Consider the following 55,067-nt stretch of genomic DNA (forward strand, 5'->3'; position numbering starts at 1 on the left):
ACAGCGGAGGGGACCCGCGGAGCCGCGGTCCGGTGCCGGGGGGGGGAACCCGGGGGAGCACCGGAGGGGATGACCGGGGATGGGGACCCTCGGAGGGGGATGCAAAGGGGGGGATGAGCCGGGCGCTGTTCCCCGGCCCCGCCGCGCCCCGCAGGCTCCCGCCGGTCCCCGCCCGCCCGCGCCTCGCCCCGGCGGAGCTCCCCAGTTCCGGTCACGTTGCCGCCTGTTTACGGCGCGGCTGCCGGCGGGCGGCGGGGCCGGGCCGGGCCGGGTGAGGCGGGGCCGCCGCAGGCAGCGCGGGGCAGCGCAGGAGCCCGGCGCGGCCCCGGCCCCGGCCCCGGCCCCGGCCCCGCCGCCGCCGCGTTCGCCGCATGACGCCCAGCGGGCACCCCCCGGGGCCCCGCCGCTCCCCCCAGGTAAGGGCCCGGGGCAGGGCGCGGGGCTGCTGCGGGGCCGGCGGGGAGGGCTCGGTGGCGGCGGCGCTGTCCCGCCCGCGGTGCCCCGGCGCCTCCCGCGCCCGCCCCGGGGCCGCTTCCCCCGCTCGTACCCAGCGGCCGCTCGCTGTGCCCGGCCCGGCGGGGGCTGCCCGCGCCGCTGGGTGTCGGCAGGAGGGCTCAGCCGGGCACCGGGAGGCGCCGCTCCCGGATCCCCCAAAGCGCGGGGCGGCTCCGCCCGCTTCGGGGGTGACGGATCCGGAGCTGCCGGGCCCGGTCCTGCTCCTGACGCAGAGCTGAGCCCGTTGCTCATCCCCTGGAGCGGCGGGAGAAGGCACCCGCAGCCGGATGAGAAGCTCCAGCTTCGGCTGTTGGCAGGCAGCTGCGCTCAGAGAATTGTGAGAAAACGCAGTAATTTATGATCAGCATTTGCACTGATTTCATCCTTAAATAGATACTGATAGAGAATGAATAGCAAATAGAGCTCCGAGTAATTCCGCCTCTGCTGAGATCAGGGAAGGTTTCGCACTGACTTTCCCAAGGCCAGGATTTCACCTCTAGTTTCTATTCCTGGCATTGCCACTACCTCTGTGACCTTCTGTGAGTTTCTTAGCTTCCTGCTGCCTTATTTCGCTTCCCTTTAAAGGCGCACTTGCTCCGTGGCATTGTTGCAAAGTTTGTGTTTGTGTTCTCTGAGATCGTAAATTCTGAGCAGTATGGATTCCTAATGGGTATCAGTGTTTATCCCTGTGCATGTTTAGTGCAATGGAGAGGGGGGTGCTGGCAACCATAGCAGGATAAATTATTGACCTGTTCCTGCAAAGCTTGCTTGTGCCCTCTGACTTCCAGTTAATTTGCTATTTATGGAGGGAAATGAGTACATGGGTGAGGGCTGGATCCTGGCGTGACGATGTTTGTGCTGGGTTTTGTGTACAGGCTGCATCTGCCTTTCTAATGCATCATCAGCAACTGAGGGGTTTTAATCTGGATCAAAGTTGTGGGATTCTGATGGGCATTAAACAGGCTTTGGACTTTGGTATAGTTTTGTCCTGGAAGCAAATGCTCACACAATCTGTCTGTGCAAAGGCAATCAGCTCTTTGCAGACCTCCAGCTGAATCGGTGATTGTAGCTATTTCAGGAGACTGCTCCAGTACTTTTAGTTTGTGAAACACGAGTTCTCATAAGCAGTCACTGTGCTTTGGCTCTTGTGTCTTTGGCACAAGCTGAAGGTTCCTGTCTTGCTTAGCACATAGAAATGTGGTTATCAGCACTTGCTGGGTGCCTTGAAGCCCTCGACATGGGGAGCTTTGGCTTGATGAGCTGGGAGACGCCGTGGCCCGGTAAAGCATTAAGTCAGTCAGCAGCTAATCCCTATTAACTCCCAACACCTCCCGAGTGGTTGTGCTGTGTGAAATGACCACGGGCACGCACCAGACTAAAGGCTCAAACTGCTGCTGCAATCTCCAGTTGACTTGGGAAGCACTGGAGGAAAGAGATCAGAAGAGTTTGGTTCTGAAACCCCTTGGGATAAGGGCTGGACACAGCCTCTGCTGCTGCCTCTGGCAATGGCAGAGACCCTCAAACAGAAACAGATGCTGATGAAGCCTCAGGACCAAATTACAGCTCCATTAACAGCTCTCAGCTCTTGCATCACAACCTGTGTGTGACACAGAGCAGTCCAATGGCCACAATCCTCCCTTCACCTGTGGGCTGTGGGTGGTGAAGCAGCAGCAGCCTCTGGTCACCCTATGTAGCCCCCAAGCCTGTTGGAAGGGGCACAGGAGCCCCAGGACAGATCTGGAACTCCCCATCACTGCTTTCCACATGTCCAGCACTGTCCCCCATTGCCTGGGAAGGCAGCTCCTGCCCTCCCTCCATGTCCTGCTGCCGGCGGGAGCTTCCATGCAGGCAAAGCGACGTGCCCTCCCCTGCCATGACAGCTCTGACGTTCCTCCTGCTGCAAGCTGAGACCTGTTTCTTGAGGGAAGCAGTGGAAGCCACAGGACAGGCAAAGCTGCTCTGAACCCGCTAAGGATTTCCTGTGGCAGTTTTGGAAACAGACTCCCCCTCTCCCCACACACAGGTAAATTATGCAGGCTTTTCATCCTCCGAAGTTGAGACAACAAACACATCCCAATCCCAGATGTTTTTCCTCTGACTTCCTTTTCAGGTTGATATTTATCAACGTTTTCTTTTTCAAGAAAAACATGTTCATTGGTAAAAAGGGTAATTTCCTACTTAAAGGCAGGAGGCAAAGTTCAATGGAAAATTTGCAGCCATTTCTACTAAAGCCATTTCCACCAGACAGAACAAAGTGCTTGAAAATAGCACTACGTGTCCCTGGGGCTTCGTCCAACCTACTTTCTTGTGCTTCCCAAGACGAGGTGCCACAACTCCCATCATGAAGCAGCCCCGGAGCCCAGCACATGGCTCTTCCACAGCCCCACAGGGTGGCAGGGGGTGTGTGCCCTAACAGGATTTGTGTTCCCAGCCTGTGGCAGGCTCCAGGTGACTTCCATGACTTCCAACACCCCCTCACACCTCAGCGAACCCCCATCATCGTTGTGTCTCCTGTCTGTTAATTACAACTCCTTGTCAGGAAAGGCTGGGGACTTAAAGGCTTCAGAATCATCAGCTTGCCGCTCAGAAGGAAAGGGATGACTGGGAAGTTAAGTTTAGAGCTGGATTCTTCCCCTCCCGGTTCCATTCTAGAAAGCCCAGCACGGAAGGGCTGCAGATCCCTGCCCAGAGCACCCAAGCACGTTCCCCCAGGCAGGGCTATGCAGGCTGGGTCGGGGCTGTTTTCACTTCCATGACGTTGTTCCACAGGGAAGCTTTAAGCCAGTATAAATCTTACCTCCTGCAATAATCGCCTTGATTGAGAAGCAGGACCTTTGTATCTGCTGCTTTTAGGTATCACACCAGCCTTTCCCATGCTTCCCCATCACGTTCATGGAGTGAATGTGTGGAATGTTTCGTTCCTGAGCAGCAGAGCCATCCCAGAGCTGAAAATGTCATTATTTTGCCTCCAGAAATAAGCACGAACATCAAGACCTGGGTTTAAGGTTAGCACAGGTCAGAGAGGCTTTGGCAGGAACGCGGGGCACTGCCAAGACCCCTTTCTGTGGAATGGATTTTAAGTGCAGCTCGATTCAATTTGGTGGCAGGAGCTGCCTCCGAATGCTGTGCGTGGTGGTGCTGGGTGAGCAGAGCACAAGCTAAAGCGCTCCTTAGTTCTGAAATTCCTGTCGAAAGGAAACTGAAGTCAGATGCACGTGAAGGAGGGGATGGAGCAGCTTCCCAGGGACAGGACAGTGCACGCTGCCCCTCAGGCTTCCTGCCACATCTCCCCATGGAATTGTTTAGCTTAGAAAAGGCCTTTAAGATCCGCAGGTCCAACCATTAACCCGGCACTGCCAGGTTCTCTGTTTGCTGTAGCTTCTCCTCCCACTGGGCTGGCTGCAGGCAGTGAGGACGGGTTCCACATCCACACAGAAAGGTGTTTCCCAGGATTAAGGGTCCTTTGGGGGTTTATTTTTCCCTGCAGCGGCTCAGGTAGGCAGCTCCTGTAGCCATCAACACGTGGTGATGGACCCCGACAACACAGGAAGACAGCACAACTCCTGCCAGTGCTCCGGTCAGAGCGAGCATTCTGTGCTTTCCCTGGGTAGATCTGTCTGCAGCTGCTGCTGTGTAATATGTGACTTGTCAAGTGAGAGCCAGCGTCGCCTCTGGTGCAGCTCCCAGCTGGGGGCTGTGGGGAGCAGTCCTGTCCCAGTGCAATCCTGCTCAGTGAAGGAGCATTTCCTAAGGCCAAAGTCAACACAGAAATGATCCATTCCGATGGCAGCAGCATCTCCTTGTGCAGCCTCTGAGCCCCCAGCCCGGGTACAGGCAGGATGGAGCTGGGGCAGGCTGGGGGCCATTCCCAAGGGATCTGCTGAGCAGAGCTGCCTCACCCACAGCCACATCCCTGTGGAAAGGGTAGAGCAGCATCACCCTGTGGGCTCTGCCCCTGGCAGGGTCTCTGGGGACGGGGCTCACAACCTGCATGCTGCTGATCATGAGCCTCCTCCGCTCCCCACAGGCCTGGACAGCGAATCTGGTTGCGATGGAGACCGTGTCCCTGGAGCACCAGATCCAGAGCGTGCACCGGCACATCGCCTTCCTGAAGAAGGAGCAGATGGAGCTGCTCCATGCCCTGCACCTGGAGATCCTCCGCTTGCAGAAGCACTGCTCAGGTGAGCGCTGGGGTGCTCCCTGCGTGTGGGAGCTGCATGCCCATGGAGCACATTGGGTGGGGAAGCTCCTGGGGCTGGTCTGCACCAGATGAGCTCCAAGCCCCCGGGAAGCACGGCCCCAAGCCTGCCGAGGGGCTCAGGGACCACTGCAGATGTGGGGTGCACAGCAGCCAGCCCCCAGCACGGCTCCGCTGCAGCAATGCCACCTCCTCCCCTCGCAGCCTCCAGCCCGCCGTTGAAACTCATCCCAACTCGTGCCATCGCCCACATCAATAATTCAGCCGTAGCTAATTGCTCCTTGTCTTCAGCCTCTCACCCTCCCTGATTCCTGGGAAACGAAGGAGTATCTGCAGTGATACAATTGTCTGGTTTTCCCCATCCTTTCCAAGCTTTTGCTGTTCTGTTTCACCTTTTTAATGCCTTCATCCATGGTGTCTCCAGATAGGAGAAACAGAAGAGGTTTTGTACCTAAATCAGGGTAGGGGGTTCTGAGTCCCCAGGGGCAGAACTGAGCCTGTGCACGGTGGGTTGTCAGTGATCTCCTCGTCCTGTTGTGACCAGATGACAGCAGTGTGAGCAGACAGGGCTGACACCCTGCTCTGAGGTGTGTGGCTCTGCAAGGCCCTTTCTCCCGGGGCGATGGGGCAAAGCCCTGCTCAGTTTTAAGGTGAGGTTTCAGTGCTGATGCCCACTGGGGCTGTCTGCAGGGGGAAGCCCGGTGGCTAAGCCAGCACTGCCCATGCTGCTGTGCCCTGCGCTGACGGTTCAGACCTCACACATCCGCACCACCCCTGGAAGTGCCCCCCCCCAGAGCTGTGCCCCAGCTGCCACCTCCTCATCCCGAGGAGCTCCGTGAGGCTCCCAGCAGCCCCCATGGCTCCAGTGCAGAAGCCGGGACCCGGGTTGTGTTCTTGCCCCGCAGGGCCGCGTCTGCTTTGGGAACGGGCAACTCCTTTAGTTGTCATTTGAAATGTATCCAAGGCTCCAAACCTATTGTTGTAGCTTCAGAAGAGCACCAGCGTCCCATTGATTTCCAATGGGCAGTGGGGAGTGCTGAAAGCTTTCCAGAAACTGCATTACGTGCTGGGTTACTTCTGCTTCCCGCTCCAGGTTTGTTTTCCACGGCAGACGGGCAGAGCCGCCTGAGCCAAGCGCTCCGCTTCAGAAGGGTGGCAGCGATGAGGATTGCACTCAACGTGAAAGCAGATTAAAAGAAAAATGTAGGGCAAAGATTAACCGTTTGAGCTCATTTTCAAGGGAAAAAAAAAAGCCTCAAAACAAGTGAATGCTGCTGCTGCTGCCCCGCTCCTCCTCCCCTGGGAGGGGCTGGTGCTTGGGTGGGCTGGGACAGTTAATTCATGGGGCTGTCTGTAACGGGGTGCAGGGTGAAGTGAGCTCCAGAAAGCCCTGAGCTCCCTTTTGAGCTGGTTTTGTAGCCCGGGGCTAGGCAGGGAGCAGGCAGGGGCTGCAGGCCTGCGATGGGCTCATCCCTGCAGGATGCTGCTGCTGCTGGGTGCAGTGTAGGCAGGGGGCAGCTCTGCCTGCAGCTGCCTGCACCCGAACCCCAGACCCTGCCAGTCCCAGTGGCCAGCCCAGGGGGGGATGCGGAAGCTGCACGGTGCCTGTGGAGCAGGGCAGCATCCTTCTGCAGGCACATGGTGTGGGACGAGGCCGTCCCACCTGCGTCACGTGCAGAGGCAGGGATCAGCCTGGAAGCAGTAAATTATGGAATGCTTCTGGTGGCAGCAGCTCACACTTTGGTCTATTTTCAGCCAGCTGCTCTGCTCTTTGTCCTGATTTAAAGCACCAAAAATGGCTCAGCAACTCTTAGTAAAGGCAAAGGCATTGCTGGAGTAACGTGGGGCAGGACCTGCGCACGCTGCCGTGGCCACATCGCAGGGGCCGCTGCCAGATCCCAGGGCTGCCTATTACGTATAAATTGCTGGAACCGCCTTACGGGCTCAGGCTGTGGCTGGTGCTCTGGGACGGCCACGCTCACGCCAAGGGCTGGACAGAGGCAGTGCCACCACCGCGGTGACCACGGCAAGCACATGGGACGGGTGGGAGGGATGCTCCCTCTCAGCCCTGTCTGGTTTCTCTTCCAGAGCTCACTCATGACCTGGAAATGAAAGAGCTGGAAGCCCGCCAGCAAGGTAAGAGCACTGCAGAGATAAGGGGAGCAGCGGGGCCACCAAAGAGCCTGCGGCTGGAGGGGGCCCCTCGGGCTGCCCAGGGAGGGGACATGGACCTTGTCTGTAGGGAGCAGAGGGGCTGAGGGCAGGGCTGGGATGTCAGTGTGCGCATTCACAGCCTGTTGGCAGCCCCCTGTAAGTCCTGGGAGCCACCTGTGAGGTTTTGCGTGTGAAAGCCAGCATCCCTAAAGCCCTGACACAGATCCCTGGGGTGGGACTCCAAGCCTGCAAACCTTCCATCCGCAGGGAAACACCAACAAGGACATTACCAGCCCCACCTCCAGCTCCTCTCACAGCTGGCATTCCAGGTGCTGATTCAGGAGGCCTCCCAGGTCATGAAACAGTCCCTTTTGTCCACAAAATTATCTTCCACGTTCCAAAATAAGGGTGAGAAATGTCTCAGGAAAATGCCTGCAAGCCCCAGGCACCATCCCAGGCCCGGGACCAGCCACAGAGAGCTGCCCAAAGGCATTTCACAACGGGCTGTCCCCTCAGGTGTCCTGGGACAGCCCTGAGCTGGGACCCGCAGCCCTGTCTGGCTGGAGAGCCCTGGGGCAGGGGCAGGCAGTGGTGCCCAGGCACCCGTGGCTAGCAAAGGATGCTCTGTGAGCAGCTCGGCTCCTCCTCTTCCTCCTCCATCCCAGGGATGAAGCTGACCTCGGGCAGTGCTGTGCTGGCTGCAGGGGGTTTGGTGCTCCCAGCCCTGGGATGTGCAGCAGGCAGCGTGTCACAGACCATGATGTGTAAGTCTCCGCCACAGGTCTCTGCCCATCCTTCAGCCTTTTAACAGCTTACAGAGAGTACAGTCAGATTTGCCACATTTATGGGGCAACCACCTAGTTTAAGATGCTATCAAATGATTGCTCTTCAAGTGCCACTCATGTGATAATTACTGCGTGCAACTGCCTCCCTTAAGTTCTCATTATAAAGCATTTTTCCTCTGCAGAAGACATTTAGGAGCTGAGGCTATAAAGCAGTTGCAAATCACATCGTAAAAAGCAGAGATTACTGCAGACAATGGGAGCAGGCCCGGGCAGGAGTGGGGAGCACAGGCGGGTGCCAGCCTCACTCCTCTTCCTCACCACACCAAGGGCTGGGTGCAGCAGCTCACAGCCAGGGCTGCCAGGGGCACCGGGGATGTCTGTGCCCCCATGCCCCTGTGTGTGACATGATTTGCTGTGGGTGCAGTGCTTCCCTCCATCCCACACCCCCTCCAGCCTTGCAAGGGCTTTAGGCAGAAAGGATTAGGGAAAATGCAAAGCTCTGGTATCCAAATTCCTTTGCAGGTGTTTGCTCAGTGCAGTCTCTCTTGATGTCACCATGGCGGGTGGGATGGAGGAAGGATGGATGGATGGATGGATGGATGGATGGATGGATGGATGGATGGATGGATGGATGGATGTGTGAAGACCTCATAGCAGCCTTCAAATATCTGAAGGAGGCCTACAAGGATACCGGAGAGGGTTTAAACAAACAGTTCAGGTTGGGTGTAAGGCAGAAGTTCTTCCCTGTGAGGGTGCTGAGGTGCTGGCACAGGGTGCCCAGAGAAGCTGTGGCTGCCCCATCCCTGGCAGTGCTCAAGGCCAGGTTGGACACAGGGGCTTGGAGCAACCTGCTCCAGTGGAAGGTGTCCCTGCCCGTGGCAGGGGTTGGAGCTGGATGAGCTTTAGGGTCCCTTCCAACCCAAACCATTCCATGATCCTGTGTCAAGCTGGAGCAGTGCAGGGTGTGCAGGAGCAACGTGTAGAGCCCCACGTGAAGTCACACTGTTGGGTGCCAGTGCTGTGACTCAGAAGGGCCGGGGCAGGGAGGGTGCCTGTCACCCGCCGAGGTTTGGAAAGGGCAGGGAGGGCAATGGTGAGGAAGATGCTGCTTGACACAGCACCTCTGCTGTAGCCAATCCTGCCTGAGCCCTGTTGCTGGCAGCCGGCCGCTGGCAGGGGCAGAGGTGACACGAGGTGACAGCAGGGCAGGGGCTGGCTGCCTGGCCATCCTGCACCGGGGACAGGATCCCCTGAGCCCAGGATGCAGGTTCCCTCCCTGCCAGCACAGCCGAGCTGCTCTGTAATCCTGCATTAGCATCTCCGTCCTCACATCAGGCTGTGGAGCCTCAGGGCTTGAGGTGCGAGATCCCTCCTAAACCGGGCTGATGGTTTCAGCGCCAGCCATTCCTTTTCTGTCCCAGCTGTATGCTGCCCTGTGCCCAGCCACTTAGGGAAACTGCAGCGAGGCAGAGGCGGCAGTTCCACAGCAACAGCATCCTCCACAAAGTGCCTTTGCGTTTGGGTGTTACCCATCGCGCTGCGTCCCGGCACTACAGCCCAGGGCTGACGGCGCATGGGAAAGGCAGGGAGCCCGTGCGCACGAGGAGTGTGGGGAGTCCCAGCCCCGGAAAGCACCCGAGCAGCCTCAACGGCACTGCTGGACGTGCTGGCACGGCCTCACGGTCCTCCTGGGAGCATGCGGGGGGCTGAGCCTGCCCCGACCCCTGCCTGTGCCGTGTCCCCGCAGAGGTGCTGGACCGGGAGCTGGAGGAGAAGTGCCGCGCGATGGAGGCGCAGCTGCAGGAGAAGGAGAAGGACAACCTGGAGCTGCGCAAGGAGCTGCAGCACAAGGAGACGCTGGTGGCCGCGCTGCGCTCCAGCCTCCGCACCAAGGAGCGCCGGTTCCTGGAGCAGCTGAAGCGGCGGAGCCACCGCGTCACCATCCTCGACACGGAGCTGCAGAAGCAGACGGAGGCGGCCGCGTACCTCTCGCTGCAGCTCCACGCCACGGCGCAGCGGCTGCCGGCCCCCCGCGCCCCGCAGCAGCCCCCCGACACCGCCCCGGCCGACGGCAGGCCCCGGCGCCGCGGCCACAGGGCTCAGCCCCGGCGCCCGCCCGGTGACGGTGCCCGGCCCAGGGACCCCGCGCCCGAGGAGCACGACGCCATGCCCGACCCGGCGCTCTTCCTGTACACGGCGCGGCCGCAGCGCCCGCAGCCCTCCGTGGCCCCCCGCACACAGCGGCCGCCCCGGCCCCCCGCGCAGGAGCCCGTGGCCAGGGCCAGGTCGGGCAAGGGGGATCCCGGCAAGAGGCAGGAGCCCGGCCCCCGCGGCTCCCCCGGCACCAAGGAGTAGACGCCGAGCGGCCGGCATGGCCTGAGCCCTGCGGCACCGCGGTGGGCACCGGCCAGCGCTGCGGCCCCCCGTCCCCTCGAGGGGAAGGGGCAGCGGAAGGCGGGTGCCTTGCTCGCACCTCCTGATGCAGGCAGCCAGGAGGATCCCCCTTGCACAAAGGGTCTGAGCGCTGCGGGACAGTGGGCAACAGGCACAGGGGCTGCAGAGGGGACACGGCTGGGCACCTGTCCAGAGCTCCGAGGAAGGAAGGAAAGGTGGCATTTCGGCAATGAGAAGAGCTTCCTGCTGCTGCTGCTGCTGCTGCCCCTCGGAGCAGATGCCAGGTGTGTTTCCCGGGCCAGGGTGCCAGGAGGTGGACGTGCAGCAGCAAGCAAGGGGCACAAGGTTTGGCACAGCAGGATGAGCTCGTTCACTGGGCCGGGCAGGAGAGGATCCCAGATGTCAAAGCAAAGTGCTCTGGGCTGCAGGCAGCTGAGTGGAGTTGGTCCTGTGGCTGAGGAGGGATCCTACCTGCAGGGCACAGTGCAGCTGTGCCAGCCTGGTCCCGCTCCCTCGCTCCCTGCGCTGCAGTTTGTCTGCCTCTGCATTTACTCGCAGGACTTGGACAAGGTGGCTGGAGGTGACCCATGAGCACCGGTCCTGACAGATGCCTGCATGGCTCCTCACCCACTGCAGCCTCACTCCGTGTGCTGCAGCTCATGTCCCCTGTGCCGGGCTGGTCTCCTCTCGACACCAGCATCTCAGTTCCCAGTCACCTCCACAGCCAGGTCTGGGTTTGTCACCTCCAGTCCTCCCCACGGCCTCCCTGCACTACGGCCGTGCAGCACGGGCAGCCTCGCCTGGTCTGCAGCACAAAGCATCATCCTTATGCCTCCATCCCCCGGGTGTTGTGAAACGGCAGAGCAGGGAGAGCAGAACAGGGCTCTGGTGGCAGGGCAGGGAGAAGGGCTCGCTTCTCCGGCACCATCAGGACCTGCGCTGCTCCGAGGGGCAGGTTCTACCCTGGTGTGTGGCTGCAGCCCTGGCCCCAATCCCTGCCTGCAGCCTCTCCCTGCCCCACTGCCTCCGTGGCTGGAGCTGCTGCGATGGGAACCCCATTTCCTTCCAGTGCAGTGTGAGACCTCTCCAGAAACATGGCCCTAGCAGACAGTGGGGCTCAGCCTGCCCCAGCTCCCCCGCAGCGTGCCCGTGCAGTCAGAGGTGTCTATTTTTGTAGTTCAATATTTATATACTATATTAAAATGCTTTTACGAGATTCTCAGCAGCAGTCCCTAGGCCATTGGCACAAACCAGCCCCATAGCATACAAGCTGCACAAGCAGGACAGGAATTAGCAGCTTTTGTAGCTATTTATTTGCCTGTGATGTGAATAGTCAAGCTTTGGAAGGCAAGACCCCTCCTGTTCCCCCATGAGGGTTGGGACCCCCACTCCCCAGTCTGAGCTTGGGAAGAAGCCCAGCAAAGCCACACTGGGGCAGCTCCCCACTAGCAGGGATCCAGGGAGCAGTCGCCCAGTGTGGAGCCCTGCAGAGGTTCAGCTTTAGTAGGAGATTTCTGCAGCCCCTGATGCATCCCAGAGTACAGAGACCAGCAGAGGCCCATCAGCTCCTGCCTGCCCTCCCCTGCTGCCACCCTGGGAAGGACTGCAGGGTGCTCTCATGCCCTGGCTGCCCAGCACTGCGTGCCCCAACTGCCCTCCCGAGGCAGGAGGGGAGCCAGGGCACAGTGGGGTGCATTGGCACGAGTGTGGTACAGTTGCACAAGGGAGGCAAGCCCCAGCCTGGCTCCCATTGCAGAGCCGTTCAAGGCAGGCTTGGGGTGTGCTTGGGGCCCAGCCATCACCCACCCATGGGAGGCAGAGTGGGGTGGCGAGGGGCAGCCTGTGCTGCACTGCACTGGTGCAGCATCGCAGCCACCCGGTCCCCGTGGTGTGATGCAGGGGAGGTGCCATTTTGGCCTCTGGAAATCTCCGTTTCTCTCAGGTTCAGAGAGGTTCTGCTGAGCATTTGTCTCTATTCCCTTTCAACATGAAAGAGGGTCACACGTGCCCCTGTGCTGCTCGGCTGTTCTGCTAGCTGTGGTGTGCACAGCTGCCTTCCCCTCTCCTCCCTAGACAATCCCGATAGAGAATGATGCATTTTTATTGGTAAGATCATGGTGTTCATGACTGACCTGAGCATTGAAAAGGGGAGGGAGACATTGATCCTTCTTCTGTGTAAATACCTGCCTAGCAATCAGCAGTTTTAGTGCCTAGTATGTAAATGAAGCAACCCTGTCTGAGCTGCAGGATCCCTTCCTCCCCACCACTAATTAGCAGCTTGCTCAAGGAGTGATCTCATTTCCAGGCCCCCCATTGCTCCCCTCCTCCCGGTGCTCCCCGGTGCTGGCGGGCGGCTGGGCAGGCCCCGAGCCCCACGGCCCTTGGATGTGCAGGAATAGCTGCCTACGGTGAGGGGGAGGTCCCAAAGGGATGGAGAGGGAGCACCCCAGTTCCCCCTCCATGCCAATGTAATGTGCTTGGAAATGAGCTGTTGGGGTGATCCCTGTGCTTTTCCCTGGAGCGGGAAGGATCAGCTCCTGCGCGCTGTACCTGCTTCAGTCACTGCTGCTTTTTTGGGGGGGGAGCTTTAGAGATGCTATATATACACTTATATATATATAAATATATATACACACGTTTTGAAGGAAAAACACTGTATGATTGTAATAGAAACGATGTTGAGATAATTTATTTTAATCTTTGTATTTATATAAAATGATCAAAGGGATCAAAATGATCAAGGATGGAAGAACAAGAAGACAGCGTTCCTGTTTGTCACTGAGGGGGCTGCTGGCAGCCACAGCCCGGAGCAGCAGGAGCCCAGGCAGTGCCTGTGCTCCCCTCCCTGGGCCGGGGGCTCCTGCAGACCCCGCAGCTCCCCAGGCTGTTTCAGCCCTTAGCCTGGAGGGTGTAGCGAGCTCTGTAGGTGCAGTCAGTCAGTTCAGACCCCCTGGGGGTCCAGAGGGTGCACAGAGCAAGGAGTGTAACCGCTGACCCCACGTGCTTTTTGTGGAACAAGCAATGCTTAATGTAAAGCTGAAAGGTTGGACTGGAAACGGATCATAGCAATAATGCTCGGTTGTTAAACAATGTCTTATGTGTACAGCTCGCGTGTGCTGGCAGCTTTCTGCGCACAGACCAAGAGCCGGCACCGCTCTGCCCCCCCTTGGCTCTGCAGCGCTCATGGGTTTGCTGCTTTGGCTTTGCTAAGCTCCCTGTTCCTCATTAGTGTTTTTCCTAATGCCCGCTGAGGAAGCGATGTCTCAAACTGTGCGGGGTGAGCGGTGGTGGGGAGGAGCTGCACCCGCTCTGCTCGCTGCGCCGTGCCAGTGCCAGAGCCAGCGGCGCCGGGAGGCAGAGCCGGTGGCTTGGTGCACGTTCCCCCCGCTCCAGCCGGGAAGTTCCCCTCTTGACCCTGTTAATTAAAAGCCATATTTTCTGAATGTGTGTCCTGGGGGGGTCTGAGCGCTCCCCGCAGCATCCTCCCCATCCCACCGTGAGGGTGCCTGAGCAGTGCAGCCGCTCCCCGCAGCCGCTCGGGAGGCTGCAGGACCTTCCCCACGCTGCACAAGAGCTGTGCACAGCAGGGCCGGGTCCTGCGGCCTCGGGGAAGCTTCACCTGAGGCAGAGCCCTGTAACCCCCACTGCAGCGGAGCTGGGTGCAGTGTGACGGGTGTCAGCGGGGTGGATGCTGTGGGGGGCTCAGGCTGGTCCCGCCTGTGTGCCCGGGTGAGTTGGCAGCAGCATGGCAAGAGACGCCCTGGAGCATCAGGGGTTGCTCTGCTCTGCACAGAGCATCTCCATGCATGAGTTCCTCAAAGTGAGCTCCCTGGAGGCAGCAGAGCGGCTGCCCCACAGCACTGGCCGGGTCCCTCCCCCCATGGGAGGTAAATCAGCAGCACGCTGAGGGACTGTCATTTTCAGGGCCTATTTTGGGGTCCTTGTGTGCAGCCTCAAGAACCGGCTCTTTCTGCCTGGTGAAGCCATGGCATCATCCTGCCCTTCTGGAGAACACCAGCCCTCGCTTCCCAGCAGCCGTGAGGAGCCTGCAGCAATGCCACGGCCGCCCCAGTGCACGTCTGTTCTTGTCACCCTCTTGCACCGTGGGTGCCTGGCTGCCAAGTCCTATGGGGAATGTGATAGGAGGGGAGAGAAAACTCCGGTACGCCCAGAGGTTGCCTCATGCTGTGGATAAGATCAGTGATGCCGCTGTGCTGGGCCGGGTGAGCAGGAGGAACCTGGGGTCGATGAGCACAGAACCCCACCAGCAGATGTGGGCTGTGGGAGCACACAGATAACAGCACCGTGTCACTGCGCTGATCTGAGCTGCCCTTTGCTGCCCAGGGCTGGTTCCTGCCTCTGTCTCCTCCCAGCAGCACTGCCCAAGGGTTGGCCCTGCAGTGATGCTGCATCGCTGCATCCCAGCTCCCTGCTACAGCCGTGGGAAAGGGGGGCACACGGTGCAGGACACTCAGCACTGTCACTGCACCAGACCTGCCTCCTTCCCACCTTCAGGCTGGAGCAGGGGTGCACCAACACACACACACACACACACACTCCCCCATGGCAGCAGTGGTGCTCCTGCCTCCTCCCAATAGATCTCAATGTGCTTGCAGCTTCCAAAGGAGCTTTCCCACCATTGCAGCTATAGCAGGAATGTGACGCTGGGCTGTGGGACCCCCCCAGTCTGTATGCCTGCCTGTAAAGCAGACCTGTTCCCCGCAGGGGATGGGGGTAAGGCACCGAACCCCAGCTCCCCCATGTCTGTGTTCACTCGGGTGTTCCAGGGTCGCCGCTGTCTGGTCCTTGCTGAGGCCTCTCCATGGGGACACCGCCTGTGCCAGGGCAGAGGGACCCCGGGGAGGGCTCTGGCGGGGACAAGTTGAGGCACCCCGGGTGCAGCTCCCTGTGCCCCCGGCAGCTGCAGCCTCTCCTTGGCTGCGGTTGTGAGCTTGGCTGAGCACAGTGAAAGCCGCGTGCTGGGGAGAGCCGATGCCAAAGGTCTGACACTGCTCTGCTTGATCTGAATGTTCGTTCTCCATCATAACACCATTGCTCGCCAGGACGATGCTGACGTCGACTTTGCTTTTTAACCAAGTGCTTTTCAAAACGCGTTTAATAGCCAGAAACTAGAGTATGGAGCTGTACTTTAGGAGCTGTTGTAATATGCCTTTTTCTTAATAAAGAGATTGAGGTCTGCAGAGGGTTGTCCTGTCCTGCCCCGGCGCCATGGACCATCGACATCTCTGGGCTCACTCCTGCCAAAGACCCTCCACAACTCCAGGGAGCCTCAGAGTGTCCTTCCAGTCCCTAACAGGGGCTGCAGGAAGTGGGGGCCATCCATTGGGGATTGTAGTGACAGGGTAAGGGGCGATGGCTTTAAAAGAGAGACCGAGATGAGCTCTTAGGCAGGAGCTCTTCCCTGTGAGGGTGCTGAGGCGCTGGCACAGGGTGCCCAGAGAAGCTGTGGCTGCCCCATCCCTGGCAGTGTTCAAGGCCAGGTTGGACACAGGGGCTTGGAGCAAGCTGCTCCAGTGGAAGGGGTCCCTGCCTGTGGCAGGGTTGGAGCTGGAGGAGCTTTAAGGTCCCTTCCAGCCCAAACCCCCGTAGCTGTTCCATGAACCGCGTGGCCGGAGTCCGTGTCCACCAGCGGTGAGGGCAGCGGGACCGGCCCCGACACCCGCCCTGGGCACGGAGTTTGGCTCTAGGAGCCCCTGCTCCTGTTGCGTGCCCGCCGCTGCCCCGGGGACACCGCAGCCCCGCGGCAGCCCCGCGGCAGCCCCGCACTCGGCGCAGCGGGAGCGACCCCCGGGGCAGGGCCGGACACCGCTCCCTGCACCGAGCCCCCCGGCGCTGCCCGCCCGAGCCGCGACCTTGCGGCCTGCGGGAAGGTCGCACGCAGCCGGGCGGGAGGAGCGACTGCGGAGCCCCGTGACCTTCACGGGGCCCCGCGGGGCCTCCCTGTGCCGGGCCCCCACCGGGCCGAGCCGAACGGAGCGGGGCCGAGCGGGCAGCGCGTCCCCGCAGCCCGGTCCCGGTGCGGCGACCCGGAAGGCGGCTGGTGCAGGCCGGGCCGGGCAGCGGCGCTGCCCCTTTAAGGCGTTCCGGCCGGGCGCGGGGGTTGTCCCGGGCGGCGCGCCGTAGCGGCCGTAGCGGCGGCGGGGTCGCGGCAGCACGTGGGTGCGGAGCGGCGCTGTCCTTCGCGGCGGGCGGGCGCGGGGCTCGGCGCGGCCCATGGTCATTAAAGCGGACGAGATGCCGCCGGCCGCCGTGCCGGCCGCCGCGCAGGGAGCCGAGCAGCAGCCGGGGCCCCGCGGCAGGAGGCCGGCGGAGACGCAGCAGCGCCCCGGTAAGGGGGACGCTGCAGCAGCCCCGGGACGGGGCCTGCAGGGGGGCGCGGGCCGGGGCTGGGGTGCCCGTTCGGGGGCTGCCGGTGCCGGCAGTGTGGGCCCTCTGCTCCTCTGCCCGGCGCCGGGGCGCCCGGGGCCCGCCGGGCCGGTCGCGGGGTGCGGGAAGTGGGGTCCGGGGACGCGGCGCGATCCCGGGGCACTTTTGACAACTTCAGCGCCGCGTCCGGCCGGGGGGCACCCCGCTGGAGCGGCCTGGGCCCGGGCCGGCTCCTGCCCCGCCGCGGGGCCGCGCTGCGGGCTCCGTGGGCCAGGGGTCCCCGTGCCTGGCGGGGAAGCCGTTCCGGGGCCCGGTTTCCGCTCCACGGCTCGGGGAGGCTTCCGCGCAGCCAGCACCGGGGCCGCCGCGCACCCCGGGAAGCGCTGGGTGCCGGAGCCCGAGGCCGCGGCGGGGCCGGGACGCGCGATCGCCGCCGCTCGCCCGTGTCCCGGCGAGGCCGAGCCCGGGAAGGGAGCGGGGGGAGGCGGCGGGGGCCGGGCCGCGCCGTGCGGCACCCCCCGTCCCGTCCCGGCTGGGCCAGTCCCGGCGGCGCGGGGAGCTCCGGGCTCCGGTGAAGGTCACCTTCACCGGGCCGCACCACCGCGCGGCCGCGGGGGGCGGGGGAGCGGCCGCTCCGGGGCCCCGCGCTCTGCCCCGGCCTTCCCCGCCCGGGCCTGGGGAGCGGCGGAGCCGGGCCGGGCCTTGCCCGCGCAAAAACGGCCGCCGGTGGCGCGGGGCGGGCCGCAGGGTTTGCGGGGCGCGGGCGCTGCCCGTGCCGTGGTGGTTGGCGGCGGTTGGAGGGCAGGAGCGGGCTGGGTGATGCGGACAGTTCGGGGTATGGCAGCCACTGACGCGGGGGGAAGCGCTCAGCGGGGAGGGCTGGGGGTTCCCGGGAAGGACTGGGGGGTTCTGGGGCCTCCACTGGGAAGTGCACGGTGTAACCGGTTACTCGCTGGCGGTTCCTGCGTTAAATTCGAGCCTGAGCGGCTCGGGCACAGCCCCGCGTCCTGACCAACCACAGCGCCTGCTGCAGGGCTCCGGGCACAGACGCTGTGGGGCCACCCCTTGCCCTGGGCTCTGCTGGGTTTGGTGCTTTGGGTCTTCAGGTGGTTACAGTCCTGAGCACTCGGTTTGGTCCCCTCCTTTTCCGTGGTCTTTATCGTGCAAGAGGAAGGGGTCGCAGCAGCGTGATTCGCGCTGGCCTTCGTCCTGCGGCACCGTATGCGCTCAGTGAGTGACCTGCCACTTCCTCCCTCCCCTGCTCTGGGGGCGAGGTGAGCGTTTGAAGTTTGTCACCTAAAGCAAAGTTCATTGGTGGCTCGGTGCTGGAGCGGGTTGGATGCGGTTCAAGAGTAGGGAGCGCTGAAGCCTCCCCCTCCCCTGCACAGAGGGACTTAAAGCGGGGCAGTGCCAGCGGCTGGGTTAAAGAGTTACGTGGTGAAACGCTGGCTCGCAGGGGGCGGCTGGAGGTGGAAAAATCCTCCCCGGATCAGCGCTGCGGATTGCTCGGGCACCGCGTGGGGCTGGGGAGGACGGGAGCAAGGCTCTTGTCTTGTCTGGGAGCCCGGGGCCATGGCCCATGGCTCCCAGGTGGAGGTGCTGCAGTGGGGCTGGGGGCAGCCTGGCTGTGTTGTCCAGGCTCTGGGTACTGGCCTCGATTTCTGCCAGGGAAAACCAGCCTCCGCTCCAGTGCACTTGGTGGGCATCCTGCTTGGTCTGAGGGCAGTGGTCAGCGTGGAAATGCACCTCGCTGCTCTGCCCGACATCAGGGCTTGCCCACTTATAGAGGTGTTTTCTTCACCTCCAAAGGCGGGAGGGCTGATGCCTGCTGCTCCCTGTCTCCAAGACAGTCAAAACTGTTGAGGCCACGCTGTCCTCATTTAGAAGTACAAGCACAGGAACTTCCTGAAAGGGTTTCTGACAGGGGCAGCTATGGGTGTAGTTACTTTTCTATTAGCTAGCAGGAGAGCAAGAGATGGCCACTGTGTGCGGTGTTTCTTGGGTTACTTGTGTTCCTGCAGTTGTCACTGCCTTAGACAAGTTTGTCTCGTGCAAGTTGAGCTGGGCTTTGAGCTACCACAGAATGCTTTTCAACCCTCCCTTGGCCAAAGAGTTGCTTTTTATAACTAGGTGCCTCTATCCCTGCTCTTCCCAGGCAGCCATGTCTTAAGGCAAGTCTTGTGTTAGAAAAGCAGGGAATGCAGGTGGTTATGGAAAACTGCTGTGGTGGCAAGTGTAGCTGTGTGTTAGTACCAAGGTCAGGAGGCTGATCCCTTATCTTGGGATCTGCTATCACTGTCTGTGGTGCGACCTTGGAGGCTTGCTGGTGTTTTGGAAAGGGCTGAATTGCTGGCACTCGGGGTTTTTTATATGCAGCTGGAACAGGCTTCGGGGGGAGAATTGGAGCAATGTTGTGCAAGAGAAATCTGATCGCTGCTCCAAGGTTAAGGAGAGGAAGGGAGCGTGATAACACAGCATCTGTGCATGAGGGGGATGGGAACCCCAGGGACGGTGTCCAGGGCGGTTCTGCCGGTGGGATGGGAGCTGAGCTCCCGCTGGACGCGGCTGCTCTGCCTTGCTCCTGGGTTTCCCAGCTGGAAGTGTAAGTAGGTCAGGAGCACCTCAGTAATCCACCCCCAGAACTGCCTCGTGCACACCGAACCCAGCACTGTGTCGCAGAGCCCCGTGTTTGTCTTCGTCGTCTGTAGGTGACTGAGCTTGGCAGCTCACCAGCGCGCGCTTTGCTTTCCTGCATCGTGCTCTATGGGCTGTACTAGAAAGTGGTTATTTCTAGAAGCCTGAGAGGCCTGAGGTTCATGGGGTTTTCATTTGTGACTGAGGAGTAGCACCAGTGCATGATGTTACCTCCCAAAGTCACTTGTGCTTGGACGGGATGCAAAGGGTGAAAACCAGAGTGTAGCTCTTCCCATGATGGCAGTGGCTGTGCCTTTTTGGAAGCAGGTTGTTTCTTGCCAGTAGTAGCAAGGCTGTCTAAGGGTTAGTGCTTGGTTCTCACCTCCCACAAGAGTGTGGCTGATGTGCTGGAGTTTGCACATACTTGTTTGCCAGTTGAGCTTTCTGTTGTGTTCCACCTCTTCAACATCAGTGAGCCTGGGATGAGCAGGGATCTGGGTTCCTTCTCTCTTTAGTTACTGTCCAATGATGTGAAGCTGCAGGATGGTGACTCTTGCCCTCCTTGCCTGGAGCTCCTGCAGGTCGGATTAGCTTGAATCCAGCCCTCCTTCACTGGCTCTCTGCTAGCTGACCTCCCACTGCTGTGCTTTAGGGGAAACTGGAGGTGGTAACGGGATGTTGCCTGTTAGCAAGTGGTGCCATGCAGGCTGCCCTGTGAGTGGGCCCTGCCAGAGGGGTCTCTGTGGGATGGGTGAGGTTCCCAGCCCGCAGAGCCATGGGAGCAGCTGCCCAGCCTGTTTCCCTGCGGCTGGCGCAGGGCTGACGGGTGGGAGGCTGTGGGCTGATCGGCACATCTGTGCCGCAGGATGCAGGAAGGCAGTGGGAGCTGCTGAGGACATCACAGCCATCGGATCTCCCTGCAGAGCCTGCCCACAGCCCCCTGCCATCACCTCTGGGGCTCTCAGCCGTGTTGATGCCTTTGTAGGGCTCTCAGTAGCAGTGAAGTTGGTCTTTGCAGGCTTGTGCTGCATGGAGTTTTCTCTAGAGCCGCTGTGGTTGTGGTGACACGTGTCAGTGATAGCATGGGGTGAAGCTGGAGACTCCCTGTGACAGTGCGGAGCTGTGGTGCTTCTGTCTGCACGCCTGATGTTCTGCTGCATGCAGGGTCTAACAGATAGTTCATGGTCCTGGGCTTGCTCTGTCTCAGCGGCTTTTTGAAACCAAGGTATGTGCCAGAATCAAACACACATACTTGGAGAATTATTGACTAATTCCTGATACCTTCTGAAATGGGCTCTCCTGAAATCCGAGAAACGTGCTTTTCCTAACAGTTGCTGGTTTTGTTGGTGCTGATCTTTGCACTTTGCCTTATGCCCTAGTCTTTGCTCCCCATTTCGGTGGTGTTTGAATTGCACTTTGCTGTAGCAGGGTCAGCCAGCCATGTAGATCCAGGAGTAAGTTTCCAAAGGTTTACAGATGGGTTTAAATGTAGTTCCCAGATGTGGCGGGGACGGTGTGGGTATCCTGGGGTGCCAGATGCAAAGCATGAGGCATTTCAGTGCTTGCAATGCCTGAGCAGCAGCTGTGGGACCCTGTTGGGCATGGCTGCAATGCAAATGTCCCGCTATCCATAGAGCACAGAAAAGCCACGAACTTCTAAGTAGGCTGGAATGTGGCTCGAGTTGTTTAGGTTTATCCAGCCAAATTTTACTGTGGATGCACAAGAGCTGGGAATGAGTAACTTCCCCACTTATCATCCCCGGAGAGCACCGCCTGCTGCAGCCCCACTGTGCGAGTCAGTCCTCGGTGTGGTAAAGCTGCTGTAGCGTAAATGCAGTGCTTATTCGTGTACCCACAGGTGGGTTACAGCCAATTTGAGTTAATGACGGCTGTAGAGCAGCTCCAACTTCACCGTGGGCCCTTATTAAAAGAAGTGCTTGTTGCACCTCAGGTGCTGGAGGTCTCTGGGAAGCTGTGGTTTCCGCTGGGGAGGTGGAGGGGACAGCATCTCCTGCCAGCTTGTCCTGCAGAAACGTTTCCAGCAGGGCCCTCTCTGGAGCTGATCCCTATTCATTCCACCAATTTACTTACATTCGTTAGACTATTTTTGTGTTTTATTATTCAGCTAAAGCATAATTTGCATTTGCTGTTCTGACACCGGCCTTTGTGTCTGCTCTGAACTTGCTTTGGCTTGAGTCCTCCTCATCAGGATATCTGAACTCCTTCGAACATCATCAGCAAGCCACAAGTTACTGATGCTGATGTGGTCTGAAAGTTGGTGCTGGCTCCTGAGGCCAATGGAGGTCTTGTCTCAGGGCTCCAAGGCCCTCGCTCACATGGGGGGTGCCTTGGGCTCCTTGGTTACTGGGGCAGGAGCTCTAATGAGTTGGGGTGGGAGAGACTTCTCTGATTGCTCTCTAAAAGGACAGCAGAAGCCAGCCAGGGTTTGCTTTCGGGCTGGTTTTCAGCCTGCTCTTGCTTTTCTCCGTGCAGGCGGCTTGCTGGCATGGAGAATCCGGGGCTGCTCTCAGCCTTCCCAGGGCTGCCTTTGGAGGTGGGATCGTGTGCGTGGTGCTGGCCCGGAGCAAGTGCTCGTGTGAGCTGTGTGGTCTTGGCTTTGTTCTGGTTTGGGTATATCTGTGCTGGGGATGCGCTGTGTTTGCCCTCTGCTCAGTGCAGAGCCCGGCCCTTCCCATCCACGAAGCTGTGTTGACCGCTCCAAGACTTGCCAAGGAAGCCAAAGCTTGTGCTGCGAGCAGGCACAGGGCTCTCCCAGGCAGGTCCAGGCGGCAGCACTCACATCCCATCCTGTGCTTGGAGCATCCGGCTCCTCGCTTGTGTCCCAGGAACCCGGGACCGCTGAAGGGACCCAGGTGGCTGAGCTGGGGCAGTGTGTGGATGGGATGTGCTGGTGCACGGGGGGCCCGAGGAGCGGGCTGCGGCACAGCCTCGCTGCGGGCATGCTGCGGCCTGCGCTGCAGCCTCCATGGGTGCTGCAGAAACCTCCAGCTCCATAATCCCTGCTTCGGTTGCCAGGATTCCTTAAAGCAGTGCGGGAGAGGAGCGGTGCTGGGGGTTTGCGTGTGCTTTTGTGGTTTGTTGGTGCCTGATACGGCAGAGCAGGCTGGGAGGACAGAGAGCTCGGCTGGAAACCGGTCCCTGGTTCAGTGCCTGCCTGTTTTGTGCTTGGCTGCTTAGTATGGATGGCTGTGCCTGGGCCCAGGCGTGCCATAGTAACTGCCCTCGCCTTGTAATTCAATGAATCGCACTTGCTTGCAGGTTTGGCAGCGCTGAAGCGCTCCAGCACTGGTCCCATGCTGCACTGGTGCAGCCCTCGAGATCCGGCTATTTATATCCCCCTCCGGGCGGCATCCCCCTGCGAGCGTGCCCGAGGAACCTGGGAGGGACACGTCTGGTTTTGTGCTGGCGCGGCGGGGACAGGGCAGCTCCAGCTGCTCGGGGAGCTCATGGCAGCGTGAGCGGCGGATGGGGGCTGCAGCGAGCCCAGCGCCCGGTCCTGGCGGGACGTGAGCTGGGGTGTGCAGGGCACAGCTGCAGCCCCGTCCGTGTCCTGCCACGCTGGGGCCGGGAAGGAGCTTCCTTGGGAGACGGTCCCGGCTGCCGCGTGGGAGCTTTGCCTCGCGGGGACTTCAGCGTGCGTGTGTGAACAACCCGAGCTCTGCTCGCCCGGTGCTGCGTGAGCCGGGCTGCTCGTGACCATGGGGAACGGCCTCTTTGCAAACTGCTGCAGGCAAGTCACCGACCTCATCTTCCAGACACACAGCTCCAGCTCTGCCGATGAGAGGGCTCCGCTCTTACCAAAGCCTCCCATGGGCTGTGCCGCCGGCCCGGACGTGCCAGAAGCTGCCCCGTGTGCTGGGCTCTATCCAGACATCATCCCCAGCGAGGTGGTGACTGGAAGCCTCCCGAAGTGCACCCAGTATATCCAAGACCTGCCCGAAGCCAAGGGTGAAGAAGGAGCAGTGATGGTGTGTGATAAGAGCTCTCGGAGAGCCGTGGCCGGCCTGCTCCAGCAGGCAGAGGCATCCCGTGCGGTGGCTGTCCTTCCAGCCGACCTTGGGGAAGGGCCGCCGGGGCTGCTGGATCATGCTCAGTTGCTTGAGGCCTGCCAGAGCTGCGTGAAACTTGAGGACAGCAGCTTAGCCCCTAGATCCTGCCGCCAGGAGAAGCACGTGGCAGCAGCTGATGGGGGGGATGCGGCCCCTGGAGCACGTCCCGCCGGCCAGGGCCACGGTGAGGGACGAGCAGCCTTGAGCTCGGACACAGCTTCAGGGGGCTTGGGCAGCGTGCTGGGACACAGAGGTGCTGCTCTGCCTGCGAGCATGGGGAGCACCCCACCGGCACAAAGGACACCGCGCCGGGGGGGCCGGGCAGCACAACCCTCATCCAAGGCTCGGGACGCAAGTACTGGTTTTGTAGTGATGGACCCTGCTGCCTGCCCCAGCGACAGGTCAGGCTCTGACCCTGACCCGCAGGCACTGCCCCTCAAGCAGCTGCAGCAGAAGAAGAAGAGGAAGAAAAAGAAGCTCCCATTCCTAGGTGCTCCGTGGCATGGTGCTGTGTAGCCAAAGCACTGTGTGCCTCTAACAGGGTTGGGTGGCTATGTGTGCCTGTGGGATGGGGCAGGAGGAGGAGAGGGGAGATGAGGTGATGCTTTAATTTCACAGCAGAATGAAAAGGAGGAAGGCGGTGACATATCCCATCCAGATGTGCACCACAGAGGTGCACTGATCTCCAGAGCAGTCTCTCCAGACCAGGCTAACTCAGTACCATGGTGTTGTGTCCTTTTGACCTGATAATCTAAGGATTAGTGCCTGACCTGGTGTAGACCTGTTTGAACATTAATCAGTTATTAATGAATGCTTCCTGTGATCTATGCTGTATGCAGCCAGCAGTGCCCAGGTTCAGGTGTGCACCCTTCCGCATCGGGATCCTGACCGGTCGGGTTCCTGAGGTGCAGGATCACTGTAAATGGGAAGCATGATTAGAGCAGGGCCTTCACCTTGGCGTGTCACCCTATCCAGGTGCAAGGGTGAGGGTTAATCCTTGTGCTCATCCTCTCTACCAGCTGCGAGCTGTGGTGTGGGCCGGTGCCTCCCGGTGAGGTGGTGTCTGTGCTGTCTCCTCCCCTCTCCAGCATTTGGCTTTGCCCGTTCTCCTGACGCTTTCATCCTGTGTGTGCTTGAGGTTTGCTCACGCTGTGCTCCGAGCAGCAGTGAGCAGCGTGTCACAGCGCGGCAGCCGGGCAGCACAAGCCGGAGGTCAGCAGCCTCAGCTGCGCTTGCGGGTGCGAGCCAAGGAGGGTCCTTGCTGGGATGCGCCTGCATCCCTTGGGATGAGGGGGGAGGCTGGAGGTCACAGCCTTTGGAGGTCGCAAAGCTGCATCTTGGTTCTGGGACGTTGCAGGGGCGATCTCCCTGCTTGTCTGAGCTCCCAGGAACTGGGCTGACTTCCATGGCCTGTCGCTTTGTTCTGCTAACGTAGAACGTAGCTACTGCCCGGGTAGGGCTTGAACCACAGTGACAGCAGAGAGGTGTGGGCAGGTGCCTTGCAGGTGTCCCTGTTGCTCTCCAAGCCACTCAAGCATGCTGGAATGGAGCACTGATGCCTTGCCTCTCTCTGCTGCTTCCTGCCGGGAGAGCACATGGGGTGAGTCAGGAGGCAGCAGGAACTCCAGCACCTCGCCTGTCAGCTGGGCTTGAAACAAACCTCATCCAGACAGACCCATCCGTAAGAGCCCTGCCGAAAGCCTCCGCTGGCCTTGCATCAGAGGGTGAACGTGCAGGACGGCCAGGCTGTCTCATCCGGGCTGAACTTCTGTGTCTAAAGACAGTGCTGGCTGGCACTGCATCTGCTGGCATATGGAGACATGAAGGTGTTGCCTCTACATGTCTCTTCTGTCATAGAGTGCAGAGCTGGACTGGCCCAGCCTTCACCCAAGTAAGAAAAGAGGGATGGGAAGTGTGACTGTGTTGTGTTTCTGCAGACAAGCAACAGCCTTATGTCCGAAACAGTAGTTTGGGGTTCTGGTACCACCCAGCAGTGACAGGCAGAAGCGTGGTCCTCGTGGTAACTTTTCACTATGGGTCTTGCTTAGAAGAAAGATGTAAAACAAAATGACATTTACTCAAAGGTGTCAGTGTCCCTGTTGGGAATATTCTGCCAACCACTGTGGCACGGGAGTAGCTTCAGCACCCTTGTTGCTCGGGCTGATAAGTCAGAGGGTTGGAAAGCATCCTTGGTCGTGTATAGCACGATGACCAGGGTCAGGAGCGTGCCTGACGCGCGGTGCAGAGCAGACTGCAAAGCAGTGCTGCAGCCTGCCTTGGAGCCACATTCTGCCTCCCCTTTCTGGCTGCTACAGCAGGAGCACAAGTTTGTGATCCTGCCCTGCTTGGGTGGGCAGGGGCAGGGCCGAGCCTGGCTCGGTGGCCTGGCCGGGCAGCCTGTGCTGGTAGCCCGGGCTGCAGTGTTCCTGCAAGAGCTTTCCTGCTGTCCCTCCTGCTCCCGGTGCTCGGGCAGGCCGGCGTGTGGCCCTGTGTTCCCTCTGGGCATGGTGTGGTTGTTCTGAAACCACGGCTCTTGGGGCACTTTAGTGTGGAGCTTTTCTTCCTCCTTTCTAGCATGACCGCAGCTTGCTGGAGCCAGGCCTCTCGTCTGGCTTGCCCGTGGCTTCATCTGTCAAAGAAATGAACAGCTCACGTTGGGGACATGTGGGAAGTGACGGGGAACAGGAGCAGCAGCTGCCGAGATGCTGAAGGCAGCAGAGGCTGCTGGAGGTGGCTCTGCCACCTGCTGCCTTTGGAATGGGAATGCTTTCCTTCCTTCTTGCGCTTTCACTGTGTCCTAATTCAGCCTTGACAGACTGAAGTGGGTTTGCTGTTGGCAGTCATAGTGTGGAGCAGGAGAATGCCCCTCTGGGGACACTTGAGCAAGGCTTGTTGCTGCAGCCTCGTGTTGCGCTCCAGAGGTGTGAGGGGATGCAGTGTTTCCATCCCTGGTCCTGCACGTGGTGGAGGCTGGATGACTTTCCTGGGCTGCCAGAGCAGTTGGGGCTGATGGGTGAGAACTGGTGGTGATAGCTTTAGGTCTTGCAGCTGCAGCGCCAGTCTGTGCTCCATAAATGACGGAGGCTGAGCTGCCATCTCCCCTGGAGCGCAGCTGGTGGTGAGGAGGAGGAAGGAGACCTGCCAGATGGAGCTGGCTGGAGGGCTTCAGCTCAACAGCCTCGGGGCCATCACCCAGCTTTGAGCTGCCCTGACCTGGTGCAGCTGAAAGAGGAGAGTCTGTTCCCATTGCCGGCGACAGCCCCAGCCCACTCCATCTGCGCTGCTTGTGAGTGGGTGCCAGGAGCACCAGGGTGGAACCCCCCACGTGTGACCTTGGGGTCCAGAGCCCGGGTGTGCGTGGCTGGGATGGGACAGCCGTGCTGCAGACCCCCTATGGGGTGTGCTGCCCACTCCCCTCCAGCCTTTGCTGCTCGGGTGCATGGGTCAGTGATGCGCTGCTCCCAGGCTGGGGACAAAGGGATCTTTTCCCTCTCAAATGCTCTCATCATCAGCTCTTTCCATGGTTCCAGCTTACCCTGGCAGCGCCTCCATCCTCTGCAGCATGGTCCCAGCCTGCTTTGGTGGGTGGAGGCTGCTCTAGGAGGTGGCAGCTTCCTAGATCTTATCAGCCCTCTGACACCCTGCTCCTTACTGGAAGAGAAAACAAACCACTTGGGGCGGGTGCAGCGGAGCTGCCGTCCCTGTGATGCGCCTGCAGGAGCGTCCAACGTGGCGTCACCTTTCTCTGGAATGAGATCTCCTGTGCAGAGCCTCGCCCTGGCACCACGGGATCTCTGGGAAGTATTCTGGAAATGCAGAGGGTGGCCCGATGCGGGCAGGGCCGTGGGAGCTGTTTGTGTGCCTGGGGAGTAACCTGGCTCCACGTGACGCGCCGCTCAGCAATGCAACCGCCGGTCCCTCCCTTCCCTTCTGGCCGAGCAGTAGCGTACCAGGAGGGATGTTAGGAGCTGGGTAACATGTTGGTGCAGAGGTTACAGCTGCCTCCGGGCCGCAAAGCACCACACACCCATTTCTTTTAATTAAGAGGCTTCTTAAGACAGCTGAATGTGTCGTACCCTGACCCAGCCTTCCTGCTTTCCTTCCCTCCCCTCTCCGCATGGTGGAAGATGCGAACCCCGCGGGCGAGCGAGAGCATGTTGATTGTGCTGTGAGGGGAAGGGCCTGGCACGCCTCTGTCTAGTAAACACCAAGTGCCGAATAAAACGCTTGATGCCTTTTAACCCCTGGTTTGCTTGAGTTGGCCAGGGGACAGCGGTGGTGTCCAAACCAGCCTCTCCATCCTCGCAGAGGACCATCCGTCTGCTCTGACCCTGTCTAAATCCCTCTCTTCTCACGCAGAGCACCCGTCTGGCATGGCACTGATGAATGGCAGTGGCCCGCACGAGAGCCTCAAGGGTGAGAAGGATGCCAGGCAGAATGGCCACGAGGAGGCTGACGCAGGAGAAGATGGGAACGACCAGGAGGTCATTGTCATACAGGACACAGGATTTACCGTCAAGATCTGTGCACCCACCATAGAGCCCTTTTCCCTGCAGGTACCTCCTTCACCAGCTGGGTGATGTGCCTCACTGATACTCTGATTTAGCTTGATACTTCACCAAAAAAATTTGGATGAAGTATCTAATTTTGAGGAGAGGCATCTGGAGTCTAAATCCAGGAGGAAGTGTTATCTCACCCAGAGCAGCAGTGAGTGCAGTGAAACTGCTGTATCTCAGCTCAGCTTTTGTCTCTTTTAAATCCCCTTGGCTGTTAGTTTTAATAGGCTAATAATAGCAGGCCACGTTGTTTACAGCAGCTTATGTAAACTACCCTGGTCCAAGCTTGTGAGCAGTGCCAGAGGTGCTGGAGCAGAGCAGGAGGGAGGGCGGCAGCCCCCATGCATGAGCCAGGGAGGTATCTTGCACCGCAGGTACCACACTGGGTTGAGAGCAGGAAATGATCTGTTCTCCATGTGCATCATTCAAACCTCACCACAAATGCACAGTGTGATGGATATGGGAAGAGCCCCTGTTTTCCCCCACCACTTTCTGTTCTTGCACTGCCCTCTCAACCACCTCTGTCCCATGCTGTGTGCTTGGTACAGCACCAGGCTGTTACACCTCTGGGCGCTGAGCCTGTGGGATGGAGCTGGGGTGACCAGCCCTGCCAGAGGTAGCAGTACCCTCCCTCCCTGCAGAGACAGATGTGATCTTCCCAGGAGGAAGAGCCAGGGTCTGCCCTTGCAGGCCTGGAGGTGTGCAAGAGGTGGTTGATTCTGCAGCAGAGGGATAAAGTTTGGCAGGAACACGGGTGAGGATTGAGAGTGACTGTGTTCTTCCCTCCGTGAGGTGTCTCCTCAAGAGATGGTGCAGGAGATCCACCAAGTTCTGATGGACCGCGAGGACACCTGCCATCGGACGTGCTTCTCTCTGCAGCTGGATGGCAACGTCCTCGATAACTTCGCTGAGCTGAAGACGATTGAGGGGCTGCAGGAGGGCTCGCTGCTCAAAGTGGTGGAAGGCAAGTTCCTTCAGCTCGCAGGGGGGAGTGAGGGAGGCTTTACATCGGGAGTGGGTTTGGCCACCTGGGAGACCTTTCCCGTGGCTCCTCTGGGAGACCTTGTGCCAAAGCAGTGAGCGACTGTGTCATTCCAGTTTGTTTCCTCATCAGAGCCATACACAGTGCGAGAAGCCAGGATACACGTGCGTCACATCCGGGACCTTCTGAAGAGTCTTGACCCATCAGATGCCTTTAATGGTGTGGACTGTAATTCACTGTCCTTCCTGAGCGTCTTCACTGAAGGAGACCTGGGAGGTATGGGCAAAAAGGCTTCTCTGGTGTGGTCAGTGCTTGCATTGCCCCGACTCCTTTTGCTTAGTTAACACAGTGGGCTGCCCCACATCATTCCGGAGTGCAGAGAAGCAGTTGGAGCACTTCTGCATTCCTCCATGAATAATTGCTGGCCAAGGCAATGCTGTGCTTTTCAGCACTTTCTTTCTTTGTCCATTCTAGACAGTGGAAAACGAAAGAAGAAAGGTACTGAAATGGAACAAATTGACTGCACCCCTCCTGAGCATATCCTGCCAGGTAGCAAAGAGAGACCCTTGTGTGCCCTTCAGCCCCAGAACAGAGACTGGAAGGTAGAGTTCTCTTGTGTCATTCAAACAGCTATCCACACGTTCCTTGCAGCAAACTCGTGTTCAGGGAAGCTGCACTGAAGTGGACTTTGGGATTTGCTCTGCTTGATGCTTAATGAGTGCTGGGATAGCACTGCTTAGCCAAAAGAATAAAGTCCAAGACTTTGTGTGCAAGGCACTGGACACGGAGTCTGGACACCTGCAGAATGTAAAGCGCCGGTCTTATGGGAGGGGTGGCAGGGAAGGGAGAGCAGCATTTCTCTGCAGAGACCTGGAGACTGGATGTGCAGAACGCTACAAATGACCCTCAGCTTTCCCATACCCTCCCATTGGGATTCTGGTTTAGAAGCTGCCATTTGAAAACCAGTACAGCAAGAAATCCATGCCCTGTGCAGCCCAAAGGCCCAGGGTGGCTGTTTTTACTGGTCTTACAGTGTGCAAGGCGTCAAACTGAGGCCAATTAGTGACTGCACATGGCTTGAGGAAGGTTGTGCTCCCAAGACCGGGGGTTTGTGAGCTCTTGTTCTGGAGCCGTGTGAGAGCAGCAGGTGAAAGGAATCTGCCACGTACATGGAGTGGCTCTAACTCAAGGGAATTACTTCTGCTGACAGGAGTTGCTTCTGTTGTGTTCTTCTGTAGCCTTTACAGTGCCTAAAGGTATTGACAATGAGTGGCTGGAACCCACCACCCGGTAACCGGAAAATGCATGGGGACCTCATGTACTTGTACGTCATCACGGTGGAGGATCGGCACGTCAGCATCACTGCGTCCACCCGGGGATTTTACTTGAATCAGTGAGTAACAGGTTCCTCCTTGTGGGAAAAGAGCCCACAAACAAACAAGCAATTGCTGCTTTATTCTCTTTTTTTGTGGAAAATAGCCCGGTTTAATTCGCTGCTCACATGGTTTGGGGGAGCTGCTGCACTGGATCGGGCAGTTCACTTGTGCCTGGTACCATTTCTCTAGTGGATTAATGCCCAGTGCTTTAGGGAAAGTTTAAACACCCCTTAATGTCATCAGCTAACCAGAGCGTTTTGAGTCAAGGGAATTCCTTCCTGACCATTGCAGCTATCTCACTGTGCCCTCAAGCAAGAGCACAGCCTGTCAGAGCTTCCTGAGCTGGGCACAGATTTGGCTGGCTTTGTTTTATTTCAGTGCAGTGACTGCGAGGGGCTGCTCGAGCAGCTCTGCTGAGGGAGGTGCAGGGTCTGTCCAGCCCGATAGCCTGTAACAGGGACCTAGGAGTTGAAGATGGACAGGAGAGAGCTTCAGAGCAGAATCCCTGCTGTACCTGAGCAACCACCAGCTCAGGAGCATCTTTGGGTGGCTTTGACCCTGCAATCCAGATAATCACCTGGGTAACCGTAACCCTGTGTTTTGAAATACAAGGTTATAATGTACAGAAGAAAGCTGCCTGAAGAGAAGGCAAGCTTAAAATATAGAAGATAAAAATCAAGCACGCTTGTACCTTTTGTCTCATTACGAAGTGGAAGTGCTTCATGTTAAACTGGCTCATGGAAGAAGTAATTTGGAGTCCATTGCTCCCCCCAGATCTGTAAAAATAAGTGTTAAAAGTAGTGAGTCCAAGGGCCCACACGTGAGTGCAGATCCCAAGACCAAGTGGCCCAGTGAACATGAAACAAGTGGCCTTTTAGAGTTTGGCAGGACGTGACCTGGAGGGGGGGACCTGGCAGGCCTGGAGCTGTGAGACAAGGCATCTTGAGAGGGCACCCACTGTTCAGTGTGGGTGTGTGTTACTGTTGGGGTCTCTGTGAAGCAAAAGCCCTTCTGGTGTGTTTGGGAGCTATGTGAAATCCTTCCCAGCTATAAAATATAAGCCCTTCTTGAACCTCGTGGTTCATACAGTGCGTGTGTGGAAGGCTGCCATGTACCACATTCCTAGGGTATGGGAAGTCTCGGGTATGACATTGGCTTGTGGTTTTGTTTCTGTTCTCTCTTGCAGGTCTACTGCATACAACTTCAATCCCAAACCTGCAAACCCCAGTTTTCTCAGTCATTCCTTGGTGGAACTACTTAACCAGATCAGCCCTACCTTCAAAAAAAACTTCTCTGCTCTGCAGAAGAAACGGTAGCCGTGCTTCTTCCCCTCTAGCTGCCTTGAGTGCTCTGTTGTGAGGTTGCTTGGGGAGGCTCAGCTCTGTGGTACTTGATGTCACTGGTACAGCAAGGATTGCAGTGCCTGCTTTCTCTGAGCTCACATGGCAGGGGGGTGGCTGGGATGTGCACGTCTGCAGAGGTACCACAAAACACCTAATGTCAGCAGCACCCGATGTACCTGTATCTCCATCGGTAGGTGCTTCTCCCTGAATCCAGAAAAGAGGCTGAAGCATGAAATCCCAGGGAAAGCAACAGAAGGGCTTTGCGTAGGCTTACGGTGGAGAGAATAATTATTTGAAACATGTCTGTGCATGTTCATTTTCTCTAATTTCCTCTAGCTCCTGCAATAACAACAATAATAGAACAGCGGGCTATTGTTTTACTCTCGTGTCCTTGCTGCAGGGACCATTTATCCTGCTCCAGGACAGCAGGTCCTGTGCAAAAGCCTGTCATTCTTTAGAGTCCACTTAATGAAGTGCCTGGGCTCGGCAGGGTGCAGACTGACAGGCACATTGTGTGGCTTTCAGGAGCGCTGCTGCTGTGCTCATTAGGAAGATGAAAGTGACACTAGGCAAGGGCTGGAAATTAGCAGTGGCCTCCAGCCACCACTGTGACTATCTGCCCATTTAAGAGTGATTATACTGTGTTGCTTCTTGGGTCAGAGTAAATACAGATGAGACTGTCACCCGCTGGGAGCAGGCAGATGACACAAGGGGCTGTTGGGTGAAGTGTGCTTTTCCAGCTGCTGTTGAGAGATGCTGCCCGTGCCAGTCAGTCGTGGGTTATCGTACTGGTTCATGGATGTCACTGTGCTGCTCCTGAGGCCTGCTCTGCTCTGGTGCTTGTCAGAAGCGGAGGGAAAATTCTTAGAATAGAAAGCAGTCTTGCTTTGGAAACTGCCTGATTGTTTCACTCCCAATGCAGGGTTCAGAGACACCCTTTCGAGAGGATAGCCACTCCTTTCCAAGTGTACAGCTGGACGGCTCCGCAAGCGGAACACGCCATGGACTGTGTCCGGGCAGAAGATGCTTACACCTCTAGACTGGGCTATGAAGAGCACATACCTGGACAGGTACTGGCCTTGCTTTGCCTCAGAACACTGGCAAGAGTTTTGCTGCGCTGGGAGCCGGTTAACTGGTAACAAGTTGGCCTCTGGTGTTTGTGGAAGGTTTTGCTCATGAGGGATGACTTGCAGGAGTCCTTGCTCCTGACAGTCCCTTGGCCACAGGGGCTGTGCTGCTCAGGCTGCAGCTCCCTGTGCATGGAAAGGTCTGAGAGGAGCAGCTTCTGCTGGGGTGTTTCTAAATCCCATGTCCTTGCTCCGAGCACCGCTGTGCAGAAGGCAGAGCACTCCTCATGGCTCAGGCCTGGGACAGCTCTTGGCTCTCTGAGCAAACCGTTCCAAACGCTTCAGGTGCAGCTTTATAGCATGAGATGTTGCAGGCTGTGGGCAGTGCAGGCCTGTGACAGAGGCTGTCTGCCTGCAGCGTGACCACATCAGTGAAACCTGCACAGGCCTCCTCCAGAGCTTAGCAAGCTGCTACTTCAGAGAAGTTGCACTGCATAAGCTGGGGCAGTGCTGCTGGATAAAGTCCACTCCCAAGGAGTGTTCATTCCTGCCGCTAATTCACTTCCTCTGAGCTCCATGCAGCCTCAATTCCTGCCCCTTCCCCTGCCTTCTGTCACTAAATGCCTCGTAAAGCAGGAATGCTGTCTTGCCAGCCCCTTCCTACTCAGTGCATTGCTTCCCACAAGGCTTTGACTCTTTCAGACCAGAGACTGGAACGAGGAGCTGCAGACCACGCGGGAGCTGCCGCGCAAGAACCTGCCCGAGAGGCTGCTCAGAGAGCGAGCCATCTTCAAGGTAACTCCGGGCTGTTCGGGCAGCTCCTCACATCTGCCCTTTCTCTGCTGCCCATCTGGGCCCTTCACCTGGGCCACCCATTGCAAACTGCCAGAGGAGGGTCCCTGTTCGTTAGCTAAGGGCCTTGTGCCTGCCATCTGCTCCCAGCCCTGCGCGGCAGAACAGTGCTCCGTGACCCTGTGCCTGCCTGCTGAGCCTGAGGCAGCCTCTGCTCTTCTGCCTGATGCAGTGCTCCTTCCAGGGTGGAGGGATGGTGACATTTACACCTAAGCCCTCCTCTGCAGGTTGCTAATGAGTCTGAGCCCCGCTGATCCTGGGCTTCTGCCTCCTGGAGCTTGTGTCCAAGCCATCAGCCAGGCTCACAGAAGCAGAAGCCAGCTGCCTTGCCTGCTGGAAGGCTGTCAGGAGGAGTGAAGGAGAAATCTGCTGGGAGTTTTGGGAGCAAGGTGCTGGGAGGGTGGGAGCCCTTCCTGACCCAGTCTTCTCTCCACCTGCCTGCAGGTTCACAGCGACTTCACTGCAGCAGCAACAAGAGGTGCTATGGCTGTCATTGATGGCAATGTCATGGCCATCAACCCCAGTGAAGAGACCAAGATGCAGATGTTCATCTGGAACAACATTTTCTTCAGCCTGGGCTTTGATGTCCGTGACCACTACAAGGACTTTGGTGGAGATGTTGCTGCTTACGTAGCTCCTACCAATGATCTCAATGGTGTGCGGACCTATAATGCTGTGGATGTAGAAGGGCTGTACACGCTGGGGACTGTAGTGGTGGATTACAGAGGTTACAGGGTGACAGCTCAGTCTATCATTCCTGGCATCTTGGAACGGGAGCAGGAACAGAGTGTAATCTATGGGTCAATAGACTTCGGCAAGACCGTTGTTTCACACCCCAAGTACCTGGAGCTGCTGGAGAAGACCAGCAGGCCACTTAAGATCCAGAAGCACAAAGTCCTCAACGACAAGAATGAGGAGGTGGAGCTGTGCTCCTCAGTGGAGTGCAAAGGCATTATTGGCAATGATGGGCGTCACTACATCCTGGACCTGCTCCGCACTTTCCCTCCAGATCTAAACTTCCTGCCTGTTGAAGGGGAGGAGATGCCAGAGGAATGTAAGAAAATGGGGTTCCCCAAGCAGCACAGACACAAACTTTGCTGTCTCCGGCAAGAGCTTGTTGATGCCTTTGTAGAACACAGGTGAGCTGAGCTCCCCCTTCCTCCCCTTGCAGTGGTAAGGGTGCAGGTCAGGACCTCGCTGCATTGTCCCAGGGACATCACAGCAGAGCTCCCAGAAGCGGGCAGCTGATCTCCCCATTGCTTGGCCACGCATGTGCAATTATAGAAACTTAATGAATGAGCTGGAAACAGCAGGGTTCTGCCAGGGCTGCAGGGAGCTGGGGAAAGGCAGTTCTGAGTCTTCAGATCTGTTCTTGTTTCCTGTCCAGACATCCAGACGCTCTTCTTTCCCTGCAGATACCCTGATGGCTAGGGAATGAGAATGATTTATTCTTCCTTCTAAGGCTCTCCAGGTGTCTGGAATGCTACCTTTATTACCTCCCATTACCAATGGGAGCTGCTGGGTGCAGTTTGGTGGTGGGATGTGCAGGTTGGTGGTGGGATGTGCAGGTTGGTGGGAGATGTGCAGGTTGGCGGTGGGAGATGTGCAGGTTGGCGGTGGGAGATGTGCAGGTTGGCGGTGGGATGTGCAGGTTGGCGGTGGGAGGTGTGCAGGTTGGCGGTGGGAGGTGTGCAGGTTGGCGGTGGGAGGTGTGCAGGTTGGCGGTGGGAGGTGTGCAGGTTGGCGGTGGGAGGTGTGCAGGTTGGCGGTGGGAGGTGTGCAGGTTGGCGGTGGGAGGTGTGCAGGTTGGCGGTGGGAGATGTGCAGGTTGGTGGTGGGATGTGCAGGTTGGTGGGAGATGTGCAGGTTGGCGGTGGGATGTGCGGGTTGGCGGTGGGAGATGTGCAGGTTGGTGGGAGATGTGCAGGTTGGCGGTGGGAGATGTGCAGGTTGGCGGTGGGAGATGTGGAGGTTGGCGGTGGGAGATGTGCAGGTTGGTGGGAGATGTGCAGGTTGGCGGTGGGATGTGCGGGTTGGCGGTGGGATGTGCGGGTTGGCGGTGGGAGATGTGCAGGTTGGTGGGAGATGTGCAGGTTGGCGGTGGGAGATGTGCAGGTTGGCGGTGGGAGATGTGCAGGTTGGCGGTGGGAGATGTGCAGGTTGGCGGTGGGAGATGTGCAGGTTGGTGGGAGATGTGCAGGTTGGTGGTGGGAGATGTGGAGGTTGGCGGTGGGAGATGTGCAGGTTGGCGGTGGGAGATGTGCAGGCTGGTGGGAGATGTGCAGGTTGGCGGTGGGAGATGTGCAGGTTGGTGGGAGATGTGCAGGTTGGCGGTGGGAGATGTGCAGGTTGGTGGGAGATGTGCAGGTTGGCGGTGGGAGATGTGCAGGTTGGCGGTGGGAGATGTGCAGGCTGGTGGGAGATGTGCAGGTTGGCGGTGGGAGATGTGCAGGTTGGCGGTGGGAGATGTGCAGGTTGGCGGTGGGATGTGCAGGTTGGTGGGAGATGTGCAGGTTGGTGGGAGATGTGCAGGTTGGCGGTGGGAGATGTGCAGGTTGGCGGTGGGAGATGTGCAGGTTGGCGGTGGGAGATGTGCAGGTTGGCGGTGGGAGATGTGCAGGTTGGTGGTGGGATGTGCAGGTTGGCGGTTGGAGATGTGCAGGTTGGCGGTGGGATGTGCAGGTTGGCGGTGGGAGATGTGCAGGTTGGTGGGAGATGTGCAGGTTGGCAGTTGGAGATGTGCAGGTTGGCGGTGGGATGTGCAGGTTGGCGGTGGGAGATGTGCAGGTTGGCGGTGGGAGATGTGCAGGTTGGCGGTGGGAGATGTGCAGGTTGGTGGGAGATGTGCAGGTTGGCGGTGGGATGTGCAGGTTGGCGGTGGGAGATGTGCAGGCTGGTGGGAGATGTGCGGGTTGGCGGTGGGAGATGTGCGGGTTGGCGGTGGGAGATGTGCGGGTTGGCGGTGGGAGATGTGCAGGTTGGCGGTGGGAGATGTGCAGGTTGGTGGTGGGAGATGTGCAGGTTGGCGGTGGGAGATGTGGAGGTTGGCGGTGGGAGATGTGCAGGTTGGCGGTGGGAGATGTGCAGGTTGGTGGGAGATGTGCAGGTTGGCGGTGGGAGATGTGCAGGTTGGCGGTGGGAGATGTGCAGGTTGGCGGTGGGATGTGCAGGTTGGTGGGAGATGTGCAGGTTGGTGGTGGGAGATGTGCAGGTTGGCGGTGGGAGATGTGCAGGTTGGCGGTGGGAGATGTGCAGGTTGGCGGTGGGAGATGTGCAGGTTGGTGGGAGATGTGCAGGTTGGCGGTGGGATGTGCAGGTTGGCGGTGGGAGATGTGCAGGCTGGTGGGAGATGTGCAGGTTGGCGGTGGGAGATGTGCAGGTTGGCGGTGGGAGATGTGCGGGTTGGCGGTGGGAGATGTGCGGGTTGGCGGTGGGAGATGTGCAGGTTGGCGGTGGGATGTGCAGGTTGGCGGTGGGAGATGTGCAGGTTGGCGGTGGGAGATGTGCAGGCTGGTGGGAGATGTGCAGGTTGGCGGTGGGATGTGCAGGTTGGCGGTGGGAGATGTGCAGGTTGGCGGCGGGAGATGTGCAGGTTGGCGGCGGGAGATGTGCAGGTTGGCGGTGGGAGATGTGCAGGTTGGCGGCGGTGGGATGTGCAGGTTGGCGGTGGGATGTGCAGGTTGGCGGTGGGAGATGTGCAGGTTGGCGGCGGGATGTGCAGGTTGGCGGCGGGAGATGTGCAGGTTGGCGGCGGGATGTGCTGGTGTTTGGGCTTGCCCAGTGCAGGAGCTCTGGGAGCAGCACAAGTCCTAGCCACGTGGTGCAGCCTGGTGCTGGTGATGTGGATGCTCCCGCTGCCATGCGGAGGGCTGCAGGTGGCTGCTGTCGCAGATGGTCAGAGCCTGTGCTCTGCTTGCTGGGAGGATGAGAGGAGCCTCCAGTTGCTGAGGAGGAGCCCTGCCCGCTGAGCAGCCGGTTCTGCAGCCAGCGCCTGCCCCTGTGCCCGCAGGCAGGCTTTGCTGCTCTGGGATGGCTTCCAGACCAGCAGCCTGCAGGACCGTGGCTGTAGGGTGCTGCTCCTCGGCGAGCAGGGGCCGGGCCTCTCGCTAAGGTCCTGGCAGAGCTGCTGCTGGTTGGTGTTTGCCTCCTCTGTGCCCCTGGCAGAGTCTGCCCGTGCTGCTGCGTGTGAAAGCAATTTGTGAGCACTGCAAGGACATGAGTCACGCAAACCCACTTTGTTGTTGCTTCTGATCAACTAATGTGCGCTCCTGGAGGAGGGTGCACATCCTGCCCTCTGTGAAACTGTGGTCTGTAGTGCTACCTCTGTGAGGTTTTTCCTTGCAGAGCAGTGGTGATCGTAGAATCCCAGCATGGTTTGGGTTGGAAAGGACCATGAGACCACCCAGTTCCAACCCCTGCCATGGGCAGGGACGCCTCTGTGCTGAATTCCTCTTTCCCTTCGCCGTAGGTATCTGTTATTCATGAAGCTGGCTGCACTGCAGCTGATGCAGCAGAAGGCCAACAAGCAGGAGAGCTCGAGTACACTGGAAAATGGTGCCTCTCCAGAGAATGGAAGTGCAGACAGCGAGAAGGCTGAGTCAGAGGACGGTAAAATAGATGATAACGTGACTGGACTTGATCAGGTGAAAGAGCTTGCTGAGACCATTGCATCGGATGATGGAGCAGGTATTTCACCCGCAGCAGCCCAGGCCTCCTGCCCTGGTGGGTGGCTGTGTAACTGGTGGGAGCTGTGCTGGACTGGGGGTGATGGTTTGTTGTTAAACAGGAGCACTGGCAGCTTCCATCACGTTGTGTTTGCTGTTTGCATAGAGCTGTTTGCACACCGGTGGATGAATCGCCCTGGGGGCTGGGTGGGTGAGGGTCTCTGGATGCAGCAAGCCCATCAGCCCTGCTGCAGGAGTGAGAGCTGGCTGGCAAGCTGGCCTATGGGGCTGGTGGCCAGGGCTGGGCCATTAGAGCCTTGAGCCAGTGGTGGCCAGGCTGGGAACTGTTCACTGTACAGGCACCTGTGGGAATCCCAGGCTTGGATTTCGGAGCAATCCGAGCTCCGTGGGTTTTCTGGGCCATCTTGGTCAGACTTCTTGTATTTTGCAGCCATCCTCCTTTCCAGATGTCCTGCAGTGGTTTTTGGAATGGATTGCTGCTGCTTTTAGTTACAAACCTTTGAACTGATGAGCTAGGCTTCTCATTTCCTGAAACCCATGTGTGTCCTGTTGTATTCTGCTTTTCTTCCTGCTCCAGTGGATCCCAAGAGCCGAGAAGTGATTCGGAACGCTTGCAAGGCTGTGGGCTCCATTAGTGACACATCATTTGACATTCGGTTCAACCCAGATATTTTCTCACCAGGTATGTGTACAAGAGCTGGTGTTCGTCCTTCTTCAGAGCACTGCTGCAGCCAGGCAAAAACTGTGTTCCTCAGCCAAGAATATTGCTGGCTTTTGGCTAGCAACGTGGTGAAGCAGAAAGATACAGGAGAGAGCAAGGAGTAATTGATTGCAGTGCTCTGAGTCCCAGATGCAGGCGGTGAGCTGTCTCCCACCGCTGCACTGGGGAGGTCTGCAGGTTGCTGCCAAGGAATGTTCCTGCCATTCTCCAGCATCCCAGCTGCTGGACCACATGAAAAGCAGCAGAGGGAGGGAAGGAAATTAGATTTGATCCTAATGTAGCTACATAAAAAACAACAGTTGTGGCTGAATGACTGATGTTGGAGCCTCAGCGAAGGGCAGGGTTTGCTATAGTAGCATCACAGTAAGCAGGTCACAGTGCCCTTGCGAATCCATGCGTCAGTCATAGGCACCATTTGTAGCTTTCCATGGCTGGAATCAGCATTTGTCATTTGGAAATACAGAAGAAGCTCCCACAGTGTTTAGGGGGGTGAATACCAAGGCTGTGCACATGCAGATCACAGGGGAAGGGTCATACATAGTTGAATTTAGCTTGGGATAAATGTGTCGGAAGGAGTATGAGTACTGAAAAGCCGAAGCACCTTCTAAGGCTGGTAAAGGTCAGTGCTTTAGCACTGGCTTTGCAGCTGGAACTTAAACTTTTAATTTTGGTGTGCAAGAGCAAAAGGCTCAGTTTCTAGCTCAGTTTGAGCACTTGCGGTATTTGCTGGCCCATCTGCTAAAACATTCCCACTCCAGTCTAGCCAGCTGACTCTTCCGCACTTGAGCTGCTCACAGCACTTTGCCATAGGTAGAATGGGCCAAATAAAGAGCAGAATTTGAACGTGTAAAAGCTGTGTTAATGAAGAATGAGTGGCAAGAGCAGAACAGCCACTGAGCAGAACTGAGCAGAGCAGCCGATGCTCTTTCCATCCGAACATGTTGTAGAGTAGATGAGTGTTTGAAGAAGTATCTTTAATTCTGGGGCAACAGAATCACAACTCTACACCTCCTCTTGTTGTACACTTCTGTATGGGACTCATTTCCCCTTTGAGTTGATGTGTTTTCTCTTTTTCTCTCCCAGGTGTTCGCTTCCCGGAGTCCAGCAAAGAGGAGGTGCAGGATCAGAAGCAGCTGCTGAAGGATGCTGCTGCCTTCTTGCTGTCGTGCCAGATCCCAGGTTTGGTAAGGAACTGAGGGCCTGCAGTCGTGTCCCCTCTGAGAGCTTGCCTCAAGCCTGGCTGCTCTGAGCAGCACTCACACACTGGTTCCCCCCTTCACCTCCCAAGCCAAGGCTGAGTTCTGGCTCCAGTGGTGGAGCCTGGTGGCCAGGGCAGGCAGGAGAGGGGTTTTCCATGTCCTGACTGACACCATGGCACGATTTCCCCACCTCGGGCCAACAAAGAATTTTTGGCCCTGGCAATTACCAGCTATTGCTAAGAGTTTGGGACAACAAAGTCACCCTCCCTAGCCCTGGGCATCCTGCACAGCTTATTGTGTTACCCGACCCTGATTGTGACTCAATTGGTGACTAATAATTTGGAGTGAACCAGGAAATTGTTCTTATTAATATCTGTTGTAAAAGCCTCATTCTGTGAATCTAAGCATTTTGGATGCTTACCTATGCACCTGGCTAGATAGGAACTGCCGGCTTTTCCTTCTCGGGACGCCCTCTAAATTGCCTCCTAATGGGTGTTGCAGCTCTGACTGGGAGGGCAGAAGTGATGATCACTCCAGGAGGTGCAGGAGGTTTTGGCCTTACGTAGGAGGGGATTTTCCTTGCTGGAGAGTTTCTTGTGAACTCTAAATCCACCAGTTTTGTAGTCAGCATAACCTTTAAGAGCAGCTGCTCAGCCTTTAAGTGAAGAAGGAGGGGGAGTGAATCAGAATAGGGTTTGGCCAGTGGTGTTTTACAGGAGAGCTGATACAGGAGGGTATAAACCCAAAACGCTGCACAAGCAGCTGCGAGGACATGTTACAGACCAGCTGGTGTAAGCAGGCACTCCTCATACTCCGTGTATCAGCGAGTAACTGGTGTTACTCCATGATGTGAATGAAGTGACTGTTTATCAGCACTGCCACACAACTTCAAATGCAAGGGCCGTGTCCCCTTATCAGCTGAGTGTGCACAGCCCGTGACACCTTCTAGTTAGAAATGGTTTTAGTTAGTGCCTGTGAGGCCCTTAAAGAAGGGTTAGGCTGCTGGTTCCACAAGCATTGCTTAAATAGCCATACCAAGGCCCCGAGCAGCAGGGCCAGAGCAGCAGAGGTGCTGAGAAGAGCCTCTGAGCAGTCTCCCCAAGCTGAATTTATCCACTTGGGGTAAAGCAGCCATGGAGCCCGTGGCCCAAGGCTGGGAGCACTCAGCAGCTGGGCTCTGGCTACTCAGGGCTCTGTACTTGCCAGTTCTTGCTGTGCTTGTAACTCAAATGCCATTCCTGGAAGTTCTGTGTCAGACAACGCCTTCCCCCTCCCAGTCAGGTAACTCCTTAAAAAGGGGTTTAGAATTGGGATTCCTTCCTTCATGGTTGTGCCAGTAACCAGAGTTTGTCTGTACCCCCAGGTCAAAGACTGCCTGGATCACACGGTGCTCCCCATGGACGGGGCCACCCTCGCAGAGGCCATGCACCAGAGGGGCATCAACATGCGTTACCTGGGCAAGGTGATCAGCTTCATCACCAAGACCCCTGGCCGTGCTCAGCTGGATCACATCTATGTAAGCACCAGGCCTGACTCCGGGCTGTGGGTTAGAACCCCCTCTGGCACAGCGTGCCCTGTCTGGATTCCAGATTGCTTTCTCTGTGTGACAATAAACAGCTTCACAAACAGAGGAGGAGGAGGGAGAAGGACCTGGAAGTGGTGGATGGGGAGTTCTGCTCCCAGATCCTTAATGGCTTTCATAATGTTGGGGAGTTTGAGTGTCCTTTGGGATATAGGAGTGCTTCAGGGGTTCCCAAGCACAGTAGCAGGTAACACAGAGCTGGGGTTTAAGCTGTGCATTTTTTAAGCCTCTACAATCCGTCTGGTCTTAGGATCAAGCTGGAAAGTGTGAGCAGGAGGGCTGATGCTGGGAGAGCTCCATTGGAGCTTGTGGTCACCGTGCACAGATGTGCTGGGGCTCTGCCGGCTCCAGGAGTGTTGTCACATATAAACCAGCTCTGTGCTGCAGGGCAGGGTCTGCAGAACGTGTCCTGTGGACCTTCACAGAGCCCCCTTGAGAAGCAAAGTGCGTTCTTCTTTGCCATTGCCAACTGACTCCCAGTCTCTGTTCTTTATTCCTTTGGGTAGAAAATAGGAATCAGTGAATTGATCACGCGATCGGCCAAACACATCTTCAAGACGTACCTCCAGGTATGACCTGCAGCCTCACCTCTTGCCTCCTGTGTCCTCCCCAGGGCTTCTTCCACAAATAGAGCTGCTCCAGCCTCTTCCCTCATTAGGCAGCTCGGGGGTTGCTTAGCAACGGGAAGTACAATCTCATTAGTGCTAAAATAGGTACAGGCCTGCGTGAAGGGAAAACAAGTTCCCACTTGAAGGGAGCTTTCCCAGAGAGCAATCATTCATGCTTTCCCTCCTCATAATGAGTGAGAATTGGGGGAAGGCTTTTAAAAGTGAAATCACAGCTTGTTTTCCTGTAATACCTTGTCCTCTCAAACAGGGTTGCTTCTGCCCTTCTGAGCAGCTTTGTTGATTGCATGAACAGCAGTGCATCCCTAGAGCTGTCTGTACAGAGCATAGCGAGGCCCCTGGCTTCAGTCCAGCATCAGAATCCTCTTTATGCTTTCGAGTTTCTCTGTCCTGGGTAGCAGCCTGGAACAGAACTCTGTGTTTGTGTGTGTGCAGACGTGCTTCTGTGCTACATCTCTGTCGCTCTCAGCTAGTTCCATTCGCAAATGTTTTCTTCTCTTTCCTGTGAGGTTTTCCTGATGCTGTTAGGACTGGATTTGTGTGAGGCTCAAGGCAGAGCAGTGCCTGTATGATGAGGGCAGGTATCTTCCCTGGCTGATTCTGGTGTCTCTGCAGGGCGTGGAGCTGTCGGGGTTATCAGCTGCCATCAGCCACTTCCTCAACTGCTTTCTAAGCTCCTTCCCGAATCCCATCGCCCATCTCCCAGCTGATGAGCTGGTCTCCAAGAAAAAGAACAAGAAAAGGAAAAACAGGAACCTTGGGAATGCTGATAACACCGCCTGGGCCAGCATGACCCCTCAGGAGCTTTGGAAGAACATCTGTTCAGAAGCAAAGAACTACTTTGACTTTAGTCTGGAATGGTAAGCAGAGCAAACTGCTTGTGCCTGGACTCTCACCAGGTGCCTGCTGCTCTTCTTGGTCTGCAGCAGGCCCTGCCTTTGGACTCGTTTTCTGTTTGAATATAAACTTGTGCTCTCGAGGGTTTTACAGCCTTAGAAGGGCAAGAAAGAGCAGCAGGGGAAGTGTAACTGAAATGTGAAATGAGATTAAACCTGCGAGGCAAAGGCAGGTAGGAAAACCAGAGGAGGAAGGAAACCTCTCCTTAGCAGTGCAGAGGGGAGCAGAAGGCAAGAAACTGAAGGAGTGGGGCTTTGCTACTGTTGTGCAGCTCTGTGAGCTTTAACAGACCAGTAGCAACCCCTGTAATGTCAGTCATTGCTTTCAGTTAGCACCCAGTGGTACAGGGACCTGTGCTTCAGATGCACCGCAGTGGAGGGATGCCCTTTGAGCAGAAACTTGCCTGAGGGCTCAAGCCTCTGCTTTTTGCAGTGAGAATGCTGACCAGGCCGCTGAGGTGTATAACCTGCAGAAAATCACCCTGCTTCGGGAAATCTCCCTCAAAACTGGAGTCCAGGTAAGATCCACGGCTTCCCTCCCTTCCCCATCCTGTTCTGTACGCAGAGACAGGAGGAGTAATTGCAGGCTGCTTTGCAGGGGACAGCCTGTCCACCTTGCGGTGCTGGTGTTGGAACACAGCCCTGGGGAAAGAGATATCTAACCCTGTAGCTTGCTCTGCCTGACAAACCAAGCTCTCATCTCGAGTTCATGCACTCGTGTGCTCCCCATCCAAAGAGAAGCAGCTCTGAGCAGAGCAGGACTTGGGGTTGTCCTTGAATACAGGGGTTTCCTTCCCCACAGCGCTGCCTTCCTGCCCCTCGGTGGGTGCAGTGCTTGGCTGCATGGGGTTCTGTTGGGGCTCTGACAGCCTTGCACCGTGGTGTGATTTCACCACAGACGTGGTGAACACCTACACACGGTGTCTTTCCAAACTCCATCCCCGGGCGATGCAGGAGGTGTTTGACTGAATCCACACGCAGAACCTAGGGAGGTTTTCCCCTCTCTTCTTGCCAAGTACCTATGAAGGTGGTGACGGTGACCTGTTCGGTTCCTCCAGATCCTGCTGAAGGAGTACAACTTTGACAACAGGCACAAGCCCACCTTCACAGAAGAGGACATTCTCAACATCTTCCCTGTAGTGAAGCACGTGAACCCCAAAGCCTCAGATGCTTTCCACTTCTTCCAGAGCGGGCAAGCAAAGGTTCAGCAAGGTACAGACCCAACAGGGCCCTGCCTCTTGATGCGACTGCTGCTGAGGGCAGAGCAGGGCCCGCTGCCCTCTGCCAGTGTAGAAGGCAGCAACGTCCTCCTCCTGGGTCTTGCCTTTACACAAGGCAGTGACCTGTGGCTGCGTCCAGGAACAGTTCTCACTTCACAGGCACACGCTGCTCCAGTGGTGCAGGGTTATTTAACATACATACATGTGAACATCACCTCTTCCAGGTTTCCTGAAGGAGGGCTGTGAGCTCATCAACGAAGCCTTAAACCTGTTCAACAATGTGTATGGTGCTATGCATGTAGAAATCTGTGCCTGCCTGAGGCTGCTGGCTCGTCTCAACTATATCATGGGAGATTATTCAGAGGTAAGCAAGGGCTGGGATAGGGCCCGTTCACTCCTCCCGTTCCTTCCCCCTCTTTGCTGCGGTGCCCGGCTCTCTGTGACTTGCTCTTGGGGCTTGTGTTCTGTCCAGGCCTTAAGTAACCAGCAGAAAGCGGTGCTGATGAGCGAGAGGGTCCTGGGCATCGAACACCCCAACACGATCCAGGAATACGTGAGTACAGGCTGCGGGGGGAGCAGCAGCACCTCCTGGAGCCTCAAACCCTGTCTGCAGCCAGGGAACAGCGGCAGTTCTGCCACCCCCCTCGGCCCTGGCCTCCCCGAATCCTCCCCTTTCACCTTCAGTTCTGCATCCCACAGCCCTGTGAAGCAGACACCCCAGTGTTGGTTCCCTGTGGGCCGCTGGGCCCGCTGAGGTTGGGATTTGGGGGTTTTATCTGCTGAATGCTCTGCATTCATCAGTTCTGCGGGCTTTGCCCTGGGTTGTGTCACAGAGAGAGAAAGAGCCCCCGACAGCACAGCGAGGGTATCCCACACATGCAGGCTGATTCTGAAATACCCCATGAGGTGCATAGGAGAAACTGCAGTGAAACACTTGAGCAGCTTCCTTGGCACTGGGCTCTTGTGTGGCTCATGGAGCTGTGAATCAACCAGACCGGGGCTTGTCGAGTGCTTCAAATGCTCTTTAACCATAAAGGAGCATCCCTCTGTTTGTGCGCACGGGGCAGAGGAGGAGATGAGCACATGGAAACTTCACGCTGGTTCCTCCTTGTGTTGCAGATGCACCTTGCTCTGTACTGCTTCGCAAACAGCCAGCTCTCCACGGCACTGAACCTGCTGTACCGCGCGCGCTACCTCATGCTGCTGGTATTCGGGGAGGATCACCCAGAAATGGCACTCTTGGATGTAAGTCACCACTTGTGAGAGCCTTCAGGTTCCCTCAGGAATCTTTGTTTCTAATCTCCAAGAAGCCTCTTGGCCTTTAAAATGCCCATAGTGCTGCCTGTCTGAAATAGCCATTTAGGCACGGCTCCTCCCTGGGTTACTGCCAGTTGGGACCAGTAGGATGGAGAAAAGGCATTTGCCTCCTCAGCTGGGCAGGGCAGGGCAGCACCGGGGCACAGGAGCCGTGGGTTTGAGCACCTCATCCTTGGGGAAGTTCCTGAACTTCTTGCTCTCGTCTGGCTTGTTTGGACCAAGCTCCCACAGACAGAGTGGTTTCCTGCCACGTGCTATGGGGATCCCTGCTGGGGGCTTCACTTGCTGGCTGTGAAGCACCCGAGTGGTCTTGCTGTTTATGAAGCAGTCAGTGCGTGGTTTGAATTCCCCTTTCCTCAATGCCTCCGTGCTCTCTCTGTGCAGAACAACATTGGGCTGGTGCTGCACGGGGTGATGGAGTACGACCTCTCCCTCCGCTTCCTGGAGAACGCGCTGGCCATCAGCTCCAAGTACCACGGCTCCAAGTCTTTGAAGGTTGCACTGAGGTGAGGCGTGGAGGACGCTCGCTGTGCTCATGTGGGAGGGAGCTCGTCCAGCTGGGCCCTAAATCAGAGCTTCAGTCTCATCCCTGCTGCCAGGCTCCTCAGGACCGCGGGGCGCTCTCGGGGTCATGGTGCAGCATCCAAGCTTGTTGTCCTGAAAGGCAGAGATCCCTTGTTCTTAGGTTACCTGTGGGCCCTGCACTGCAGCAGGCTGCCCCAGAATCTGGTCCTTGGGTCTCTCAAGACACGTGTGGCAAGTGAAGGTGGGCAAGCGGGGCCCATGGAGTTCCACTGGGAGCTGCCTGCTACACGAACACTGGTGTTTAACTGTTCGGGCCCTTGGGGAGCTGTCTTTGAGCAACGTGTGATTTGCTTTTGTCCCTTCACTGTAACACTGAGCGGCTCCAAGGGAGCTGTGGGCACTCAGCACCTTCAGGGTCTGCTCTGCCCCTCAGCTCTTGGAGCTGCCTGCACTGCCCCCGAATGGGTGCAGGACCAAGCACACGGTGGCTCTCTCCTAATCAGTGCCACCACATTGCAGCCCATCTGCTCTGTGCCAGGCTGGAAATAAATCTCACTCAGCACCCGCAAGAGCCTGACGTGTTTTCCAGCCCTGATGGATCCGCATTCTGCAGCGAGCATCCTGCCTGCCCTCCGGGGCACTGGGATGCACGATGAGGTTCATCCCCTCCCGCTGGGTAACGCTGCCAGACCTGGACTCTTCCTTTCTCATTCCAGAAACACTGAGGCAGCAGAGCCCAAGCCGGGGCAGCTCTCCCAGCTGGAGGGAGCCCAGGTGATCCAGGAACAGCCTTCCTGGATGCTCCTGTGCTGGAGGATCTTTAATGGACTCTGAATAACCAAGTAATTCACACGTTTGCTTTCCAGGAAACAAAGGGACCCTTTCTGAAGGGCTGGGGGCTGCTCCCTTCTCCAGCTAACAAATGGAGCCCCGAGGGTGCAGAAGGCCCCAGTTCAGTCTTTATTTCTGAAGGTCACTTCTCAGCATTCCAGCAAACCCCAACCCAGAGCAGTTCAGTGTCCTAATCCCAACAGAAACAACTCCCAGGGTGCTGCGTCTGCCTCTTTTCACACCAGTGTTAAGACCTAAACCCCGCTGGGTGCAGGCAGCGCTCGCTGCGGTGCAGGATTGTTTCCTCTTCATGAAGGCACCTCTGAACCCTTTTCCTTCCCTCAGCCACCACTTGGTAGCCCGAGTGTACGAGAGCAAGGCCGAGTTCCGGTCAGCCCTGCAGCACGAGAAGGAAGGTTACACCATCTACAAGAACCAGGTAGGAGCGCGGGTGCTGCTGAGTCCTGCCCTTGGCAGCCCCTCTGCACCCCAGAGCCGCAGGCGGGAGCAGCTCCGAGCCAGGGAACCGACCCTCTAGGGATGGGGACACTGAGGGAGTGCAGCCTGGTCTGGGGCCTGCCTGGATTTGTGTTGAGCCTTCTTCCCTTTGCCACGCAGCTTGGAGAACACCATGAAAAGACCAAAGAGAGCTCCGAGTACTTGAAATACCTGACTCAGCAAGCAGTCGCTCTGCAACGCACAATGAACGAGATCTACAAGAACGGCTCCAATGCCAACATCATGCCTCTTAAGGTAACCTCTGCGCAGCGAGAGCGCTCGAGAGCACTTCGCTGATGACAGATTTGGGTTGAGCTGCTCCTGAAGGACTGCGAGGGGGGGCAGTGGCTGGGGCAGCCCCGTCACGGGCAGGAGGTCGCTGTAGATGCTCAGGCAGATGTAGCGCAGCATCACCGCTGTGGACTCAGCGGTTGTCCCCTCTGTGGGTCTGGCTCTTGCTCCGGCTGAGCTGTGTGGGTGCAGAGCACCCAGGGAGCTCAGCTCACGCTGTGGGAGCCCGGAGCACCCAGACCTGCCCCGTGCTGACGCACCGGCTGCAGGCGCAGGTTGCTCAATCCACAGTACTTTGGTTTCCTCATCTGAGAGAATGCTGTCATCTTTCCCGGGTGCTTTGATCCGCTTCCAAGGGCGGTGTGATGGGATGGGATGGGATGTGGGGTGGGGAGCCTGCCTCACCTCACGGCACATGGAGCAGGAAGGGAGCAGCCCCCTTGGGCCAGCCCCAGCTGCTCCCATTGGGGTATCCTATGAGCCCCAAGGGTTTCTAAGCTGTTGGTAAATGGGGCCTGGGTTTGCTCAGGAGCTCCGAGTTCTCCTGCCTGGGTTTTGACCTCTAACAGGGTTTTCTCTCGTGCTGCAGTTCACAGCTCCCAGCATGGCCAGTGTCCTGGAGCAGCTCAACATTATCAACGGCATTCTCTTCATTCCACTAAGGTAGGGCAGGTCCTCTGGGTGCTGATCTTTAGGAACCAAGGCTTTGTCTTATCTGTGTTCCTGAGCTAGCGTCAACCCAACACTTCCCTCTGCATTAAGAGTCCCTGTGAGGCACAGCCAAGGCTGCTTGGCAGGGTGGTGCTGTGTAGGTGCAGCTCAGAGGTGTCCCTGCCCCAGCTCCATGGGGTTTGTTTGCAAAGAGCATCAGCTGAGATCCCAACAGCAGCCCTGTGTCATTAGCGTCACCTTTGGGACTTTTATTGTCATTTTGATAATAAAATGAAGAGTGCTTCATTTTATGGTAAATTATCTCTTAGTTGAACAATTGCTTGGGGAGGGGGTGCACAAAGCTGAGCTGAGACCAGTCCATGGCTATAGATAATCACTGATGGGAACCACTGCCCAGAGCGGTGCCTGCACCCAGGCAGGACCAAACCTCACGGCCTCTGCCCTGGGTGGCCACCGATGGCAGAGCCCCAGGACAGACCAAGCACCGTGCGCGGGTGCTGCTGCGCCTCGAGCCCTGGGCTGGGGCCGGAGCGGTGCCTGTGTTCACCCCATCCCCAGCGCTAACGTTTGCACCCTCCCTGCTTTCCCCTCAGCCAAAAAGACTTGGAGAACCTTAAAGCCGAGGTGCAGCGGCGCCAGCAGCTCCAGGACAGCATCAAAGGCGGTGAGCAGCTGGACCCCGAGGACAAAGCCGTGGAGGAGGAGGCTGAGCCGCGCATGCCTTCCGCTGCCATCCCCCTAACACAGAGCTCTGCTTAATGTGTACCTCGCTTTAAAACAAGTTTAAACCACCCTTTTCTGAGGCTGCGCCAGGCCCCGGGCCGCCCCGGAGCAGCTCCTCCTTTTTGACAATGTTATTGCACTGGTACAATTAATACACAATGCAAAGAACTAATCTGAGAAATGTAATGTGTCTGGCTGAGCTTGTGGCTGCCGCGGGCGCCGAGCCCCGCGTCGTGTCGTGTGTGTGCACAGAGCATCACTTCTTTCTACTTTGTACATATGAATTCCAATGAACTGTCTGGAGGTATGTACCATTTCTCAGGTCATTTTTATGTTGACTACGGACACTGCTTTGCTAAACCAGTATAAAACCAGCCCCAGGCCAGGAGGTTTGTTTGGCCCCGCCCCCCCCCCCCCCCCAACACTGCCCCAGTCTGTGCTATAAGGAAAACCAAGCAGCCATAGTCCTAGTGCTGGGTACCGCCTGCGGGAGGGGATGTACAGCGTTTTCTACATCAGGATATAGCCATGGGATTCCTTTAACCATTCTTTTTTTCTACTTTTGGTTGGCAGTTTGGCAATTCAGTGGGTTTTGTAACATTCACATTCTAATTTTCAAGGTAAAGATATAGACAGAGATTATATCTATAGATCTATATATATATATATATGAGATACTCACTGTTCCACTTCTGCTCTGCTTGCAGCTGAGTAACTTGGGATTCTGTATCCAAAGAGAGAGGGCTTGATGTTAAATAAAGCGCACAAACTTCCAGTGATGGAAACCCCAGTGCCTGGGGGGTGATGGCACCCAGGGGGGCTGAGCTGAAGGGGGGTAGTGGGAACTCACGGCCCTGTTGGAAGCAAGGGGGGAGGTCAGAGACAGGGACCGAGGGACTGCGGCGTGATGGGCACGTGGAGCCACGTTGGGCGCGTGTTTCCCACAGCCTGGAATTGCCTGGCTCTGGGGAGGGGGTGAAATAAAAGCTCCAGTTCCTGCAGTTTGTACCTGAGTCCTCTGCACGCTGGGGCCGAGCCCTTCCATTGCTGGCAGTGGAGGTCACTGCAGTGGCCGATGCCCCACTCGCCCACCCTCGCATCCCCATCGTGCCCACAGCGCTGACTGGGGACCAGCGCGAGGTCCCGGCCATGCAGCAGGTACGAGGTGACCGCTGCAGTCACAGCTGAAGGGGCTCCCCCAACCCCTCCACCCCACAGAACAACTTGTGGGTGCCAGGCCCTGTCCCCCCTCTGCCTGCAGTCTCTCCCATGGTGTCCAGCACAGATTATCCCCAAATCATGTTGCTTCTCCCACTGCCCCCCTGGAGAACACCCTGGGTCCCTGTACCCCCATATAGGTACCTGTAATTGGGGGGAAGGAGGGAGCTGTTGGGACAAAGAGGAGGATTCGTTACTGCAAAAGAACTTGCTCTTAGTAAGAAAAGCTCTGAATTTCCTGAACGCAATCAATCAATGACTGCAGTGCATCTTTCCTATGAGATTTTCCTTTACCGGTGTCTTTCAGTCCATTAAAGGCTTTTTAAACTGTTCCAGGTCCTTCTGGTTTCTTTAGTGGATACCAATCACCCCACTGCTGCTGAGCAGGAGACCACAGACAACAGGCAAAGGCTCCAGTTCCTGTGTAAACCTGTGCCTGCACACGGATGTAGTACCCATGGTGTCCCCCCGCGCTCTGGGCTGTTCTGATCCCATGGGTACCACAGCCCCTGCTCTGTGCCCCCTCTAACACAAGGCTCCTGTGGACAAAGGAATCAACTCCAAGAGATCAGGAACAAACCCAGCACCAGTCACAACCACAGCACCCCCCCAGAGCTGCTCCTGAGGAGCCTCCTCCCGTCCCGCTCAGATTAAACCCATCAGCAGTCCCACAGGAGGCACATGGGAACACCGTGTTTGTCCTCCTGCCTCTCCCAGACACTCAGTGGCATGGGACCTGCCGCATCCCTCGAGCGCTACAGCGTTGGGGATGTCACCAGTTAAACCTCCCCTGCATTTAGTGCCTGTACTGGTGGGAGACCCCCGCTCAACCGAACTCCAACACACATCCATCCTTCCCACACCCAGCCCTGGCTGCTGAAAAGCATTTCCCTGTCCATCAGTGCTGCATCAGAACCGGAGCCAGCCGCAGGACAGGGAACACAGAAAGCTCTCAGTCACCAGCTGCTCCGAGCACCAGTCAAGTCCCCCCCTTTTCTCTCCTCTGTCATAAGCTGACCACGTTTGTAAACCCATCAGGGGCTCCCTCGCAACCCTGCAGCTCCCACCGCAGCCACAGTGACCAAATGAGTTGGTCTCCTCCGGAGGCCACCCCAGCTCTGCTCCTGCTGAGCAGCAGGTTGGGGATGCTCCCGCAGCTGGAGCCCTGCCCCACTGACGGTCTCAGCCCCGGTACCAGCCGCACCGCAGGCAGGACACAACCAACCACAGAGCACCTCGAGCACCGACCGCAGCCACGTCCCGCAGAGCTGAGGCCACTGCCCCCAGCCCAATTCACCCCGAGCACTCTCCACAGAGCACAACGGCAGCACCAGTGGCACCGGGTTAGGGTTAGTGGCAGATGGTTCCTATGGGGCCTGCTGTGAGGGAAGGGTCAAGTGAAGGGGGAAAACAACCACCGCAAAACCCCAAACCAAACCAGACACAGGAAAACGGGGCGCTGGGCATGGAGCAGCCCCCTCCGTGGGTGCTCACAGTGCAGACCCCACTCCAAAGCTCCACACCGAGCACGTTCACATCTCCCTCCAGCACAGTAACCAACAAAACTGATGCTCCAACCACAACCAGCAGCCCTACAACCAGCTCCCCGGAACACAGGCAAATGGAAAGGAGATGAAAGAAGGAGCCAGAGTGGAGCAAAATCTGAAGGGTGAAACACCAGGAGCTTTTTTCAAAATAGTTTTAATTCTGGCATCCAAGGAAACAAACCCACATCTCGGTTTATATGCATTTAATAGTTTACCAATTGGTACAATAAGATTTTTTTAATATGCAGAAAACATGAATAAATTTTGTTTTACACAGTCTGAGAGCAACAAATCTTACTGTAAAACACAGAGCAGTATTATATACATTCCTTACTGATTTGTTTTGTTTCAATTGTGGCAATAGCTTCAGTTAACTCCAACGGTCTGGGAACTGTTTGCTCCAATTGCAACCTCTAACATCGTTCGCGTGAGAAAAGCCAACGTTTGCCTTCGTGTCAGCGTCAGGATGGACTCCTACAACGTCAATTTGCTAACTCATCTGCAGAATGAGCTGGGGAAGCCCGGGGGACAGGCAGGACAAGAGAGCAGCTACTTACAGGACACAGTGGAAAGAGAAAAAGGCCAGTTTAAATCCAGTTGTGACTTGTAAATCCAACTCGACCCTCCCCACTCCCGACACGTTCAGCCCTACCACTTTATGCACATACTCTTGCTAAAAGACTCTGGGTTTCGACTTCAAATACACTGGACTGTATGTACAGCAAAGAACTCATCCCAAGTGCGTTTCTCCTTCACTCAGCTCAGTGTTTAATATCAAACCATTAAAAGGATTATCAAGCCACCACTGTCTACAAAAACAAAGTATAAGCTTTTCCTTTTAAACAGCTTCCGCGCGAGCCCGAAGCTGTTTAAGAGTGGTCTCAGCAGGCAGTTCACATAGAACAGGAGGAGGCGGACAGGAGAAGCGGGGTACGCCACGCTGGGCTCTGTGACTCTATAGCCAAAGCTTCCAAACCACTACAGTGCTCCCCAGCCCCTGCACAACTCGCTAGCATCTAGGGTTTTCTTTTTCCTTAGTGCCCGGGCACATCATTGGTCACACCACACACAAAAGCAGGACGGTTCGTTTGAGATCTCCTAAAGTGCAAGATGCTGGAAAACACCAACCGCCAGCCTGCGCCTGCACCCCCATCGCCGCTGTGCTTTTCAGAATGCATCTAAGCCTCCCTGGGCACGCTCTGTTCGTGTGGCACTGGAATGTCTGTCTGGGTTTAAGCCAAAAAGTCCGCGTTATCTGGTAACACAGCCTCTAGGTAGGTATTTGGAAGCCAATTTTAGTCAGGAAAGTGACAAAGCAGCAGTGAACCTCTTACAGCCTCTCACAAACTCGAATCCCAACCAGTAACCTCCTCACCACAGGAAAGGCACAGGGTGAGCTGACAGCAACACGGACAGGGGGAAGCTCAGCACCCAGGCACGCCGAGGAGCCCCTCACCGGCCCGCTCCTGTGCACAGCTCCCTCTATTCCTCTAGCAGGGCTTTACCTGGTGATCTCGTCCCTGAGATTATTCACTGCTTACCAGAGGAGGGGGTTACAAGCAGAAGTACTCAGCAGTGTTTCACACAAGCCACTGAATGCTGCTTACATGACTTCACTTTACTTGCTTGTCCTTGGAACTACGGGGATGCTAAAGGGAAAAACTGCAGTAGACAACTTCCATTTAATAGGTACCTTTAATTTCTCATTCATGTTTATGAATTATGTACATGAGCCTGGTTGACTCTATACTTAAATGAAGCTGACAGGTCCTATCAGGACTTAAACAGATGTATTACTTGACAGCTGTGGATGTGCTGAGGAATTTTAACCTGTGTATCTGGAATTCTCAAGTAGGACAAAAAAGCAGCAAATGTTTCCAGTCCAAACAGCTACTGAACAAAAACCACTTTATTTGTGCATGCTCAACGGCAGAAACACACACAGAAAGTGACAGAACCCACTGGACTTGAGATCAGCCTCAATCTTAACCTGGCTCCCAAAGCCCCCCATCAGACTCAAGTCTCCTCCACCCCTTCCCAAGTGAGCCTGCACCAGGACTCAGGGCTGCTGTCCCTCCGCCCCACAGGATGGGACTGGATCCATGTCCAGTGGCAGGAGGGAAGGAGCCCCACAGGTCCGGTGTGAACACCCTCAGCCACAGGGCAGGGGCTCTCGGTTAAAAGGGACAGTTTTAAAAGCCATGTATTAAACAAAAGGAATAAAACAAATCACAAATTCACCTGTTAAAACAGCAGACTGGTACTTCATTTACTGCCAATTGTAAGTGGATTCCTAAAAAGAGCTGGTTAGTTTGGTGAGTATTGTCATTCTTGGTTATCTGTAATGGAATCTGCCACAGAAATGCTGATTAAAATGCTTTAATTCATTTCGGATCAAAATACGTAACTTTAAGGATTTGCAAATTAAAAGCGGTAGGCACCAAACACTACCAATACCAAAACCCAAGCTGGGGTGGTTTGGTCTTAAACGATTACTTGATAGCATCGTTACCACAGATGGACTCTGTTTTGCTGATGGTGTTTTGTTTTTCTTTGCAGGGCCTGTATCAATCTGTATCTGCCATTACAATCTGGTTCTCAGGGTAGTCAGTGCTTCCTCTAAAGCATTTAAATACTGTATCCCCAGGTATTTCTCAATATGCAAACCACAGCACATTTTTGTTCAAGCCACATTGTCTTGTCAAGGTAAGTATAACCTCAGTTTCAAAAGGGTTTCCGAGGAGGCACTAAAGAAACAAGAAACCTCTGTATACCCCAACCTCCTGCGAGTGAGTAAGAGGAAAGCGTACTCTGATCCTGTTGTGTAAGAGCAATTGCACATCTCTAACAAACATTGAAAGCAAACAGCAAGTTGTACCATGGCAGCTCTATGGGAAACTGGATCACTAAATTCTAGTGGGATGGACAACTCCTCCTGGAAGTTCGTCTAGCATTAAAAAAAACCCAACAAAAAAAACATTTCAACTTAGTTTAACAGCACAGCTTAACCATTGAATGACCAAATAAAAAATAAATACATTTATCACATCAGCTGCTACTAAGATTTGTTGTCTTCTTTCAGGTTTACAGTTAGTCATATAAATATACCAACCCTTGCGTGATAGGAGGCCAAAACGAGTGTATTCTGTTGATTTGGCAAATGTTTCATGACAAATATTCCAGAGTTTAATTAATTTCCATTAATTACATATAAGGTTCAGAA

The 55,067-nt window shown here is 56.9% G+C and overlaps 2 protein-coding genes across 3 annotated transcripts; both read left to right on the forward strand.

The window, feature by feature from the left end:
* Positions 1-305: 305 nt before the first annotated feature.
* On the forward strand, positions 306-13,469 carry CCDC92B (coiled-coil domain containing 92B). Its single transcript, XM_062615634.1, has 4 exons — positions 306-416; positions 4,523-4,676; positions 6,782-6,829; positions 9,380-13,469. The coding sequence occupies exons 1-4, from the start codon at positions 372-374 to the stop codon at positions 9,985-9,987; spliced, it is 855 nt and encodes a 284-aa protein (XP_062471618.1). The 5' UTR covers positions 306-371; the 3' UTR covers positions 9,988-13,469.
* A 2,699-nt stretch (positions 13,470-16,168) lies between these two features.
* On the forward strand, positions 16,169-49,858 carry CLUH (clustered mitochondria homolog). 2 transcript variants are annotated; one of them, XM_062615653.1, is made up of 26 exons: positions 16,169-16,375; positions 27,477-27,673; positions 28,466-28,637; positions 28,788-28,931; positions 29,130-29,257; positions 29,894-30,048; positions 31,218-31,343; positions 32,297-32,444; positions 33,144-33,236; positions 33,738-34,432; positions 37,762-37,979; positions 38,556-38,660; positions 39,783-39,883; positions 41,262-41,414; positions 41,987-42,049; positions 42,722-42,966; positions 43,436-43,520; positions 44,061-44,214; positions 44,447-44,586; positions 44,695-44,775; positions 45,342-45,467; positions 45,924-46,045; positions 47,241-47,334; positions 47,514-47,648; positions 48,274-48,347; positions 48,950-49,858. In XM_062615653.1, exons 1-26 carry the CDS (start codon positions 16,261-16,263, stop codon positions 49,113-49,115), a joined length of 4,035 nt encoding a protein of 1,344 aa, XP_062471637.1. In that variant the 5' UTR covers positions 16,169-16,260; the 3' UTR covers positions 49,116-49,858. The 2 variants fall into 2 exon arrangements, with proteins under 2 accessions (XP_062471637.1, XP_062471636.1); XM_062615652.1 differs by lacking the exon at positions 16,169-16,375 and adding an exon at positions 22,712-23,607.
* The last annotated feature ends 5,209 nt before the right edge of the window (positions 49,859-55,067 follow it).

Source organism: Pezoporus occidentalis, unplaced genomic scaffold (assembly GCF_034315485.1).
Source record: "Pezoporus occidentalis ecotype Australia unplaced genomic scaffold, CSIRO_AGI_Poc_V1 ctg183, whole genome shotgun sequence".
Taxonomy (NCBI): Eukaryota; Metazoa; Chordata; class Aves; order Psittaciformes; family Psittacidae; genus Pezoporus; species Pezoporus occidentalis.

Coding starts and splice junctions, on each gene's coding strand:
- CCDC92B (XM_062615634.1), top strand. CDS start 372: ATGACGCCCAGCGGGCACCCCCCGGGGCCCCGCCGCTCCCCCCAG. Junction 417..4,522: donor GGCCCCGCCGCTCCCCCCAG/GTAAGGGCCCGG, acceptor CGCTCCCCACAG/GCCTGGACAGCGAATCTGGT. Junction 6,830..9,379: donor GCTGGAAGCCCGCCAGCAAG/GTAAGAGCACTG, acceptor GTGTCCCCGCAG/AGGTGCTGGACCGGGAGCTG.
- CLUH (XM_062615652.1), top strand. CDS start 22,767: ATGGGGAACGGCCTCTTTGCAAACTGCTGCAGGCAAGTCACCGACCTC. Junction 47,649..48,273: donor CCAACATCATGCCTCTTAAG/GTAACCTCTGCG, acceptor CTCGTGCTGCAG/TTCACAGCTCCCAGCATGGC. Junction 48,348..48,949: donor ATTCTCTTCATTCCACTAAG/GTAGGGCAGGTC, acceptor CTTTCCCCTCAG/CCAAAAAGACTTGGAGAACC.